Here is a 51,430-nt window from a genome sequence, read left to right on the forward strand (position 1 = left end):
GGGTCACAGAAAAGGTCACCCATCATCCGCCAGCTGCCTCTAGACAAGGGTTTCACTGAAAGATCAAAGACAAGGTAATGGTTAGGGGTTCAAGCTGGCAAAAATACCAATACCAAAAGCTGGACCCTCCAAAACTCACACCAGCACCTGCACTTTTATATAGTTACATCGTTTTTTTTACATAGTTAAATTGGGTTGAAAAAAACCAAAGTCCATCAAGTTCAACCCCTCCAAATGAAAACCCAGCATCCATACACACACCCCTCCCTACTTTTAATTAAATTCTATATACCCATACCTATACTAACTATAGAGCTTAGTATCACAATAGCCTTTGATATTATGTCTGTCCAAAAAATCATCCAAGCCATTCTTAAAGGCATTAACTGAATCAGCCATCACAACATCACCCGGCAGTGCATTCCACAACCTCACTGTTTTTGAAGGTTTTGTTACCCAAACCCACCCCATCTCACAGGCATTGGATATTTCTGCACACCACTGTCTGGGGACACAGACCAGCCCTGTTGTGCCCAGTGTCTAAGCTGTTCCCTAACTTACATGTCTAAATAATGCGTAAGTTAACTAACTCACAAGAATTGCAAGATGATAATTGTATGCCAAGGTCTGCAGTTCTTGTTCCAGTTGCATCGTATCGACCATACCTATAGTACAGAAAACATATATCTTAATTTAATACATTACAGGTAAAGAAGAAAAAAATAAGGAGTAAAGAAAAAGTAAAGCTCATTAGGTTACCTCTTTATAAAGCAACTATTAACCTGCATTATTATGCTTAGCATAGTTAAATACTTATGCTACTATAGTCTTATGGTATCTCTGTTGTTTCTCACTGATGCTTATCCTTACAGGTTATACTGTTACTGCTCCGAATTGGTTCACCACTCCCCAGATTACATCAGCTCATACCCTCTAAATTGTACAACCAATCGAGCATCTTGTAATGGCAGACATAGAAGATTGCCACTGTCCTATCAAAATACCCTTCTCCACTGGCAGCCACTTTCCAATTTCCAGAAATATGTTGCTCAACAACACACCTTTGTGACTAAGTAATAGAATTTTATTAGATAAAAATCAATGCTTGTAAAGTAAGTCTTCTCATACACTAACCACATTTACAGTAATGTCCCATAAATCCTGCTGGTAATTCTGCCTATGTCCTCTGCTATTGATTTAGGTATGGCACTTTTGTATCCAGCTTACTTAGCCTTCAGAAGTTTGGGATGCCAAACTGGTGACACCAGTGAGCAGTATAGAAGAAATCTGTCTTATGTACAGACTGATGTGATCATTATTATGTATTTCAGCAATTAAATGCAAACTAGCCTAAACTGGAAATTGTAAGGTTACATTAAACAACTGTACAGAGAACGAAAAGTACTTGGAATGGGGAAAGCGCCTCCCCATGACTAGGTCTCAGTTGTGACTGATTAATCCTTTGGTCTGCTTTGTTGGATGCATTGTAACACTGTCTTTAAATTATGAACAAGTAGAGTCTTCCTATAAAAGATAATGCCCCGCCATACAGGAGCCTCTGCGATTGGCACATCATGCACAGTACAGCGAAACCATCTGCACATGTGCCAATCACAAGCTGAGGCTGTGCATACATGTGTATGTGTGTATATTGTACAAACTGTATAATTTTACATATCTCAGTTTTATGCTTACCTTCTGTGTGCTTTCCACCAAGCATTGGGTATATTACAGCACAAACAGATTCAATGATTACAAGTCTCAGAGGCTCGCCAGACCTTAGAAGCTGGAATATATAGACTGCATATATTTTTAATGATTGTTTTTGTAAAGTGATATAAAAAGGTAAATCTAATGTCGTAGAAATGAACTTTAAATTAAATTGCAAACATCTGGACTTCTGGGACTATTTACAAGAGAATTTTATGAACATTTTCTAAAAAAAATATCAACACTACACTGAAAATCCGGTTACTGGTTTGACAATAACAGGTGTCCATTGCAGTTCATGATTTTTTTTTGGCAACATTTACTGCATTACAGTACATATGTTAAGTAGTAAGACAAACAACAGATACTTCCTCCAGTCTAAAGTGTCTGCTGACATCTAGGCAGTGCAAGACTCTGCTGGGATTCAAACTAGAGACCTTTGGGTTTCTGGTCCAATGTCTTAACCACTGAGCCAGGTGAGCAGCCTGCCAGGTCATATTACCTGGCCTTTGCAGCCCCAGCCCAGCAGCAGCCTGATTGGTTTGCAGTCAGCCAATCAGGGCTGACTCTGTCCTATTTAAGGCCAGCCCTGAACACTCCTTGCCTGAGCATTGGTTCCAATCCTAGCAGTGTGGCATTGTCCCTAGCTACAGGTTCCTGTTCTAGCCTCCTTCCTATTCTGCCTTGCATAGCCTTTTCTTATATTGTCTGAAACCTTCCCTATCTTGTCCTGCCTGGCTCTGAACCTTGTCCTGTCTTTATCTGCCTTTCCTTCCCCTTCCAATTCTGGTCCAGTTTCAACCTTGATCTTTCCTTGCTTAACCTAGCCTTGACCTTGATCTGACCTTGCCTTTCTGGTTCCTGCTTCCTGTTCTGACCTGTACCCTGTCTGTCCAGTCCTGATCCAGTCTGTTCATGTCCTGACCTTCGCCCTCTTCTTCCTGTCTAGTCCTGATCTTTGCCCTCTCCATCCTGTTCCATTCTCAACCTGTTCCAGTCTGATTCATCGCCCTTGTCATCCTGTTCCTGCCCTTTGCTTGTCTGTGTCCCATGGGTTCAGCCAGCTCTTGCCTGAAAGACTCGCTTTTCTCCTGCTGCCTCCACAACGTTATCCCTTACAGGTGGTTATTTATGAAAAGTCAAAAAACCTGAAAATGTTGGGGTTTTTTTTTACTATAAATCCGAATTTATTGTGGAAAAATAAAAACTCGAATTTTTAGGGATTTATTATACCCCAAGGATGGATTAAGTCTGAATCTGAAAATCCGGCATCTCAGAACTGCGGAGGTTGCATATAAGTCAATGGGAGAAGTCCCGAAGATATCTTGATCTGCACTGGGTTTCGCACAATAATCCAAAAATGGTTTTTCATGCGGAAAATCTGAAAAATTAATACAATACGAATTTTTCATAGTTTTTCCCGCACAAGAAATCTTAGGGAAAATATATTGATAAAAAAGGGAAAACAGGCAGCTATTTATGTGTATGACCAGCTTTAAGTTGTGCATACATGGTTTTCCAATTGGGGTGTAATCACTGGTAGAGAAAAAACAATCCACTGCTCCTTTATAAATTGTGCACTGACAGGCACAGGATGAGCTCATCAGCGTGCAAAACAAAGTTGATTTCTGTGTGAATACATACTTTGGTGTTTCCATGCCAAAATCTGCTTTGAGTGCACACTGATGGCTGATCCCATGCATGGACTATTAGAGAGCAAAAGGCAGAAATTAGCTTTTCTCTGCTAGCGTTTACATGTCAGTGGAGAGAATTACCCTTGGGGAAAAGATCTGGGATTATGTACTGTTAGATAGATAACTTAAATGAGGGTTGTCTGGATGATATAGTATAAAGCAAAGTTAATATATAAAGTGTAAAAAAGGGATACAAGTATAATTTTATCCAAAGCATGGCATGTACTGTTCAGAATGACTAAAAGCACTGTGCGTAGATTTATCCTTAGAGGGTGGTAATTGCCCAGTGCCCCATGCTAATAGCACTCCTGTAAGTCGTAATTCACATCACCTGAAATGCATGAGGAAATCTGTTGCCATGATCCTAGGTGTATAAATGTAGGAATACTGGGGATTATGTGCCAAAGTAACTGCAAAAATATTATGGATTTTATGCCGATGTGCCCACAAGAATACTGGGACTTGTCCCAAAGTGCCAACAGGAATACTGGGACTAATGTGCAACTGTGTCCACAAGAATACTGGAAATTATATGCCAATGTGCCCATGGGAATACTGGGAATTATGTGTAACTGTGTCCACAAGAATTCTGGGAATTATGTGCCAATGTGCCCACGGGAATACTGGGAATTATGTGTAAATGTGTCCACAAGAATACTGGGAATTATGTGCCAATGTGCCCAAGGGAATACTGGAAATTACCCACAAGAATACTGGGAATTATGTGCCAATGTGCCAACAGGAATACTGGGACTAATGTGCAACTGTGTCCACAAGATTACTGGGAATTATATGCAAACGTGCCCACAGGAATACTGGGAATTATGTTCCAATGTGCCCATGGGAATACTGGGACTAATGTGCAACTGTTCCCACAAAAATACTGGGAATTATGTGCCAATGTGACCACAGGAATAATGGGAATTATGTGTAACTGTGCCCACAAAAATAAAATGATGTGTCACTATCAATATCCCACTCCCCTCTCTGGATGCTGCAGCTCCAAACAGCTGCTTTGAGGAAGTTGTGCTGGTGACATGTGACAAGATGTGGGCGGGTGAATGTGATGTCACTGGAGGGCGTGTTTTGCTGCGTTATCACTACTTCCTCAAAGCCAGTCTGTGGAGCTGCTGCGGCCCATGCAGAGAGGGAATAGGCGACCTGAATGTAGAACTCTGGCGGCTCAGGTTTCTGATGAGAGAAAGGTACAGCAATAAACAAAGACAGGCTTGCAAGTGCTGAGGTCCGGTGTGAGGCGGAAATGGCGGAGGTAAGGGCTGGACGGAGAGTAAGAAATTCTGTATTGTGCTGTTGGGGGGGGGGGGTTGCTTTTACTATAGTAAGTAGAAGGGGAACAAACTGTAATATGAGCAGGACTGCGGGGGGAGTAGTGTGATATGAACTGCTGGGTGTGACATGTAGTATGTACAACGTGGGTGTGACATGTAGTATGTACGTGGCTGCTGGTGGAGCGCAGGGTGATATGAGGTCGGATTGCCGGGCTCAGATGTAATCTGTCTGTAAACAGAACCCCTTTATTTTCTGCAGCAATCAGTAGCATGAGTCATTTCGGTGCATGCTTATGTCTGTGCTTATGGTACAGTCCAGACGTTCCCAGCATGGTGTTTGTCTGCAAGAGACTAGTTCATTAAATGAAGAGTGCTGCTCCATATAGTCAGTTTGCTGTAAAATACTTCAGAAGAAGTTTTTTCAACCTAACCCTCACCTCTGATGCACTTTGGTCTTGTCAGACTTTGTGTTGACAGACAACATGCAGCACTGCACAGGTCGAAGAGGAACTGGATATGTACTGTGTCACACAAGTGATTAAAAAGCTCCGAACTATATATCTAGATGATTGTAACTGGTCTTTTTGCATTAAAGGAGACATTTTGTGTTTAAAAAACAAGAATGTACCAGTGCATTATACTCTTAAAGATAGAAGGAATGTGTTTTAAAACATAGTTTTTCAGGCTGATTTATTGAATATTTCTGTAAAACCCCTAATAATCTCTTCCACTTCCTGCTTGCTGAATTCTCTTGCTGTGCAGGGGAGCCGGTAGCACACTGCCCTGTAGGACAGGAACCAATCAGCAGCTAGCAGGACCTGATCGGGAACTGATGCCTGTCTTTGCTTGTGTGATTGCAGGGCTGTGATTGGCTGTTCCCCTCCTACTGTGCTTCTGGCAGGGATCATTAGGACACACCCACACTTCATTTGAAACTTGGACAGAGACCAGAGAACTAGTGATGTGTGGGCCGGCCCAATACCCGCGGAAACCCACTGGTCGGGCAGGTTCGGGCCAACCTTGCATGCTCATTTCCGGGTCGTGGGTGGGGAGAGCAGTCAGAAGCACGACCCAGAAATGAGCATGCGAGGTCGGCCCAAAACCGATTGACCCGCGGGTCTATGAAACGGGTCGGGTGGGTGTGGTTCGGGAAAAGCCTGACCCACACATCACTACAGAGATGGGGAGCGCCAATAAAGATGCTATTTTTAAAGAAAAAATAAATTTACAGCCAAAAGTAAAACCAACACCATATATTATACATGATTGCCTACAAAATTGGGGGGGGGGGTTCATTTATCCTTCATGGCTCCTTTAAGGGAATGCTTTGAAAAGCTGGAAAAAAATTGACAAACAGTGTTACTTATGGTAATGGAACACAGTAAAATTCCATGTGTTTTCTCTCTTAGAGCACAATGTTTGGAATGGCTCAGATTTATACCCACAGATGCTCTTGTGGTCAGGCAATTATCTCTTGAGCACTGACTAGTATATTTTCAAGTGATGATCATCTGACCCGCAAATGCAGATTTAGGTGGTTGGGGGGGGGGGGTTGTGCTTCAAAGTAATACTACGGTTACCACTTGGCTGGTATTTGGCCAGCCTAGCCAGTAAATCACCAGTTAGCACTGTTATCCAGTAAATGTATAAAGCCTTCACTTCCCCCCTGTTCTGCCAATCACCCTTTATAACTGCAAGCCCAACTCTTTCCCCGCCCATTCTCCAGGTCCATTCTCCGCCCATCCACGTTTCCCTGCCTATTACCCCACCCATATATGTAATAGCCCCACCTCCAAGGGACATCACAGCCTGCCTTCCAGAAAGCTGTTATTAGTTAAGGAAAAAAGGTGGCAAGCCTAGCCATTACCCTTAAAAATCTAGCCCTGGTGTTTACAGCTCCCATTATATTTCAGCCCTTTATGAATGTGTTACTTTCCCTTTAAATATTCTCTGTAAGGCAATGCACATATAAACGCAATGTGCTAGTTAGTTTTATGTATTTTTTGCATGTCACAATATTTCACAGGACCCTCATGCACTGTTTTTTTGTTTGTTACATGTGTTTGAGGTTTGGGTTTGAACACCTAGTAATCATAGGCTGTGAGCTGGTTTGTTAGTTTAAAATGGAATAAAATATGGTTTTTTTTGGCTAGCCTTTTATTTAACCACACAACATGTTATTTATCCAGATGTAAAGTGTTTGGGAAATTTGCTGATGCAACATGTGCATTAAGGGGATTTTTACCCTTGAGTTTCTGTTTTCAACCTGCTTCTATTGAAGAGATCTGTCTGGTTTAAAGTGAAAATGAGTTTGCAAATTATTGGGAGGAAAATGCAACACCATTTGCCTGGGGAGAATTGGCAGGGAGTGTTAGATTTTGATGAGGGTTAGCAAGCTTGGCAAGCAAGAGAATGGTGCTGTTTGATTTAAAACCTTTCTTTCCTGCAAAAGATAATGTGTTCAATTTTTCTGCACTATACTGTCTTTACTTAAAAGATAATTTCCTGTGTGTAGCCAACAGCTCTGAAGTGTCTATTTGGTATTTACTTCCGCAGTTGGTAAGCTTCAGTTTTTATAAGAATAATATATAGTCCTGGTATTTGTCCTCTTGAGGTTAATGACCTCTAGTGTCTAGAATTTTTATTGGGGGAGGTTTTCATAAAAGGCAGTATAATTCCATAGATAGGCTTGATGCACACAGTAAGTCAGAAACTAGAGAAAGGAGGTCTCTCTCTTTTTTATTTGGGCATCAGTCCCCAACCTTTTCTTGCCCGGGGGCCGGTGTAGAGGCAAATTTTTGTTCAAGGGTCGGGGGGCGGCGGCGTCCAATTCTGGTGCGCCGGGGTTCACAATTTGGCGCCCGCATTAATTGGTTGCTAGGCTCGGCTGCACAGTTCCATACTGTCCGTGGCCCGGTTCTGGGTTTCTCTGAACACTTATATAATTCACATTCATAATATAGTGAATTAGAGAGATGCATGTTTACAACTCACAAAAACACACACAATATATGCATTTGACAAACTCAATGCGGATCACCTGTGTAAAAGCACTTATAAACATCCACTTAACTGGGGGGGGGGGTATGCTTAATAATGTAAACTGTAGTAGTTATTAAATAGCCACTGCCCTCGCAAAGGCAATTTTCTGCACTTTTCCTGCTGTGATTATTAGTTGCCCAAAAATGCGGTACCAAAAACACCCTGCGATAGCCCTGCATTGGTGGTTAAGTGACTTTGGTTTCTTAACTGAATATATGCACTACCAACACTTCAGGCAACGCTCCTAGAAGACGATGAAGGGTGTTGTGGCTCCTAAAAATATTTAAATGTATATTTGTGAGACCATCATCCTAACTTTTACTTCTTTTGAGGGCCATTCTAGTATAAAATCTTTAGGCAGGGGGGCTGTTTATGTTCATGAGTCCACCTGGACCTTAGAAGAAATGCAAGTGAAGCCATCCTTAATGTTTCAGAGACACCATGGAGGAAAAATGACAATTCCTATCTTTCAGCTTATTTCCCTATTAACATTCGTAGCAAGCAGGCTTTTATATTGGCCAGGCTAGCAAAATACCAATCCTTTTTTAACCATGCCAATTAACATGTAAACATATCCACCCGTAGCATTGATTTGTGCTTATAATGGACAATAGGTCGCTACAGTGGGCAGATTGCTCTAACCAATACTCGTCATATTTAATATTGTTTTGTATCTGGAATTTTAATGGTAGAAAAGCTGCTGCAGCTAATGTGTTGTTTATTGTAATAATGCATCCTGTTTGTGCTACTGATCCTTATTTGGATAAATCAAATATAACACATTTTCTTTTTTAGGTGTGTACAATGGTAAATGAAAAAGGAGTTGCAATCCAAAAGAAGTATCTCTGAACACCAAGGGCAGTTTATTTTTTTGGATAATAAGCTCATTCCTTTCAGATGGCAGCTGCTCCTCCACCAGGTGGTGGGGTTCCTAGTTTCTCAGGACTTCCTATGGTGTCTAATCAGTGGAATGTTTCTGTTGCCGTATGGGAATGGCAAGATGAGCATAACAAATGGAGACCGTACAACAGTGCAGTGAGCAACTATATAGAACAATATATGGTGTCTTATTCACAGCAAAAAGGTTTCCGAGCCTACGCAAACAGCAACAGCATATCTCTTGGAAAAGTTGATCCTAAACTGGCACCATACATTATTGATATTCCAACCCTTTCACAGTTTAGGCAAGACACAGGTAAGAAGTTGATGAATCAGGTTTTTCTTTTCAGAAGAAAATATAAAATGTATACACTGTATTACATGATTAATTTTGCTTTTTATGCTATTCATGATGAAGTGTGCCATACCAAACAAATAAGCTTTGTCTATAAGACTGAATAATTCCAAATACCATAATATTTGACCTATTTCTCAAAGAGTAAGTACATTTATTTATCTTTTGATCTGTCAGACATTTCCCTATAGAGCAATAGCACATTTAGCACTTTAGTGCTTTGTTGCCCTCTTGAGATTGCCTCTCCCACGTTATTTTAAGAAATATGTTTAGAGCTCATATTAAAAATGTACCCGTATTCCACATTAGTGAATGAAAAATATTAAGAGGCAAATTTATCAGTGTGTATTTAGACCTCACCGCAGTGGGTTTATTTAAAGCATATTTATCAAGCGGTAAACTCCATTGATAAATATGATTCTAAAACCCCCATAGGAATGAATAGGATATAGTTGAATTTTTCCGTGGGAAATTCTATTCTCACATTTTGATAAATCTGCCCCTAAGTATCTGCGTAGTAATTTGAATTATTAGCTTTGCCTGTTTCATCCTCCCTTTTCATGGCTTTGGTTTAACAGGGCATTATCATTTATAATTTATCACGGTACTTCCATTTTATATTTTTTCATATTTTCTCAATCATTTTGCACAATAAGTATAGTGACAAAATATTGCTGCAGATTCTGTACAACTATTGGATTGGATGCCTATTGATTATGCATTCTGATGGTCTTATTGCATTGATCCAACTTCCCAGCACCAGCTTCAGTTAATCGAATTGCTGTTTTGAGGGTTGGCAGATGTCCCAAACATATCAAAGTGTAGACACATACATTTTGGTACGATTGCAAAATTGTTTAGACATATTTTCATGATCCTTCATCTAGGTTCACTTGTTGAAATGAAAATGAATGAAAAGTTCCGACAGTGGCACGCCAACTTAAGACATCTGAAGTATGTAGTGGTGTAAAAGGTCAAGGAGACATTAACTTGTGTGTACTAGGGCTATGGTTAAGAGGTTTGTTTTCATCTGTTAGAGAAGGGCTGAAAACTTCCACTGTTCCCTCACTTTCACCTGAAATTTAAATGTGTGCTATTTTTAATAATTGTGCTTTTTAGCCCAAAAATATCTTTTGGGGCTGACAAGCATCAGTACCAGTCATGTCATTCCCATTATAATGAATGGAAGGAGACTGTAGCCGCTGATGGTTCTTCCCTGCTTTTACATTGTAAATTGGGGGGAAATATGCCTATGAGACTTTAATGCTATTATTTATAAAGATAGCTAGAACCTCAAAATAGACAGTGACCGAGATGTGATTTTTTTTTCCACCAAATGAACAATACACACTACAACAGTACAAGGAAACACATTCTGCACTGCAGTACACCAAATCTTTTTGAGTTTTTTTTTTTTTTACCAGGTAGAGTCCTGCATCAGGTGGTTGGGTATTGGGCAGAGTGCCTGATTGCATGGGTAGTCCGCAGGTAACCCGTCTGGGTACCTGGCTATGTTGCAGGACTAGTCCCGCCTACCCTCTCCTGAGTTTTTGCTAAGATTTCTTTCCTTACCTAGCAGAATAGGGTCCTGTGTGATGCAACTTCCGGTTAAAACTGACGTCACTTCTGGTTTTAGCGGGTGCCGGGTTGGGGGTGGGGTAAGCAAGCTGTTTGCCGGCTGGGTCAGGTGGTGGGTGCGGGTCGGCTTGCGGGTCTGGTTTGAACACCGGTCTGTCCGATTGAACCCGTGCAGGTACTCTTTGATTACAATGCCGTATCAAATAGTGTGTTTTTTTTGTAACTTGTCTAAGTCAATGCAAGTTGTAAATACACTGCAGGCTCTCTAAGGTGTATGTTCCTTATGACCACATTATGTTATTCTGCACAAAGTATTAAAGTATTTCCAGATATATAAAATTGATTTTTTTTCTGCATATTTTGTATAGCATATTAAAATGTGTATTCTGCTTTACCAGAAGCTAGGCCAGCTCTGAGACTAGTAAATCTGTTGATTTATAAATAATATAATGAATTGTGAGACACTGCGTCCTGTTACAGAGCTTTATTGTTGATTGTGTGAAGATCAAATAGATTGAGAAAGAGACAATATAGCTGACATGTACAGGCACGGCCAGGGTGTCATTTTACAAACTATGAAGTCGGGCTTTCCCACAATTAATTTATTTTACATTAGATGGGAGGCAGCGCCAAATCATTTTTGTTTGTAATTTGGCTTGTAAAAACAGAAATGATGAGATCAAGCATCTGTTTATTAAAACTCTGTCTATGGTTACCTGAAAGATGTTTATGGATCGTATTTTGAATTTGCTCTGAAAATTGCTTTATAAAGTTCTTTTTAGAGCGCTGATTTTCCTTACCTAGGCTCAAAGTTCAAAAATCAGTTGGTGTTTTTGGTGGGAAAGAAAAGTCTTCCAATTCATGTTTTAAATAATATATTTTGCTTCCTGGAACAGTTTAGACACTTGTACAGTATTGAAATACTATAAAATGTATTGCAAAAGTCCTGGTCATTGCATTCTTTTTGAGTGTGGTTAGCCTGCATCCATGCAAGCAAGTTCAAACATTCGCAAGAACAGTATTTTATAATGAACATTGCATGTTGCTAGGTGTTTGTTTATAAGCATGTGCTAGCTGCTGATTGATTGGTATGGGTTAATAGACCAGTAGTAAACTTTGCACCTTTAATTACATTACTTTGTCTCAATTGGTGACTTAAGCCAGCGAGTAAAACAACGTATCATGAAATATCGGTACCTCATTTTGCTTTGGACTCTGCAATTCCCACAGTCAGCTAGTGAACATTACTCTAATAGAAGAGGCTCCAATGGTGTATGGTTAGTTTTGTTTACTACCACCAATAGAGTCGGAACAAAAACAGGTAATTTAGCTCTTTATAATTGTTTTCTGTCCTCCACAAGAGCTCCCTGTGTGTCAACAGATAAAATAAATCGTTTTATTGCAGAGGGAAAATCTGGGCTTGCCCAGTCTCAATAAATCAAAGGTTCTCAGCCATTGTAAATAAGACCTGATGTTTATTTTAGTAAGCGTAAAAGCTTGACATATTACTACCAAACCAATTCCATTGAAGCAGGGATTCTTACAATGTGTGAATACGCCAGTGAACAAACCCCCCCCCACACACACACACACACAGACATTAGCCTTAACCTAGGTCAGGATCCAAATGTAGGTCCCTATGCTGTTTGAGTTGGGTCTCCATCATCCCCCTATATAATGAGTTTTTTTTCCTAATTAAATATAATGATTTAAAGCAAGGTGAAGATGTGGTTCCAAACCACATTTTGGTTGATTCTGCAAAATTATTTTTGTCCCCTGAGAAAAATGTTTAAAAACCACTGAATTAGTCTGCAAGAATTACTGCTGTAATGTTTATATTGCCCCCCCCATTAATTCTTGTTTTGGTGCTAGAAGGCATTTTAGTACAGTAGATTATTGGCTGTTTATCTTCTGTAAGGTCTATGCTAATTTTTTACCAATGTGGTTCTCTCACAGTTTCCCTGTATATCATACTTTCCTGTGTCTGACACTGGCGCTGTACGTTGGGGGATGCACATAAATTTCACTCTTTGTTTACACACAGTTTGTGTGTTTCTGAAGCAAATTCAATCCATTGACTTTGGGCTGTATGAAAAAGTGGGTGGGTAGAAAAAAATCATATTGCTCCTGCCCCAACCTCGCTACCTGTAGCAACCTGTGTGTTTCTGAGCAAAGTGAATCTAGAGAAGGGCACAGTCCTGCAGCTTCTGTAAAAAGTGTTCTATATTGAGGCTGGCGAAGATGGGGAAGAATTTGAAGTAGGTGCAGAGCTTGGCAGCCTAAAATAGGGTAGCCACCCTGCTGTAATTTCAACAGCCTAGCCATTACATTGTTTGCAATTTGGCAGTAAATTTTTAATTGCACATCCTTTACACCCATCACTAAACTATTATGTGACCATACCAAGCCTCTTAAGTCCTCCATCTTTGCACCCACCAATTACAGCTCCCAAGCCTCCAATTTACCACCCAATCCCCTCCCCCACGGGCTCCACCAGAAAGCAGTGCCGGGCCAGGTCTGTCAGTTGCCCCAGGCAACCCAGCTGCCGTTGGCAATTTAGGTCCCCACCACAGCTGTGCGCAACGGTTGGTAGGCAATCGTGCGTAACCGAGGACGCGCGTGCGTTATTGTGCGTAACCATGCGTAACCGAGGACGCGCGTGCGTAATTGTGCGTAACCGAGGACGCGCGTGCGTAATTGTGCGTAACCGAGGACGCGCGTGCGTAATTGTGCGTAACCGAGGACGCGCGTGCGCAATTGTGCGTAACCATGCGCAACTGAGGACGCGCGTGCGTAATTGTGCGCAACTGAGGACGCGCGTGCGCAATTGTGCGTAACCATGCGCAACTGAGGACGCGCGTGCGTAATTGTGCGTAACTATGCGCAACCGAGGACGCGCGTGCGCAACGGCGCGCGTGGCCGTGCGCAAAGCACTTCGACTTCACAAAGCGCACCCACTTTTCAATGTGGTAACACTTGTTGGACTAGGGGTAGGCTGCATATAAGTTAAGTGCCTGGCGCCCAAGGCATGTGCCTCTTGTGCCTACCCCTAGTTCGAGCCCTGCCAGAAAGAATTGCAGCCTAACTTGCTGTGCAATATGCCATGCTAAAAAGTGCTGGGGGGAAGTGGAACACGTCCTATAACCAAACGAATTAATTCTCAACCCTACATGCCGTTTTGCATAGTGCACAAAAGTATTCCAAGCCTTACCAAATCTCACAGAAAGTACTGGGATTTGTCTAAATCCTGAACTAAAGCCTAGATTTGGTGTATCCCTAGAAACAGATGCAGGGTGGGGAAATACATTTGTACCACCATGAACAGTGTGGCAGGAGTTTAAAAGAATTCCACCCTAATCTTGCTAGTAATGTTTTTTTTTTTTAATTAGCAGTTCTAGACCGGTATATGAGTACCAAAGTCTCGTATACTTCAGTTGCTTCAAGCTGCCCTCTTCATTCGTTCATGTCTATAATACAAAAAAGGCAAAACTATCTTTTTTTGTTTTACCTCCTTGAACTGTATGTTGATGATCATGGAAACCATTTTGCTACTGAAGAATAAAAAATAAAGTAAAAAAATATTACATCCATACTCCTTGTTACCTGTATATTATATATTCGTTAATAATGTCTTTTTGTCAGTACATTAGGCTAGTGTCCCAGGGCAGTATCATTTGTATAACCTGTCACATAGCCTACCTCTTTATTAACAGTTTCTGTGGTTCAGTAAAACATGTATGTACCTCCCCATTGCATGGTATAATTAGCCCGTGAATGGCAAAGCATCTGCACGAATGAAAACAGAGAAGAAATGGGTGTGAGTGACCTGCTTTGTTTGGTGTGACCTACAAGTATTTCTTGAAATTTAACACTGTATTGACTAAGGCGTTGTTTGTGACTGCTTTACTTAGGGGGAAAAGATGTATTTGTTAGGTTATATGTACTATTTACTCAAGGGTTGTAATGTTTATTGTCAATTTAACATCATGCTGACATTGAATCCATATGTGTTTTAAAGCTGTGGGCACACAAGCTGAAAGGCTCAGCTGCTCTTATCCTGTGTTTATTTGCTGGTTGAGAGAAGCAGATCTGCTCATTGCCTCTGCTCTATTTATTTGAATCTGATCTTAAGGTGACATCATTTTCTTGGATTTAGATTGCCTTTACTTAATCAGGCCATACTAGTGTAATCAGATTATCCCCCCCCCCCTCCCCGGTTCAAACTGAGGTTAATGAATAGGACTTGTGCTGAAAATACTTTTTGCCTATTGTTTTATTAAAAAAATGTTTATTATTTTATTGAGCTAAGCAGGGCAGAAGTTAGACTGAAGTTACTGTGCACTAATAGCATAGGCCATGGTAATCTACATGGAGTAGTATTAGTCTCTCTGTTTTTGTGATTAAAACAATAGGCAAAATGTATGTTCACTAGTGATGAGCAAAATTTTTCGCCAGGTTTCTCTGCTTAAAAGACAACCATTGACTTAATTGAGTGAAAATAGATTTAATACATTTGAAGAACTTATCGCTGTTTCGCAAATTTTCGCAAAGCAAAATGGGTCAGATTCGTCCATCACTATTGTTCACCACAAGCCCCATTTATTGACAATTTCTAGCTTTTGGGCTCTTTTTTGACAATCAATGCCAGTGAGCAAGAGAGAAAAAGTGAAGCAGCAGATCATGGTGATTGCCTTAAGAAAGCTGGCACAGGAGACTGAGGTTGTGGCATTTCAAGAGGGGATATTTGCAGGGTCTGTATGATGATTTTAATGTTCATTAGAAACTAAAGAAATATGCTTAGATGAATATGCTTAGATGAATATGCTTAGTATTCACTGCCAGCCAGAAGCAACTAAAACAATTAGAATCCCCAAAATAAAAAAACATGAGGGCAAGTAATGTTAGAAATGTTAGGCATACATTTATTTATATAGCTCTACTTATATACACAGCACTGTACAGACGAACAGTAAATTGATTAAACAAATTGGGCATGAATGAATGCAAATAAATACAAAATACAGTTACTTTAAAATTAAGACATTAACGGGGGAATGTAATAAAAATCGCTAACGGAAAAACTATTCGCAATGCGAAAAGTTATGCCTTTGCGCGAACAAATTTTGCTTTGTGCGAATTTAATATAGCTTTTGCGAGCCCGGAAACTGTTTAGCGACCACTTCCAACAGTGAAAGACCGTTTGCGAATTTTATAGTTTGCGCCAATGCGCAGTCAATGTAATAAAACTTCTTACTGAAAAAGTCGTTATGTTTGCTCCAAAAGATTACGACACCTTCAAGCACTTATTATGAGTGCGCAATTAAAATTCGTAATGCGCAATTAAAATTCGCAATGCAATAACAGTTTAAGGAACAATATTACATTGCGAGATGTGGATTTTTAGTCTTATTGGTGCGAATTGTTTTGCTCTTTGCGACTTTTATTACATTCCCCTGTAAGTGACGAGAGAGGAGATTCCTGTCCCATAGAGTTTACAATCTAATTGGGTGGTAAACTAACAGACATAAATAGGAGAATATTAAAGGAGAAAGAAACCCCCTGGGTGAAAAAATCCCTCCCCTGTGTTGCCCCCCCTCCCTCCTCCACCCTGGCCTACCTGTCCCCCCGGGCAAATGCCCCTAACTTGTTACTCACCCCTCTGCGCAGATCCTGTCCACGGAGTTTACAGGTGCCATCTGCTCCCAAGCGGTCTTCTTCCTGGATTAATCGGCATCTTCTGGCACATGCGCAGTAGGAGCATTTACCGGTACGGATCCGAAGTGAAATCGGAAAACTTTGTGACTTTTGGTGAATGCGCAGTAGATCCGTACCGGTAAATGCTCCTACTGCGGATGCAGTTTTTTTTTTTTTGCGCCCAGGGAATTTCCTTCTCCTTTAAAGGGATACTGTCATGGGAAAATTTTTTTTTTCAAAATGAATCCGTTAATAGTGCTGCTCCAGCAGAATTCTGCACTGAAATCCATTTCTCAAAAGAGCAAACAGCTTTTTTTATATTCAATTTTGAAATCTGACATGGGTCTAGAGATATTGTCAATTTCCCAGCTGCCCCTGGTCATGTGACTTGTGCTCTGATAAACTTCAATCACTCTTTACTGCTGTACTGCAAGTTGGAGTGATATCACCCCTCCCTCCCCCCTCCCAGCAGCCAAACAAAAGAACAATGGGAAGGTAACCAGATAACAGCTCCCTAACACAAGATAACAGCTGCCTGGTAGATCTAAGAACAACACTCAATAGTAAAAACCCATGTCCCACTGAGACTCCTTCAGTTACATTGAGAAGGAAAAACAGCAGCCTGCCAGAAAGCATTTCTCTCCTAAAGTGCAGGCACAAGTCACATGACCAGGGGCAGCTGGGAAATTGACAATGTCTAGCCCCATGTCAAATTTCAAAATTGAATATAAAAAAATCTGTTTGCTCTTTTGAGAAATGGATTTCAGTGCAGAATTCTGCTGGAGCAGCATTATTAACTGATGCGTTTTGAAAAAAACATGTTTTCTGATGACAGGATCCCTTTAAGTACTGTCGGTTACAGTGGTTTTTATTGCCCCTTCAGCTCCAGGATGGGTGCATGGTACCTGCTGGGTGAAGGTTTATCTACACACGTGTCTCCAGGTGGACCCGTGACCTTGATTCAATGTATTTTTCTAAACTTTTGGGAGTGGGAGAAGAGTATAGGCGGGGCCTGTAGAAAGTATAGCCTAGGGGCCTCAAATTTCATGAATCTGCCACTGAATCTTTGAGTTTATTTCTGAAGGGAAACTGCACAAGTAGTAAGTGGGGAGTTACATTCTCTGCATAAGGGATCTTGGGATATTACTCATGTGAGTATCATGGTACCTTTAAATTTGTAAAATCAGGTATTTTTGAGCAAAGAAAAGAAAGTGTTTTTACACCTTTTCTACATAAGCCCAGCTTAATTAACTCATGTCAGAAGTGTGTGTGGGGGGGTATATAGAGAAGAAGATATAGGAACAAGAGAGCTAGTTGTAAGCGGAGATGACAAGAGGAGACAGTTCAGGATAGAAAGAATTAAAGGAGAACTAAAACTTAAAAGGGTGGTTCACCTTTAGGTTAACTTTAAGTATGTCATAGGCTAATTCTAAGGAACTTTTCAATTGGTCCTCATGACTTATTTTTCTAATTTTTGAATTATTTCCATTTTTCTCCTGACTCTTTCCAGCTTTCAAATAGGACTATATCTATACAACAAATGCTCTGTAAGGCTACAGATTTATTGTTATTGCTGCTTTTTATTACTCATCTTTCTATTCAGGCCTCTCCTATTCATATACCAGTTTCTTATTGAAATCTGTGAATGGTTGCTAGGGTAATTTTGACCAGATGGCTGAAATTGCAAACTGGAGAGCTGCTGAATAAAAAGCTAAATAACTCCAAAGCCATAAATAATAAAACATGAAAACCATTTACAAATAATCTCAAAACATCACTCTCTCTATGATACTAAAGGTGAACAATCCCTTTAACTAAAGAAGTAGTGTAGCAATTTTGTACATTACATTTTCTTTTCTGCTGATTCACTGCACATGCTCTGTGCTTCTGTCAGTTACTGAGCTTAGGGATCGACTCAAAATATACAGTACACATAGAATATAAATGACACACTTTAAGGCTGATTAGTAATTTATACAGATAATTACTACATGTCTGCACAGAAACCAGTGCAACTTGCATCAGAATTTAATCATCAGCATTGCAACATCAGCTTATATTACAGGCCAACCTCATTTTCTGCTTGATAATTACATGTCAATAGAAATTTATGATTTACTTACACATATTTGTACAAGGATGAAGATATCTAAATACGATACAGACACAGAATGGGAGGGTAAAGGGAAGAAACAACTTTAGGGACACCATGAATGTCTCATTTTTACAAAACGCTGTCCCTGTGCTATAGAATTTTAATTGAATGTGGCAGAAATAAGGAGCATACGAACTTTCCAAATAGGGCACAGTGTCCTTTTAGTTTAAAAGGAAATGGTATTATCCTGGTCACTGTGCAGTTAAAGGTGGACCCTTTATTATCAGTCTTATAGTTTAGGTGTGTTATTCCTGAGCATAAGTGGACAGGAGAGATGATTTTGGAGGAATGTTTATATCCTGGCCCAGGAGAAGAGATCCTGAACCTCTGTGCTTTGTTGATTCACACAAAAGGAAATTCGAGGGAGCACAGTTGAAGACAGAAAAAACTATATTGTTTGGCTTCATAGTTACAGGGTGTGGACCTCTTTGGGTTAGTATCATCATGCAAGCACAATTAAATGCATGTTTACGAGTAGGCTCCTTTGTCTGAAAGAAAGATCTAAGGATTCAATGCAAGCTAAATAAACCAACATCTGCAGCTACATTATCTAAACCAAATTGTATCAGGATATCACTCTCTACATCAAACTAAAAGTTAACTCAAAGGTGAACAATCTCTTTAAAGGGGCACATATCTTGCCAAGTTGAAAATTTAAATGATTGTCACCTCCGAAAAACAAAGAACTTATTATAATAAATTACATATTCTGTACTGTTTCAAAAATTAAGTTACTCTTCGTTATCCCTCTCCTAGCAATCTCACTTTTTGCAAGAGTCAGAATTTGATTGAAGGGTCAAATATATCGGTGTGTGTGCTTCATTTGTCTAGACCATGTAATAGATCTAACTTTCAAAATAACTGACTTTTAACACAACTGTGTGTTAAGAGATAATGATAGCCCCCCCCTTTAATGTCTCCATAAATGACCAGTAAAATATAAAGTGACTTTGTATTGAAGGAGCACACCTATGGCCAATGCCTTTTCAATCCATTTATTGCAGCAGAAAAAACAGCACAAGCATTTAGGGGGGGATACCCCCTTCCTCAGGTGCAATTCACACTCAATTAAACCATATACTTAAATACATTCCTTAACATGTGACACCATCATGTGATCCATTAACCCTTTAGTGTTTTAAATAGCACAACACATTGGTATTTAACTCATAGTCCATAATTTAGTCAATATCCAACCATCATGGTATATCTAGTAGATTATGCATTTTAGTCCATTACCTAGAAAAATACAATAATAATAATAAAACACTACTTAATTAGTTTTGCATAAAAAACATCACAAAGTAAAACTTTTGTTTAATCCTATTGGAGAAAGAGACTCCAATTTTTTTATCCACACAGCTTCTCTCTTTAATAGTTGTTTTTGGATATTACCTCCGCTAGGCAAATTCACCTGTTCTAATACCATCCATCTGACTTGGGCCACTGAATGTTTATTGTGATAAAAATGTTTTGCAACTGATAATTCCGTTTAAATTTTTCCTCCGATCTTTTTACTTTTTTTCTTCCACTTCTGGTGTATATCTGTGTATATTACTTTTATTTTCATTTAGATGTACCCATCAGGGCCGGAACTAGGGGTAGGCAGAGTAGGCGCCTGCCTAGGGCGCATTCATAAGGGGGCTCATTTTTAATGGGAATTTTCTCTGTTTTTTTTATTTATTTATTTTTTTTCTTTATAAAAGTTGCTTTATGCCATCTGACCCAAGTGTGTGACTGTTGTATGGGGCTGCGCCGCGCCCTATTGGTTCCACCGCGCACTATTGGTTAGTCCTCCGGCTCCTGCAGAGATCCCCAACCTCCCTCTAACGTGCTGGCATCCAGCGGCGTTCTTTTCAACGAGTGGTGGTGGACACGCTGTTGGAAGCGGCGCATCCAGTTGACGTCACCACCAACAGTAAGCAGCAGAGAGGAGGAGAGCTGGGCTGGCGCGTTGGTGTGGCGCCGGCACGCAATGAAGAGAACTCGCCTTATTTTTTGATGCTTCCTGGTTCCTGCTGGTACAGGTACATGGGGACAATGTTTATTGCTGGCACAGGTACAGATTTGGGGGCATATTTATGGCTGACTGCTGCCACAATTACAGATTTGGGGGGATATTTATGGCTGAATGCTAGCACAGTTACAGATTTGGGGGCATATTTATGGCTAACTGCTGCCACAATTACAGATTTGGGGGCATATTTATAGCTGACTGCTGGCACAATTACAGATTTGGGGGGATATTTATGGCTGACTGCTGGCACAGTTACAGATTTGTGGGCATATTTATGGCTGACTGCTGGCAAAGGTACAGATTTGGGGGCATATTTACGTCTGACTGCTGCCACAATTACAGATTTGGGGGCATATTTATAGCTGACTGCTGGCACAATTACAGATTTGGGGGGATATTTATGGCTGACTGCTGGCACAGGTAGAGATTTGGGGGCAATATTTATATAAATGAAAAGTTTCATTAATGTGTTGTAAGGTTTGTTTATGAAAAAACTGTAATGGTAAGGTGGGAAATGGTAATACAGGATGAGGGGGGTGCTAATTGAAGCCCTTGCCTAGGGTGCCAAACTACCTTGGCCCGGCCCTGGTACCCATACTGCTTTAGATGTTGGTCCCACATACACATCCACATGGGCATTTTATGAAACAACCGCTGAGCTATTGCATGTAAAATGTCCATTGATTTTCATTGGAGTGCCATTGGTTGGGTGTGCTATAGTGTCCCCACGAATGATGCCATTGTATTGAGAGCCATCACCACAGCCAAAAGTACCCAATTTCAATGATGCCATTAAACCAGTTTTCTTTTCCTTTTGCAACAACTTTAGTAACATATAAAGCATAGTTTCTACTCAACATGGGGGGCTTTATTTGTTTGCATATTTGTTTTTGTAGACCATACCGTCTAAATTAATTAGAATTAGCATAGGACTGCCTTTGTCTGAGTGGGATACAGACCACTTATGGCAGATACTGGCACAGTCAGACTAGCATCAATTGTTTCACCAAGAAATCCCTGTTTCACAGCACCAGTATGCGCTTAAAGGGGAACTATTGCAAAAATTAAAATTTAATATTAGCTTCAGCTAATAAGATTTCTGGATCTCTGACAGACTAATATCCATAGTACATGGTTATCTGTCAGAATTGCCACCATACCCATACCAAAAAGCATGATTATATTAGTATGCTTATGACCAACTAGGGGAGCGAAAATTGAATATAAGCTTCCTCATATTGAAGTAAGAAAATTTCTAAACACAATCAATTAAAAATTCTGTACTGTTTCTGAAATAATCAAGTTTATCTTCACTATTCCTCTCTCAGCATCTGTTTCTTCTCATTCTGTCTTTATTCAGGAGTTGGATGTCATATGATCATTGACAGTTAGATCCAATATATCTTGTAAGAGGGCTCCTTTTGCCTAAAAGATTTATTAGAGCTCACTCTATTAAAATCACCAAACATCATGTCTCTCTCTACATGCATAATATGTGCAAAAGGCAGTTATTTTGTTTGTACTGTTAATGAATATCTGATAGGATCCCTTATGCGGAAACCCGAAATCCAAAAAGCTCCAAATTACGGAATGGCGGTCTCCCATAGACTAATTTTATCCAAATAATCCAAATTTTTAAAAATGATTGATTTCCTTTTTCTCTGTAATAATAAAATAAAACTTGATCCCAACTAAGATATAATTAATCCTTATTGGAAGCAAAACCACCTTATTGGATTGATTTAATGTTTAAATTAATTTCTAGTAGATTTAAGGCATGAATACTCAAATTACGGAAAGATCCGTTATCCGGAAAACCCCAGGACCCGAGCATTCTGGATAACAGGTCCCATACCTGTACTATGGATATTAGTCTGTCAGAAATCCAAGCAGGTTTAAAAGTTTTAATATCTGATGCATGTGTATAGTGCCAGTGTATGGTGCATTGGCAGATAAGGAAGAGATACAGCCCTTCTTCACTTTCTGCTGGTCCAGAAGTCAGATGGTCATCCTGGACATTGCGCCTGTATTGCCCCAATGGGACTGGGTTCAGCTTGGAAGAGGGTGGGTTACGGTCAGTGCATCACTATTACAATTACTAGCATTACAGTTTATACTGGTCCACCAGTGAGCCAAAAATGCTAATCTTCTGTCTAGAGAGTTGTACACCCACATGTGGGTTAGGGTTGTTGAATTGTCACTAGCCCGAGTTTTTTAGACGCCCCCCCCCAATTGAGCCAAAAAAAGTTTCTGTCTGAACCTGTGTCCTTGCAGACTAGAACAATATAGTAATATTGTAGTAATATCAAGTCTTAAGAGCTCATTTATAACCAAAACTGCATGTCTAATCATGTAAAGTGAACGCATTGATGAAATTAATAAAAGGTACTTACATCCAAAGAAACAACTTACATTTCCCCCACAAGCTGGCAGGAACTCTCATTGAAGGCTGAATATAGGCACAACAGACAAAACCTAACAATGACACAACACTGACTGAAAATGTTTTAGCGCAGTTGTGTCCGATTCTTCATAATGTGTGTTACGCTGCATCAGCTCCTACTGTGTCTTGATGTAAGTTTCCCTTATGCTGGAATTGTGGGAACATCGCTGCATCCTGGGCAAATGCACTTTACACTCTGCGCTTGTACATGTTTTTAATTTGACTTCCACTACAGGAATTGGATCCCTTATATGTAAACCCATTATGCAGAAAGCTCCGGATTACGGACAGCTCCGATAGACTTCATTTTATTCAAATAATCCAATGAGTTCCCTTTTCTCTGTTTATAATAAAACAGTAGCTTGTATTTCATCCAAACTAAGATATAATCATTCCTTTGTGGAGGCGACACAACCCTATTGGGGTTATTTAATGTTTTTTGTTTTTTTAAAGATTAATTTTTATTGAATTTTAACAACTTAAAAAAGTAGAAGGAAGAAAAGCTAGTTAGAAAAAGAAAAGGGGGAGGGAGGAAGTATGGCTGAAAATTGTCAGTCTTTGGTTGATTGAGGTGGCTGGTGACTCGAGCCAAGGATTCCATATATTCTCAAATTTCTTTGGGCATCCTCGGGCTAGATACATGAGCTTATACAGTTCCAATTGGGGTTATTTAATGTTTAAATGATTTTCTAGTAGGCATGAAGATCCAAATTAGAAAAAGACCCATTATTCGGAAAACCCCAGGTCCCGAGCTTGCTGGATAACACATCCCATACCTGTACTGCCTTTCATGAAACTGTCATCCTACCATAACAGAACCAAAAGAAAAATCCCTAAAATGTAAAGCTTGCGGCATAAATCTATAACCGTTATTTGCAGGGATAAAATGCACATTGCTATTTCAACATACAGTATTTATGTAAGTAGGCACAATCGTCTTGTGTTAAATCATTTTCTCTATTTGTTTAAAAGGAACTATGCGTAGTGTGAGGAAATCACTTTATCCATCTAATTCTGCACCAGCCAAAGGAATTTCTTGGGAATGGATAAATGATGAAGCATGTTGGACTTCTTATGAAATGCCAATTACCATTTACTTAGATGAAAATTACTGTAATGGAAGACCATTGGTGGATCTTGGAGCATTTGGACTCCCCTACCAGGTTGAGTTAAACTCTTGCATTCAAACAAATAAAATGACGGGTTTTAGAAGGCAAGTTCAGAGAAGAGCGGACATTCCTTATACATTAACATCAGCAATGGGACCTGTTCATAAATCATCAGCATGTCTTTGTCACCAGTGCCTAGCCAACAGTGGAGCAGGTCCTATATCCGGACGTCACCGACACTCCATGATAAACTTGCCTACCTCCTCTGGTAGCCAGCTGTCTAGGACTTCATTTGTGTCATCCTTTAATATTGGTTATGTACCCTATCCTAAGCCATCAATGGCAAGTTCAAAGTCAACACCAAAACTTAATAGCACTTGGTTAACATCTCCAGTTCCTCTGCAATTTCCAGGACCCTCATCATCTAATGGAACCAGGTAAATCAAGTTACAACCCCTTCTAGCAACATGCATTTATATGGGTATAGCAGCAATAATGCTGAACATCTGCCTAACACATTTTATTTAAAGCTTTATTTTCCTGAAAAATATTACTATAATAAACCTATGTTACAAAATGTATAGTCTAGTTCTAAATTGCACTTCTAAAATGTTGGACTATATTAATCACCTTTGTTTTCAAAACGTTTGCTTCTATTCTTCACTTACATCTGACATTTTACAATTTGTCACATTTTTACCAGCTTTATTCAGATTCTTGAATGTCTTTCTGTCTTCCCCTCTTGTTTTTTTTACCATCTTCCACAATTTTCCTTTTTGTGCGATTCTCAAACTTCCGGTTTCATCTTATTTCAGATTTTTCTTATCCTTTTTCTTTCTGGTCATGTTTCTTCTGTCCTCTCCCCTTCTTGACTCCTATTTCTACTTTTAGTTTTATGCTGTCCATTTTTTATCTCGCATGACCTTTCTTCTTCTCCTAGCTTCATTTTACTTATTTCATTTTTTTAATGCTATCTTCTTCTTTACCTATCTCTCCTCTGACTTCCTTTTTCTCCTCTTTGCACCTATTGTTACCTTTCACATGTGCCCTTTTTTTCTTTCACATTTACTACTACATTTCACATCTATTGGTAAAAGAGAATTTGCCATATAAGGATAAAAAGCTTTTTAATTTGAAAAGACGTTTTATTATACATGAAACCCAAATTGTGTTTCTATTTTTTTGTTTGTTTTTGTTAAACATACTTGAGAGATATCAGCTATCAGTCATATTGACCAATCATAATTTTCCCAAGTGGTTTTGCTTTTGCAATTTACTGTGAAAACATTAGTACAACTGTAGTTCTAACAATATAAGCTTGGTCTGCAGAATTTGGCCCATACCTTACTTCGGGCCGGCCTGAACATTACTAATGCTTATGTTATACATACACGTTTTATACAAATATCAATACAGGAGCCTGTCGTTCACTCTTGCTCTGGTTTAAATGTTAAATGATTAAAGGAAAAGTAACAGCAATAAATGAAAGTGTTTTAAAGTAATGAAAATATAATGTAGTGTTGCCCTGCACTGGAACAATTTTTGATTTTGCTTTAGACACATGACTATAGTTTATATAAACAAGCTGCTATGCTATGTAGTCATGGGGGCAGCCATTCAAGCTAGAAAAATGAAGCAAAGCACATGATATCTAGCAGATAACAGATCAATTATGTAGTATACAGATAACTTCTCAATTATCTGTCCTGTGCTTGAATGGTCACTCCATGGCTACACAGCAGCTCATTTATTGTGTTTCTAAAGCAAACACACCAGTTTTATCAGTGCAGGACAGCAATACATTATAGTGTCATTCCTTTGAAACACTTATTTTTTTGGTGTTAAAAAATTCTCTTTTATAAGGGTAGGGACACACTGGGCGATTTGGGGAGATTTAGTCGCCTGGCGACTAATCGCCGCGACTTTCCACGACCAATCTTCCCCGAATGTCTCCCCTCACTCTGCGCCTGGATAAAATGAAAAATCGCCTGCGCTAATCACACGCGGCGATTCGTTTTCCGAAGTTTCCTCGTGAGGCAACTTCGGGCGATTTCGGAAAACGAAACGCCGCGTGTGATTAGCGCAGGCGATTTTTCATTTTAGCCAGGTGCAGAGCGAGGGGAGGCATTCGGGGAGAAAAGTCGCGGCGATTAGTCGCCAGGCGACTAAATCTCCCCAAATCGCCCAGTGTGTCCCAGCCTTTACAATCACAACTAAATGTTATCTGCTCTAGCTACTGAAATGCTTAGACCTCTTATTCATGTTTACATAATTCTCCGTGTATATGTAAACCTACTTCAAGTTCCCTTACTGGAGTAGATTTTATTGTGTATGTGCAATCTTCTAAGCATCGAATGTCTTCTTTTCTCCATTCCCTGCCCTTTTCTCTCATGTAGGATCACACCTGTAGCTCTACTCATGCTCATTCGCTGAACCATTTTAAGCAATTAATTAAAACTCCTAGAATCAGAAACAGCTGCCTGTGTATATCCCTCTGGTTTAGCAGAACGTTCAAACTTTCCTTTACATTTTAAAAGTTTACTTGTGTTTTTTTGTTCCTATTTAAGCATACCGTCTGTCCCAGTAAACATGCAGAAGCAAAGTTCAACAAAACAAGCCTTAGCAGGTAATGTATAAATATTTACATGTTTACACAGTGTCTACAACATTACTGTAGTTCTACTGGTAAAAAAGGGAGGCTGTGATGTATTCTGCAGTTGTTTTTCCATGGCTCGGTGTTAAAGGACAGTACCCCCCCCCCCCCTCCATTTCAACATTCGTTAAAGCAATAGTACTGTTATTATGAGAAACTCAATTATATAGATGCTTCTCAGATTTTACCCTAAGTTTAAAAAATGGCAACAAAATTTAAATTCCATAATTAAAACAATAGACAAAAAGTATGTACAGAACATACCATACTGAATAAAATAATGTTGAAAAGGCAGGGTTGTTATCCCTTTAATATTAATCTCATATCAGAAACTTCTCGTTTAAGCTAGTGCTGTGGGAATCTGGCAAATTATGTATTCAAATAATGATGGTTGGTTCTCATGCCTTGACCGATGCTTGAAATCCTAGAAAGTTGTAATAGTTAACTCGCAAAGGATTCTCTCTGTAAAACACTAAAGCAACATCTGCTTTTGATGGTCTCTAAAGACTGGAATTCGGAGCCAATGGTGTTGGTTTATATTTAGATACACATAGCATTGTATCTTTTCTGTACACAATCATTTATTTTTTACCACAGACAGAATTATGTATGTATAACTTTATTTGTAAAGCGCTGTTAAGGAACTGCAGCACCATACAATGCATACAAGTACAATCTAAATAAAAGCTTGGTATATAATGCAATAAATACAATAAATATACACAGAGCTCATATAAAGACACAGAACTTAAGGGCTCTTACACAAGGGCAGTTTTTATCCATTTAACACACTTTAAAATGCAGGGTTGAGTGCAAATAAACCCATTTGCTAATTGATAACATTATATCCTGCTTGGTTTTTCTGAGTTGTGTTTTATTGCATTTTTTTAGATACAGCATGCTGCATTTTCTAGGGTTGGGTGTGTGTTCAGCTATCAATAGAATAGAGGGTTGGTTTTTGGAACAGGAAAAAACATGCTTAGCTTTGTTAATAAACACATTTAAACGCAATATATGCATTTTTTTGTGCTCAGCATGTGTTTGAAAAACTATGTGGTAAGAGACACAGTGGGAAGGAGGCCCCTGGCCCATTATGATTATTCTTGATTTATATAGCTTTTTTTCCAATAGTAGAATTTTTATGATCGTCTTTATTTAGAAATGTCTTCCCTTATGTTTCACTATACCTTTAACTCACTTTATTTGTAATGTTAGCTTAAATCTTCACAGCCTAATAAAGAAGCTTTACTAGTTGTATGGCGCCATTTTTAATTGTTTATTATTAAAGAAATGGAAAACCATACAGTGTATAAGGTTAGTTTTTTCACATTTAATTCTACTTTGGTGAATAAGGATTTACACAAATATGAATGTGCTAAGTGCAGAACTATTTTCCCTTAAAGTGATACTGACACTAAAAAACTACTTTTTAAAATACGAATGTACATTAAAAGTTACCTTTAGGATATGCTGATTGTTTTTTGCTGAAAGGTTTGTTTTTGTAAATAATTGTTAGTTGGAAGTTCCTAAACTTAACTGTTTTGCCAACCTGACAGTCCCATCTCAGCCTGTCATTTAAATGCTAATGGACTCCTGCTGCACAAATATGGCAGCCCCCTCATACAGGAACATGGGGCTATCAGATAGGTAATGTAAAAGCATTGGACAAATACTTTATGGCGAAATAATAATTATCACTTTGTGACTGATGCTTGAACATTATCTTGAAGAATTTGCTGATATTTTGTTGAATTCTTCCAACCCTCGACTTTAACAAGGGCCCCAGTCACTGAACTAGCCACACAGCCCCACAGCATGATGGAACCTCCACCAAATTTCACAGTAGGCAGCAGGTGTTTTTGTTGGAATGTGGTGTTCTTCTTCCGACAAAGTGCTTTTTGTTATGACCTTCAATTTTTGTCTCATCATTTCAAAGCCATCTGCAGCAAGATGTTCTTGCAGGTCTTTGAAGGTGATCTTTGGGTTGTCTGTAACCATTCTCACAATCCTCCATTTTGAGGTTCCCAATGCTGTCACTCTTCAGAGGAGAGTCAAACAGAAGTACAACTTGCAATTGGCCATCTTAAATTCTTTTCTTCATGATTGGACACACCTGCCTATCAAGTTCAAGTCTTAATGAGCTAATCCAACCAATTTGGTGTTGCCAGTAATCAGTATTGAGCAGTTACATGTATTCAAATTAGAAAAATTACAAGGTACCTACATTTTTGCATAGCCAATTTTTCACATTTGATTTAATTTCATACAGCTGAATACTGCTTTACTAAAAATCTTCATTTAGAAAACACCCCAGTACTCAGATGTTCCCGGGAAATGAAAGGTATACCACTGTTATCTTTTTTGTTGGAGTATATTATCCAGGCTGAGAGGGGTTCCCAAAATTTTTCATATGACTATTATGATAAATACATATGGAATGTATTTATCATTGGGGGAAATTTACAGTTCGACATTTGATAAATGTGATTCTAAAAATCCCATAGGAATGAATAGAAAGTGGGTGATTTTATTTCTGTGGCGAGTTCTAATCTCACATTCTGATAAATCTGCCCCTTAGACAGCATGGCATGGTTGATAAACAAGTTCTAATAAAATCACATTCTAAAGATTACTATTTTTGTATTCTTTAAGCATCTGACTGGTTGGTTTTCTCTAGAAAAATGAAATGCAGAATGTATAAAGACACCTGTAAAAGCAATAAGAATAACATTTTTGTCCATCGACTTAAAATAAATATCAATAAAAATGTTTCATTACTTATCAACACAATTAATTCTTTTACAGTGTATATCTCTGTCTGTTGATTTACTACCAGCTTGCTTTTTCCGTTGTGTTTTAAAGGGGACCTGTCACCCAGACATTAAAAGCTGTTTAATAAAAGTCCTTTTCAAATTAAATCTGAAAAGCTAATTTTTTTTTATTAAAACATCCTTAAATGTTATAAACTACAGTACTTTAAAAATCTTAGCTATCAATCATAAGTTGCCTGTCCTTCCTCAGTGCCTCAGGCATATAGGCGGGGCAGGCAATTATTTTCATTTTCCGTTCTGTATTTTCTAGACATCACTGCACTCACATTCTTCATCATCTAATTGTGTAACTAGTGCATGGACATGGTTATCAGGTGCCCCATTCTGGTGCATAAACAAGATTTTGGCATGATGCAAAGCTTGCCTCAGTAACTGTCCACAAAATGGAGCCTGCTTACTTGTAGTGATTGTGAATTTCAAGACTAAATGAAACAAGACGGAAACCATTTATTTAGTGTATAAGGGAAGTTTATTTTGCTTGACTAATGTCATAAAATAGGATTTGGCATTATTTCTTAGAGTGACAGGACCTCTTTAATAAGGCAGTGTTTGAATTAAATTGATTTAAAAAAAAATATGTAGCTCTATTTCCATTTGAAAAGAACATGTTTGCATTTGTTTCCTGGATTGCGGCTTTTAGTGTACGCAATCCTCATTCCTGCTTAAAGGGATTCTGTCATGATTTTTATGACGTAGTTTTTATTTCTAAATTACACTGTTTACACTTCAAATAATTCACTCTACCAGATAAATTTCCATTCATGAACCAGCAAGTGTATTTTTTTAGTTGTAATATTGATGTGTAGGAAGCTATCTCAGGTCATTTTGCCTGTGCTTTCAGAAAGAGCCCGCACTTTAGGATGGAATTGCTGTTGTTTCTCTTACTCACTGCAACTGAATGTGTTGCAGTGGGACCTGGATTTTACTATTGAGTGCTGTTCTTATATCTACCAGGGAGCTGTTATCTTGTGTTAGGTAACTGCTATCTGGTTACCTTGCCATTGTTCTGTTGTTAGGCTGCTGCTGGGGGGGGAAGGGAGGGGGTGATATCACTCCAACTTGCAGTACAGCAAAGAGTCACATGACTCTGGGCAGCTGGGAAACTGACAATATGTCTACCCTCATGTCAGATTTCAAAATTAAATCTAAAGAAAATCTGTTTGCTCTTTTGAGAAATGGATTTCAGTGCAGAATTCTGCTGGAGCAAAAAAAATGTTTTTTCCCATGACAGTATCCCTTTAAGATGACTAGTACAATGGAGTTTTTGATGATTGAGGAGGTACCAGGAGCATGTACAAGGACCTAAGTCTATGTGATTTTTGTTTTTTAAATAAAGCCATTAAACGTATTTCTTACCTATGCCATGTACAATTACAGGTGCGTTGAGATGAAAAATGGGTTGACTTTACCAGAAATATACCCAGCATTGATCCAGTGCCTATCACACACATAAACAAACATACAGTGGTGCAAAAGGCAGCTGATTGGCTTTTCTCAGCTCCTATATACACACCAGCAGAGACAACAACACGTGTGCCGAATTATCACTGAATTATTTTTTTGTACTTCATTATCCATTCTATGTATATGGCGGTGTTAAAAATTCGCAAAATAAGTGAATAAGAAAAGGAATCGTTGCAACTTGAGTGTCAGGAAGGCTATTAAAAGCTTAAAGATTTTTTTATGTTATGTTTTTTTTTACCTTAGTGGGCAAAATGCTCCCAAAATATTTCCCCATTCACTTTGATAATCACCTGTAAGTGTAAGTGCAGTGAAGTGACAGGTACAGGTATGGGACCTGTTATGTAGAAACCCGTTATCAAGAAAGCTCAAAATTACAAAAGGCCATCTCCCCATAGACTACATTTTATCCAAATAATACAAATTTTTTAAAAAAATTATTTCCTTTTTCTCTGTAATAATAAAACAGTACATTGTACGTGATCCAATATAAGATATAATTCATTCTTATTGGAAGCAGAACCATTCTGTTGGGGTTATTTTGATTTTTACATGATTTTCTAGTAGACTGAAGGTATGAAGATCCAAATTACGGAAAGATCTGTTATCCGGAAAACCCCAGGTCCCGAGTGTTCTGAATAACAGGTCCCATACCTGTATTTATCTAGAGAATCGGTCCCATAAATCCCATACACTGTGCAAAGTACTATTCTGTGACGATTTCTACGGGAGTCACTGCATGTATTATATATATTTTCTCATCCTTTTACATTTGCATTGAATACCTATTTTTTTATATTTTTTTACCTTTAATTTATCATTCATTTTATTTTGAATTTGTTTTATTTATTTTATTTTGTTTCTCCCTCCGTGCCATTTTCTTTTTCAATGTCTTGTCTATTCCGTGTACACCAAAAGGCATGACGGCAATGCTGATGTCTGCAGCTGGGTTCCCTGTACGCTTTACTTCTGCACCTCCACCTTCCAACCCGCCCATGAACAGTAAACCTGATAAAAATCACAACTCAGTTAGGAGATTGAGGAAATCTAAGAAAGGTAGACAGTATTCATATTTTCAATGCCATTTTACCTTAATTGTATTGATATTCTATTTCTTTTGTTTTTTAAGTGAGTGAATGAATGGAGTAAATGGAATATACATGTTATTCTTTTTCATTATTCATAAGGAGTCAGCATATTTTTTCCTATAGTAGCAAGTTATTAGATTATAAGGCTCATTTACAAGCACATTTGCAATCCATAGGCACAATACAGTGTTCTCCCAGAATTCCAATCTCATAGCACCTGGCAAACTGTGCACATGTTGCAGAGCACGTTTTTTTAGTCAATTTGGGTGCAAATGGCTTTACTTCTAACACCAGTGCTCACAACACCACGTTAGTAACACACAAAAGGAACCTTGTAAGTATCCTCCCTCAAAACAGGTGGGCACCTTACATAAAATGTACCAGAGCAGGATGAACCTGCGCATTAGAGCTTAGCCCAAGGTTTAAAGCATGGGTAGAAGTACCGTTCAAATGCACAACATCTGCCACATATATTATTACTTTGCAGTAGGGATGCACCAAATACACTATTTTGGATTCGGCCAAACCCCCGAATCCTTCACGAAAGATTAGACCGAACCGAATCCTAATTTGCATATGCAAATTAGAGATGGGAAGGGGGAAACATTTTTTACTTTCCTGTTTTGTGACAAAAATTCACGTGATTTCCCTCCCCGTCCTAATTTGCATATGCAAATTAGCATTCGGATTAGGTTCAGATGGGCAGAGGGATTCGGCTGAATCTGAATCCTGCTGAAAAAGGCCGAATCCTGAACCAAATCCCTACTTTGCAGTTGCGTTTGTAATTGTGCCTTAAAGGAGAAGGTAAGGCTAAAATTAAGTAAGCTTTATCAGAAAGGTCTATAAAAAATAAACCAGTAAACCCTCCGATAATGCTGCTCTGAGTCCTCTGAAACACCACATTTCTTTCCTTCTATTGTGTACACATGGGCTTCTGTATTAGACTTCCTGTTTTCAACATAAACCTCCAGGGCTAGGGCTTGAACATGCTCAGTTTGCTATTCTCTCCATCTCCTCCTCCCTTTTTCACCCCTCCCCTCCCTGTTGTAATCCGAGCCCAGAACTATGAATGAGCAGTAAGAAACTTAGGCAGGAAGTGATGTCACACCAAGCTAATATGACAGCTGCTATCCTCAGAACTTCTAGAGCTGTTTACTCAGGTATGGTAAAGCATTCTGCAGAATAAATATAGTGTTATAGCTTGCACTATTGTGGCTTCTCTATTGGCAATAAACTGCTTCAGTAGCTTTCATTCTCCTTTAAGGAGAGGTAACATCCATATGTGCTATGATGTAGTCACTTTGAAAGGAAAACATGTAGCTATTAATAATGTTCAGGGGAGAAGAGAAGTGCAAGTAAGCATTATGCTTATTTTATATGTCATTAGGTTATTCTTTTAATCTATCTGCACATTTTATTTTCTAATGTAGATTTCCTTTTTCAGGCTCAAACACTTAAACTGCATCCATCAATTCCAGTCTATGGGGATAGTTCAAAATCCTACACATGTTTAAGGAAAAAGTCTGAAAAGAAACTCCTATCTGAACTGCCTGTTTAATTACTATTCATGCCTGGGTGTATATATATATATTTATATGTATATAAAGCCAGTACACAAGGGTTAGAGGTTTAAAGTATAGTATAGGAGTATTATGGTACCTTTATCTAGGTCCCATCTGTGTTCTTTATTTTTGTATTTTATTCGTGTTTATTACAATCAGTGAAATTGCCCCTGACAAGAAAAAGAGGTTTTCCTGTATAATTTACCAGTGCCACCTTCAGCCTGATATTCTGGAGATGGGACATTCCCACAGGGAATAGTGCATAAACCCAACTTCCAGTTCTCTGTGGACAGTTCAATATTTTCAGGTCACTATAGTCCCACAAATGAATCAATTAGAGAATTTTTTTTTTTTTTCAAGAAAGCAAATGTTTTTAGAATTAAATTTTTTTCATATTTGCAAAAATTATGCATTTAATGTGTTTTATGTCCATTTAATAAATGTTTAAATGCCGTTTTGGAATCTGTTTTGTTTCTTGTTTGTTCTCAACCACCCTGCTTTTTTTTTTTTTTTTAACGAATATAGTAGTAGAATAATGTAGGTATTGACATCAATGCAAATGTAAATAAATCTAATATTTTTATGTCTGTCAGTAGACAGAATCGTGTGTGAGACATTTCTTTATAGTGCACTGTTAATAAAAAAGGGAACATACTCCACCAAAAATAAATTCATATATGCATTGCTAATACAGCTGCTATGCAAACTGTGTCCAGCCAAGTCAATAAGAACATTCCATCATATTTTTTAACCTTCTAATGATCACATCATTTTGTCCTTAAGAAGTTTAAAATGTACCCACAGGGATTTATAGTACAGGTATGGGAATTATTATCCAGAATCTTAGGAACCTGCCTTTATTTAATGTGCTTGGCTGAGCTACCTCCGTACAGTGAATTACAACATGACACATGATGTGGTGTTGGCTGAAGAACATAAAGGACAGACTGCAGTATGTGTGTTAAGGCAGCAGCTTAAGCAAAGATAACTGGAAACCTTGGGAAGTTTGGCTAAACCACAGGAAATATCAATAGCTTAGAAAAACCTTTAATTTGAAGTAGGCAAAAGCATGTAAAGGGCATGACCATTTGTGGGGTAGACTGTACCTAGAGGCTGTCACAATAGCACAGATCTTTGGTGTCTAAAGAGTATCTGTTCCAAGAGTTTGTCACACTCTATTGTCAAATTGAATGTTCTGCATCTAGAAGGACTATGAATAATTTATTGACCCTCTTTATACAGCATACAGGGCATACTGATCCTTGTTTATTAAATACTTTAAAATGTAATAGCTGTCTGGTAATAGCTGATGAAGGGTCTGTGTCAGTTTTTTTTAGCAACCCACAGCAGGGATATTAATATAAAGCTGCAGTTGTGCAAACTATTTTGGTAGGATGCTGAATGCGCACATCTAAATCTTCCCAACAGGGATGAACAAGAGGGGCCTTTTGCACATGCAGGAAACCCGAGCTTCTATGTTTTAAACAGAAGGAACAAGTTTTAGCCATCTTTCTACAATTTTTCTCCGCCAGGTTTAAAAAAATCTGCATTAAGCTTTCATTGCACATGTGTATTTCCCCAGTATGCCTACATTGAACTATACAGTCATTGACTGTTCATCTGTACTAACTGCCAATCAGTTGTCCAGCAAAGGAATGTTATTGGTACGTTGGTTTAAAGGAATAGGTTTGACTTTAAAACTGACAACTATAAAATACTGATCTGTAGTTTAGCTGCATTCCATGTAGTCTCATAGAAGCTAGAATGCAGAATGCATCTCAACAGATTGTTAATCAGCCAACCAATAGCAGTATTTTACAACTGCCTTCCGGGTACAGATAAAATGGAACTCTGCAGCATAGTTTGCATTTTCGCGATAGTTCCCCTTTAAGGATAATCTTTGATGCCAGCTATTATGAATGTCACCATTCCACTGGTTATTGGATGCACAGAATGTGGCATCTATTACTGATGTTTTCTTCATCTATTTATCTATTTACAACACATTCACTGGTCTTGATAGGTGGCAATGGATTATACCACCCAAACTCACACTTTTATGTAGGTAGTCTGCTTGACTGTGTGTTGTTGGTCTTCACAGAAAGTGTTTAGGTTCAATGGCAATGTAACATTAGCAAGAGTCCAGCTGGTTGCTGACACTTTTCAATTATATTACTCCCATGTATTGTGTGTAACCTCCTTGTCTCTGGCCTTTCTCTGCTTATTATTTTTTGTCTCTTATCTTCGTTCCTTACATTACACCCCCTTTCCCAATCTGTTCTCTAATATTTTCCCCTCTGCTTCCCAGCTGTTTCTTTTGTTGCCCAACTCGGAAACATCTATCCCATTGCCCAGAAAATTTGACTGGTGTATTGATGGAAGCAGCTGGTTCTCACTCAGGCTTGTCATATAATTGCAAGCAGGGCCTCCCAATCCTCCTCTTTCATTCTCATCTATTTCCTTGTTTGTTCATTTATGGTTAGTCCCCTGTTGTTCAATTATATAAAATCAGTGTGTAACTAGATAAAGTTATAGAAATAAATGATGATTGCAAATAACCAACTCGTGTATCCTGTGCGTTGGGACTTATTATACCGAGTCACTAAAATGCAACTGTTTTATCGTTGCAACTTTTTTTTTTCCTTAAGAGGGTTGGCTCCTATTGTTCTGGTCACAACTTTCAGGAGTAGTTTGGGTGGTGTGAAAATATAAATATTTTTAACAGAAACAGATGTAGACACCTGAAACCTAAATGGATGAGACCTGGGTGTTGCTTAAGAACACTTCTGCCTATGAAGAAACTCAGTCTCCTTAGGATCAAAGCCAAAAGAGAACACGGATATATTGAAAATGGTCTCTAGCTTCTCTATCCTAGGTGTAGCCTGCTTTTGGACGAATTAATATTATACAGATGTGACCTGATTGCCCAACATTCAATGATCTCCTGCAGTAAGTCCACACTGTCTTCAAGAAGCACCTTCTGATTCAGCCAGAGAGTTTTGTTATCAAGATGTACTCATGTTTAAAGTAGACCACTCACAAATGCATTTAAAAAAAAAAAACACTTTCTCATCAGTGTTTCAATAAAAGTGATCTGGTGTACTATATAGAGAATTTGAATTTCTCAGTGTCTTTACATAGACAGCTTGGTTGAACCAAATTGTTTACTAGCCACTCCATTCATTTAATTGGCTCAATCTTGGATGCCACTGAATTAGAGACATTTGAGACAGGTAAACAAAGAAGTGGCATACATTGCTACAGAGGGTATATATTTCATCATAGAAACATTTTGGTGGTATTTGATTCCAGTATCTGCTATTAGTCTTGGGGGTATTCATTTGTGGTGCATTTCATGGGTTATAATCAAACACAATTCACTGCATAACTTTGTGCTCCTTGGGATGGAGCCATGTGGTTGAGCACCAACTGCACCTCCAACGTGGAATGCTGCTGGCTAGTACTTTGAACTTTAAATTACATGTTACTCATACTAGTGTGTGAATCCATAATCTTTAAAATAAACTTTTTTTTTCCTTTTATTTATAATTTGGGTATTTAACCTTGAGATTTGTTTTGCTTTAGGAATTGCTGCTGAGCCTGAGCAAGTTGTAAAGAAATATCTGGAGAATGTAGAAAAGCCGCTAGAAGAGGTACAATTCCAAAGCAATGCTGCACTAATTAGACCTGTATCCTTCCTATAGCTTTCTATGTTAACTTTCTTTCTGTAAATCAGTTGGTAGATTTGACTTTTATCTTTCTGAATTATGTTTGGTTGCTGTTCTCTTTATGATTAGAGAACAGCCTACTTTTAACTGTACACGCTGAGAACTAGAGTAATACGTGGCAGTCTATATCTCCCTGGGTAAAATGGATTATATATGATTAAGTGGTCATTTGCAGTCTACAAGGTCTGTAACGTGAATGAGAGGGCTCGTTCACTTACCCTAACACAGTGATTAAACTGCAATTTCATGTTTTTCCCCATAATGCAATGAGTTTTCCCATGCACCACTGCACACTCCATAAATCCGATGCAATTGAGCTGTATATTGAAAGGTACAGCAGCAATTTGGAACAAAAGGCAGGAAGGACAAATTACTGCTGAGCGTAACTAAACAGAAGTGCACAGAGAACCTTTTAAATCAAGTACATTTAATGAAAGTAGTTTTAGAACTCAGAGGGCAAGAGAGCAAGTTGCCCACTATGTCTGTATAAAATTTAGTTAACAAGGATGCCCAGGGAGACTGCTGGTATGAGTACCCTTTGGTGTACAAGGTCACCCCTGACAACCTAGGCCTTTACTGATGCCCTTTTGGGGCCCCAAAACTTTTTGCGGCTGGATCGGCAGGGAACCTGAACACTTTAGAGATACTTGTGGTACAGACAAGGAGGAGGCAAAATCATAGTCAATGTCAGGCAGGGGATCAGGACAGGCAGCAAGGATCAAGGTCAATAAACAGGCAGGAGTCAAAACCTGGAACAGCAATCAAAACAAGACTTAGGCAGGAACTGATTACACAGAAGCCAGCTTGAGAATGGGAGCTATTTAAAGGGCATTGAACCAATGGAAGGGGCAAAGCATGATAAACAAGGAAGGGAACCAATGAGAACACCGTTACAGTGCTAATATGCTGGGCATGCACTAATGATGTTACAGTGTCCTAATGCTGCACTGTGACGCAGTTTTCAAACGCGGGCGTGTCAGACGCGAACAGGCTGGGATTGAGCACGCTTTAAGTGCCTTTCCCTGCACCCGCCGGTCACCTGCCACGGCAGGTTACAGTCTATGGATGTAAATGAGCCCTAATGTCTGTTTAACAAGAGCAACTCTCTTTTTTTTAGTTATAATAATACATACTATTTAATGTTTTTTTTTTAGTAGAGCAACCATTCCCCACATTGCAAAATAAAATAGACTAGACATAGATGATCACCACCAGAATTTGAAGGCAGGCTACTTTTTTTTTTTTCTTTTTTAAAACTTTTATTTAACTTGAAACTTGACATTTCGATCCCTCTCTTACTTTCAATGCATTCCTATGATATGCAAGAATTAGTTATCCAATGCATTTACTAACATGAACCCTTTTGACCGGGCATATGTTGTGTTTGCACTTCCTATTTATTTCTGTGATTTCTATTATTGGAGTTCTAATGTATGCCCAATGGATGGCTGTGGCTGGAGAGCACTGTCATCCTGAAACATTCTACTCCTATCAGGACAGAAGTGTGTTCTATATGTTGAAAGGGTCAACATGACTCTGGCTGTCATTATTATTATTATTATAAACTTTGCATGTGGAACAAGCCTACAGCATGTTAATGAAATTCCCATCATGAAAGGGCCAAACCCATACAATTGTTAGTACTCATCTGGCCTGTTTAGTAGATCAATAACGAAGGGCCTTTACATGAGGTAAAGAGGACCCTCAAAAGAGCTTACAATCTAAAAGATGTAAGGGTTTGAGACACAAGGTATGGGGATGGGCAAGCTCAGGAGTCAGAAAATTGAAATGTGTGACATTGGGCATTGCATTTATCAGGTGGTCATAGTATATACACATAGGGGCACATTTACCAAGGGTCGAATATCGAGGGTTAATTAAACCTCGATATTTGACCGTCGAAATAAAATACTTTGAATATCGAAGTCGTAGGATTTACCGCTATTCCTACGATCGAACGAATAATCGTTCGATCGAACGATTAAATCCTTCGAATCGAATGATTCGAAGGATTTTAATACATCGATCGAAGGATATTCCTTCAATCAGGAAATTGTTAGGAATCCTATGGGGACCTTCCCCATAGGCTAACACTGGCCTCGGTAGGTTTTAGGTGGAGAACTAGGGGTTCGAAGAATTTTTTAAAGAGACAGTACTTCGACTAACAAATGGTTGAATAGTCGAACGATTTTTAGTTCAAATTGTTCGATTCGAAGGTCGAAGTAGCCCATTCGATGGTCGAAGTAGCCATATTTGACCATTCGAAATTCGAACTTTATTTCCTCTATTCCTTCACTCGAACTAAGTAAATGTGCCCCATAGTTTAGTATAAAGGAATGCTAGACTAGAAAATGGTAACCTTCTTTAAAGAAGCGTGTTTTAAAAGATTTTCAGAGATGGGTGAATTATTGAATATGCTTATGTAAATAGGTAATAATAGAGGAGTAATTATACATATCTGAAGTTCTCTGTCATGCTCACAACCTGACTGTAGTAAGGTGCCTGCTTACACCTTAGACTGAAAATTACAAATTCGGAAATTCAGAGATTTAAATCCACTCGGTTCCTGCATTTGAGCTTCACCAGATAACTGATTGAAAGAAATTTGTATGCCCTTCTCATGCCTGTTGATTTTTTTTCTGTATACTCTAATTAACTCACAATCCAGAATTATACAGGCATTGTGCTCTATGAATAAAGAATAATTAACAACAATTATATAATGCATCTTCATCAGATTTCTATTTGACTTCTGTTGAGTTCTCTTTTTTTCAGCACCTACATGTATATACAGTGGTGTTTGTATTCTGTAATTCTCTGGGAATATTCACCATCTTGCATTTACACAATGTTTAGGTGTGGCAAATGAACTTTGGAGGGGAAAAGCCTTGTATGTGGATCATTACCCTTTATTTATATAGCACCAATGTTACTCCACTTTTACAAACATTATTTAGCTTTTTTATCTATCCCACACCAGTAGAGTTCACAGTCTAAAGTTTCTACCACACATACTAAGGGCAAGTTCATAAGAAGCCAGTTAACATGCCTGTATGTCTATGAAGTATAGAAGGAAATCATTGTACCTGGTGGAAGTCCAGGAAGAACAAACCCAAGACCCAACTGCTGCTCCAGTGTACTGCCTATGCATAATGAGATGCAGAGAGGCTTTCCTCTTTGAATCTCTGACATTAAAAACTCACTTAACAAAAATACCTAAAATTTTAGAATTTTTAAAATTCTTATTCTACTTTTTCCTTGCAGGACTGCATAATCTGTATGGAACCACTGAATATTGCTTCTGGATACAGCGATGCTGTCGAGAGCAAGAACATCAAGCCAACGGCAGTAGGGAAACTTAAGAAATGCGCCCATACATTTCATCAGCTTTGTATGCTAGCTATGTATAACAATGGGAACAAGGTACAGAAGACTGAATATCTGAAAATGTACACTAAGCCATCTGTATATTAAGATCATCTTAAAATGTTATATTTCACCAGAAAATTAACCTACATTTCTAATATATACCAATTCGTTCATATACTAATAAATCAATCAAATTCATATCACAGCAGAAAATAAACCCTTCAAACTCAACAGATGACTGAATATTCTCAAGTCTGCTGCTACAGTAATAAGATATGATGGTACTAAAATAAAACACCAATATTTAACATCAAAATATATTTCACAACCTACCAGAGGTGATAAAAGCAAAAAAATGTAATTCTATGAAAATTGTGTATATATTTGTTGAAGTTTTTCACTTATTTGTAACTATTTGTGCTACTGTGAAACAGTATCTGTCAGCCCTTGCTTGTTTCTGCACTGTTAGTTGTAACTATTGAAACAATTTAGCAGATGGCAGCTGATGAATAGACCTCTGAAGAAGCAGGCAATGCATCGTGGGATATTTAGTCTTTGGTAGAGAAAATCTGACTTCCGTACAAATAAATATACAGCTATTTTAATCAGTTGTCTTCTTTCAAAAGGCAAAATTATATATATATTTGGCTATATATACCCTTCAAAAGATGCACAATTATTCAAAGTTTTTCTTCTTTTTAAAATTGCTAGAAACCATGGTATAATAAGGCAATAGCAAGTCCTGCAGCAGAACTGTGATACAATATATTGTAGCTGAACTATAGCCCTTGTTATTAACTTTGTGTTGCCATTTTTTTAAAAAAGCTCTGTTACGTTGTGTAATGTATTTGGATATTAATATACCAAGATACTAAAGTGAAGCTGTAGTAGCTAAATTATAATGTTTATTATTGCAGCACTAGTGCTGTAACACTCCATTATCCTCAATATAATTGAAAGCAGCGTAGGTATTGCCTTATACTAAATATAATGCAGAAATAACATTTAAAATACACCTTAAGGCCATATGGATCATAATCCAGCTTTTTATTGAGTTTGTTTACTTTACATAAAATTTTGTGGTTTTCCTGAACTACTGCTGACAGCAACCACCTGTTCTCCTAAATAATGTTTGGCAGGTTTTTCCCCGTTTATTGTGCAAAGAATATATTCCTGTAAAACAAGTTTCTACTGCAATACTAAGCTTTAAGGTAAAAGCCAAGTTGTGCTCAGTATCCAGATCAGCAGCCTTCCCTCGTTGTTATTGTGTTTCATGTTCAGATCAGATTTACACAAGTAACCTAATACAGCTACAGCAAATCTAAACATTTAAGGGGATGATGAATGGTTTCATAGAATTCACACTGGCCAGAACATTCTGTAGTTACACAGGTCTAGATGCAGTCACATTTACTTTTCTTTGGCCGGGAGCCCATAAAGGCAAGAGTGAAAACTGAAATAAAGTGTTCAATGTTATTAGCCTTGGACAGAATTGGACTGGGGTGTCGGAGTCCACCAGAAAATTTTACTATAGGTATGGGACCTGTTATCCAGAATGCTCGGGACCTGGACTTTTCCGGATAAGGGGTCTATCCATAAATTGGATCTCCATAGATTAAAGTGACTTTAAACATTAACTAAACTCAAGATGATTGTTTTGCCACTAATAAGAATTAATGATATCTTAGTTTGGATCAAGTACAAGGTACTGTTTTATTATTACAGTGAAAAATTAAATCATTTTTTCACATTTGAAATATATAATAACGGGTTTCCTGATAACAGATTCCATACCTGTACTATTTTTCCTCCTCACTTCACTGATCTGTTATCTGGAAACCCGCCATCCAGAAATCTCCGCATTCAGAAGACCATCTCCTATAGATTCCATTTTAATGAATTAATTAAAATTTTAAACAATTATTTCCTTTTCTCTGTAATAATATAATAGTATGTTGTCCTTGATCTCGGCTAATATAGAATTAATGTCTTTTGTAGTCAAAACAATCCTTTTGGGTTTAATTCACTTTTATTTTTATTTAACATTATTTTTAGTTAACTTTTAATAGTAGACTATTGATATCCAGATTATGGAAAGATCCCTTATTTTTTGAACCACACCTTTATATATTCCACAAGATTATTGGGGGGATGTCATCACTGCAAATGTAATATAATTAAAAACATTTGATTTTTAATAGGATGGCAGTTTACAGTGTCCAGCATGTAAAACAATTTACGGAGAGAAGACTGGAACACAGCCGAAAGGAAACATGGAATTCTCCTCAATCCCTCAGTCTCTGCCTGGCCACCAGGATTGTGCTACTATCTATATTGTGTACACCATACATCCAGGAACACAGGTACAAATGATCTTCTTTCAGTGAATAATCCCTCAGAGAAACAATGAAGCAATGTCACACATTTCTAAAACTGAAACACCAGTGCTATGTACACATTATTCACAGGTTTTAAAGCAGTATTGCCTTAGGGATCCCCAACCTTTTGAACCCGTGAGCAACATTCAGAAATAAAAGGAGTTGGGGAGCAACACTAGCATAAAAAATGTTCTTGGGGTGCCAAATAAGTGCTGTGATTGGCCATTTGGTAGCCCCTATGTGGATTGTCAACCTACATTGAGGCTCTGTTTGGTAGTTCACCTGGTTTTTATGCAATCAAAACTTGCCTCTAAGCTTGGAATTCAAAAATAATAGTCTGCTATGAGGCCACTGGGAGCAACATCCAAGGGGTTGCTCACGAGCTACTGGTTGGGGATCATGAAAGGTTTGCACTGATTCATTCTTATTCATTTCCACTTCAATACATTTAACATACCCACAAACCATGGCACCGCATCACATAGGTGTAATGTAACAGGCAACCCCAGAAAATAAATTGAGGATGAACATAAAACATAAGCAGGAGAGGCAAAAACAAGAGTTACAAGTGTTACCCACGCTTCCATCCTGTAATTTCTTTTTTGTCTGTGCTCCGCTGGCCTCTGGTGGTTGTTAAGGCTACATCAGGGTGATAGCAGAAAATGTATCATTCCGAATAAAGTAATAGTAAAATGTTGCACCATTTCTAAAAACGTATGTTAGAGTAAGCAAAATTTGAGTTTGTGGGGACAAAATGCAGAAAAACGTGCAACTTTTTTTCTTGTCTGCTAGCATAATTGAGAAAAATCCTGCATGCATGCCAATGTTGTTTCATTCATTTCCAATGAGGCTGAAAATGTTTTAATTAACTGGGATATATATATATATATATATATATATATATATATATATATATATATATATATATATATATATATATTATATATACTGGCAACTTTTCACGTTCTTTTCCTTTAATAAATTCCAACTACAGTATTTAAAGGAACAGTTCAGTGTGAAACGCAAATAGATAGGCTGTGCAAAATAAAAAAAAATTCTAATATAGTTAGTTAGCCAAAAATATAATGTATAAAGGCTGGAGTGACTGGATGTCTAACATAATTGCCAGAACACTACTTCCTGCTTTTCAGCTCTCTAACTCTGAGTTAGTCAGCGACTTGAAGGGGGGCCACATGGTACATTTCTGTTCAGTGAGTTTGTAATTGATCCTCAGCATTCAGCTGAGATGTAAAAGCAACACATATGACCCATGTGCCCCCCTCAATTCTCTGATTGGTTACTGCCTGGTAACCAGGGTAACCAGTCAGTGTAAACCAAGAGAGCTGAAAAGTAGTGTTCTGGCTATTTACCAAGTTTTTATTTTTCCACTGAACAATTCCTTTAAGGTTTCAGAAAATACTCTCACATGTTCTTCGTTTTCCTGTTTTTTCTCCGCAATTGTGTATAATGGGCCAGGCCAAGTCCCTTTAGGATACACTCAAGGAATTTATTCTGATGGGTATAAGTAGTAGCTGAAAGTACACCAGTTTTGTGACCTAGGGGCATGTTTACTAATATAAATTTCTGGAGAGATTTCCAGAGATGTTGCCCATAGCAACCAATCAGATCTTTGCTTTTGTTTTCTAACTTATAGGTGACTGTTTAAATCTAATTGCTGATTGGTCGCAATGGGTAACATCTCCAAAATTCTCTCCAGATATCTATCTCCCTAATGCCGTGGTATCTGTTCATGGTATCTGAGCTTAGAGACAAAGGGCTCATTTAAGAATGCAAGTTCAATGTGCTAGAATGGACACAAAATTGAGTGCACATTAAAGGACCAGTAACATCAAAAAAAAAAATTAAAAAATTTGTTAGTATACATAGAAAAAAAACCACCAAGACACATTAAACTTTAAAATTGCAAAGCCTTAGTAACTTACTGAAACTCTGCTTCCGCTCCTCTTCAGAAAAGGCGACACTGCGACGATCCATCATGCCGTGCTCGATTTCTCCTCCCTGGCTATCTCCTATAAGGCAAGGAGGAGAAATCGAGCACCGCACGATGGATCATCGGCGTGTCACCTTTTCTGAGCAGAGTTTCAGTAAGTTATTTCTTAATTAAGGCTTTGCGATTTTAAAGTTTAATTTGTTTTGGTGTTTTTTTTCTATTTTCCAATAATTTTTTTTTAAAAAGGGCATGTCGGAAATGACTCAAATATGCACGCCTGAATTTGCCTGAAGAATGAATGCTCTCCTAGCTGCATATATACTACAGTTGCAACTGTAACCACTACTGCTATGGTTACCTGGAATATTTTCACCAAGGATGTCATGGGCATTGCTGGCAGTTCTTGTACAATAGTTTGAGAGCCACAGGTTGGACATCCCCAAATCCAGCCCAGTCCTCTTTCATAAAGATTAGTCATGGGGATATGTATTTAATATGGGCTGATGAATGCTTTGAGTGTAGGATTTATTTAGCAAATTGATAGAATTAGTCATAGGTCTGTAGTATATATATGGAATAATGAGGATATTACACAGTGCAAGGTGCAGCATTTCAGGATGCATCAAATTGTTATTATAACCTTTCCACTTTGCCAATAATAGTCACCCATTGGTAGAAAAGATTGTTGTTGCACATACACTGGGCTATGTTGAGACAAGGCTTTTGAGCATATAAATTAATAATTATTTTTTACTACAGGGGCCTGGACACCCAAATCCCGGTAAGCCATACTCCGCCAGAGGCTTTCCACGCCACTGCTACCTTCCAGATAATGAGAAAGGTAGACTGGTAAGTAGCCATCACATCATTGCTAATTTACTTTATTTAAAACCTCTACATATAATTTCTCAAAAGACTATGTATACTCTAGCTGTTGCTAAGGTACATTTCATATCTAACTTATTAAACCAGCTGCCCAGCCATAATGGGACTTTTATCTTTTTTATCAACCAGTTTTAGGGCTGCATATTTAGCTTACACAGAGATTGTATGAGAACAGTATTAGGACCAGAGCCACAATGCACATTTTTTTCACACAGCTGTGATGTAGTGGCCTTTCTTTTCTGGTAAAATCTGTTTTCATAGTGCAAGAAATAGGCTGCACATTAGAGGTTTTATGTGGATCAGCAAGGCAACACAAGGTGGCACTGTTGAGACACAAAACATATATACAAAGATAACCCTTGTGAAGTTGCACAATACGATTCACTGGACTATTTAAATACCAAACAAACCAATAATCAAATCTGATTGTTTAGTATTCTTACTGTTTTGCCTATTAAACCTCTTATGCCACCTTAGATGAATTGGTGTTGTGGTGTCCCCCAGGTTGATTCCTGCTCCAGCCTATCTGCAATAATAAACTCAAGCAATTTTTTTAAACCAACTAAATGAAACCTGAAGCCACTGGCAGTAAAGGTTGAAAGTAAATACACTGGAACGAGTTTATTTATAGTTAGGGAAGTCTCTCACTTATAAAACATTGCTTCCCCTTCGCACAGATCTTTTTAGCCTTTACATAACTCCAGCCCTGGAGTTATCTAATTTGATCTGATCTAATGTTGTACAGTCTTGAACAGTTGGGACAGGGTTTAAACAGACTGAAAACTAAGTCTAACTGAACATAACCAGAATCAAGTTTGAGTGTACCTTACTTTTGACTCAAGGTCATGTCAGTGCCAGTATTTTATATAAATGAGTTTTACTCAAAGAACACATTTGTTTAGGAGCACAGATTAGATAAGTGGAAAGTGAAGTGACTATTCCATGCTAAACAATGACGTGGTATGGTATGAATAACCAAAGAAATAGTAGATGGCATGTTATGACTGTAATGTGCATCGTGTATTGGGGATTCAAGCTTAACTCTTGAGACTTTAGGCAGCTGTATGCTAGACAATATTATAAGGGAAGACTACCCTTTAAAGAGATTTTGCGTTTTTTTTCAGGTACTCGAGCTGCTGAAGCTTGCCTGGGCCAGGAGACTGATTTTTACAATTGGGGTCTCCAGCACAACAGGGGAATCTGATACAGTAGTGTGGAATGAAATCCACCACAAGACTGAAATGAACTCTAACTTTAGTGGACATGGCTACCCTGACCCTAATTACCTGGACAATGTCATTGCAGAGCTTGCCGCTCAAGGAGTCACTGAGGACTGCTTAAAGATGTGACCATTGTGTTCCACTGGCTGCCTTTTGCTGCCTTTAAGGGGAGCATTCTGATAAATGTGGCCTTAAAGTTTGATTACAGGTTTCCTTTTTCAGTAGAGCAATATGTCTTGAAGAGGTTTACAAAAATGCTGGGGAAGTCTGCCTTGTTTTGTACATGACTGACATGCTGGTTCATATCACTATCCCTGCAGGACAGGGTTTAGTCAGTATGGACTCTCCATCTTCTTTATCTCTGTACACGCATAAGTGAGAGGATTTTTCATGACGAGTTTCATGGCAACATTCTATTACACATTCATTTTTTTCTCTGATAAAATAATGGCATCGGATGAAGCAAATCCTATATTCTTTCGTAACAACATATTGATGATAATTAGTTTAAAACCCCAACCTTATTTTTGACTTTTCTTTTTTTCCAATTCACTCTATAAGTTGGTACTTGTTAGGGCGGTGCCATACATTTCCTAGGTACGTTTGTAAGGCATTAGGAGACCTAAGGGGTTACTTCAAATTTAAGTAAACTTTTAGTATGATATAGAATGTCCTATTCCTATTAACTTTGCCATTGGTCTACGTTATTTATTTTATGTATTTATTTATAATTCTTTAATTGCTTGCCTTTGTCTTCTGTCAGTTTTTTTTAAATAGGGCTCACTGATCCAGGCAACAATTGAATTATTATTGCTGCTTTTTTATTATCTTTAGTCCCTCGCTCATTCCTATTCCAGTTTCTCATTTACCCTAGCAACTAGGCAGTGGTTTGAATAACATCCTGGCAAACAGTTAGCTGCTGAAATACCAAACCGGAGAGCTACTGAACAAAAAGTTTTAAAAACAGAAAAACCCATACAAATGAAGACAAATTGCAAATTGTCTCAGCATATTAATGTCTACATCATACTAAAAGTTAACTTAAACTTCAACTGCCCCTTTAATGGTGGAGCATTAGGGAATTACAGGTATGAGACCTGTTACCGGAATGCCCGGGGTTTTCCAGATAACGGATCTTTCTGTAATTTGGATCTTCATACTTAAAGTCCCATAGAAAATCATACAATATAAACCCAAAAAGCTGGATTTTAATTATATCTTCATTGGGATCAATTACAAGATATGGTTATTTTATTATAATAGAGAAAGAAAATCATTTAAAAAAAATATTTTATTATAATGGAGTCTATGGGAGACAGTCTTTCTGAATAATGAGTTTACAGATCCTATACCTATATTAATAATGACCCTGAGTAAGTTTAAGTTTGAAAAATGGCATGCTTAGATATGGCTGCCAGTTCTCTGGGAGGTTATTAGGAGTGCTTTGGCAAAGGATTACCGGCTCAAAATTCCAGCACTGCTATCCGTTCTCATATATCATCCTTTGATAATGTTATATTTAATGCAACAGAGTAAATAAAAGTAAAACACAGATAAGAGCAATGACTCCTCTAAATGAACCCAATAAAAAAATGTCCTTTTTCTATGCAACCTTGCCTGCATCAGAGTCTATTTGAATGCATCACAGTTGGTATATATTTAACGTCAGAGGCATATATAATATATACATATACAAAAATATATTATTTCTTTATTTTTAATTGATTAAATGATGGCTGCTGCTGACTTTTTGGACTCTATTTTCTGCCTTTATCAGTCAGCCTCCTTATTGTCCATTTGGTCAGACCATCCTCAGTGCATTCGACGGTTTGCCTCTTATTTTTTGTTGTTGTTGTTGATTAGAATTGATGTTGGAAGACATCACAAATAGACAATCACCATATTAACCACACTGGTGAATTATCTAGTATAGGTCAATCTAAAAACAACTGGACTTGCTGAGTAATCAATGAAGACGTTTCACTACTCATCCGAGCAGCTTCTTCAGTTCAACTGACTGGTGTGGGAAGTTCTCGGCATATAAACTCTTCCACTAATCCAATCACAGGAGTTGCATGACACATTGGATAATCTTATCACAGTAACTACACAGAATCAACACCTCTGTGAATTTCTTCAAATGTCACCTCTCTGAAGAGTTACAATGTGCCGTTGTGATTGGATTAGTGGAAGAGTTTATATGCCGAAAACTTCCCACACCAGTCAGTTGAACTGAAGAAGCTGCTCGGATGAGTAGTGAAACGTTTTATCGCTTAATCTTAATCGCTTATCAGGTGTTGACATTGTTAAAGATGATTGACTTAAAATAGCTTTTTTTTCCATTGAATTTTAAAAAGAAATCTTTCATACCCCATTCACAAATGTGGTATTTTTGTCCAGGACAATTGATGCTATTGGTTGTAAAATCAATGCACCTGCTGATTGTGTGCTTCAACTACTGATAGAACATTGCAAATTTTTCCTGGAAACCATGTTCCAAACTATGTAATACGTAAAAATGGGCCATTAAAGAATATTCTTTTGATTATTATTCAGTTGACACTTTAGTTTTGGAATTTTATGGAACCTCTATTTCTGTGACTAATAAATAAGACATATTAATATAAAAAATGATATAATTCTACTGTTTTTGGTATCGCTATTGTTGTAACTTTTTGTGCAAGAACTATATTCCACTTGTTCAAATAGAACAAAAGTTAGGCTAGTAGTTTACTACTTCTGGGTTGTTTAAGTGTTTGCTAGTGTACGAGTTTTAGTGATGTCTAATAACTATATGGGTGTTTTTATAGGCTATATGGCTAAAGACACTCTCAATAAAATACAATGCACCACTGAATGCATAAAGTTTGGTAGGGGAGGATTAATGGTTTGGGTTTTTTTCCCTAGGTTTGGGCTAGGATCCCTAATTCCAGTGACCTGAAACTGTTCCAGTCACCATAACCTGCATAGAGAAATACCGTATCCTCTGGAGGAAAAATCAATGCTGTAGAAAGCTTGCAATAATGTTGTACAGGTTTAGGATCTGTTATCCGGAAACCCGGTATCCAGAAAGCTCTAATTACAGAAGGGCTGTCTCACATAGACTCCATTTTATCCAAATAATCCAAATTTTTAAAAACTATTTTGTTTGTCTGTAATAATAAAATAGTAGCTTGTACTTGATCCCAACTAAGATATAATGAATCCTTATTGGAAGCAAAACCAGCCTATTGAGTTTATTTAATGGTTACATGATTTTCTAGTAGACTAAGGGTCGGGGCACACGGGCAGATTCGGGGCGATTAGTCGCCAGGCAACAATCTCCCTGATCTGCCTTCCACCGGCTAAAATTAAAATCGTCTGGGGGCAGGCACATGGAGTCCAAAGTCGCTCAAAGTTTCTTTGTGAGTCAATTGTGGGCGACTTCGGAAAACGAAGCGCTCAGAGTGCCTGTCCCCAGTCGATTTTCATTTTAGCCAGGGAAGGCAGATTAGTCACCCCGAAGAAGAGGAGATTTATCGACTGGCGATTAATCTCCCCGAATCTGCCCGTGTGCCCCGACCCTTAAAGGGGTGCTTCATCTTCAAACAACTAGTTGTTTTCAAATAGATCACCAGAAATAACGACTTTTTCTAATTACTTTCTATTTTCTATACGTGACTGTCATTTTGCAACTTCTGAAGCAGCTCTTGGGGGTTCGTCGACCCTGTAAACTGTTCTAAATGGATATTTATTTAGATACATTTGTTATCTTTGTCCCTGCTGAGCAGAATCCCTGAGTTTCATTACAGGCAGCTGTTAGAATTGATACAATAGTTGCTAATACTCCAGAGATGCTGTTAAGAAATGTATCAATTAAATGTTGCAAAATTGTAACAGTTTAGAGTCTGCACCTGAATTACTGAGCTGCCAGACTCAAACACCAGAGACACGAACATTCAACGTTAAACTCTAAAAACAACTGGAAGGTGAACAACCCCTTTAAGGTATGAATATCCAAATGACAGAAAGACCCGTTATCTGGAAAAACTCCAGATCCCAGGGATTCTGCATAACAGGTCCCATACCTGTATGAGCAATCATTTTCAATTTAAAATAATAATGAATAGATTTTTAGGAATTTTTTTTATATTTTTTTTAAAAAAAGTAGGGATGCACCAAATCTGGGATTCAGACAGGATTCAGCCTTTTTCAGCAGGATTTGGATTTGGCCGAATCCTTCTGCCCAGCCAAACCGGAATCCTAATATGCATATGCAAATTAGGGGCGGGGAGGGAAATTGCATGACTTTTTGTCACAAAACAAGGAAATAAAAAATGTTTTCCCCTTTCCACCTCTA

The 51,430-nt window shown here is 38.2% G+C and overlaps 1 protein-coding gene across 3 annotated transcripts; it reads left to right on the top strand.

The window, feature by feature from the left end:
• The first annotated feature begins 4,460 nt into the window (after positions 1–4,460).
• dtx2.S (deltex 2, E3 ubiquitin ligase S homeolog) lies at positions 4,461–49,029 on the top strand. 3 transcript variants are annotated; one of them, XM_018248013.2, is made up of 10 exons: positions 4,461–4,674; positions 8,531–8,930; positions 23,829–24,402; positions 26,533–26,591; positions 31,829–31,966; positions 37,146–37,213; positions 40,553–40,711; positions 42,859–43,020; positions 45,746–45,835; positions 46,996–49,029. In XM_018248013.2, the coding sequence occupies exons 2-10, from the start codon at positions 8,633–8,635 to the stop codon at positions 47,218–47,220; spliced, it is 1,773 nt and encodes a 590-aa protein (XP_018103502.1). In that variant the 5' UTR covers positions 4,461–4,674; positions 8,531–8,632; the 3' UTR covers positions 47,221–49,029.
• The last annotated feature ends 2,401 nt before the right edge of the window (positions 49,030–51,430 follow it).

Source organism: Xenopus laevis, chromosome 2S (genome assembly GCF_017654675.1).
Source record: "Xenopus laevis strain J_2021 chromosome 2S, Xenopus_laevis_v10.1, whole genome shotgun sequence".
Lineage (NCBI taxonomy): Eukaryota > Metazoa > Chordata > Amphibia > Anura > Pipidae > Xenopus > Xenopus laevis.

What these genes read in the sequence shown, in the direction of transcription:
- dtx2.S (XM_018248013.2), top strand. Translation starts at nt 8,633, where the DNA reads ATGGCAGCTGCTCCTCCACCAGGTGGTGGGGTTCCTAGTTTCTCAGGA. An exon ending in TAGAAAAGCCGCTAGAAGAG is followed by an intron (nt 37,214 to 40,552) that starts GTACAATTCCAA and finishes TTTTCCTTGCAG; the next exon opens with GACTGCATAATCTGTATGGA. An exon ending in CCATACATCCAGGAACACAG is followed by an intron (nt 43,021 to 45,745) that starts GTACAAATGATC and finishes TTTTTACTACAG; the next exon opens with GGGCCTGGACACCCAAATCC.